The sequence below is a fragment of the Orbicella franksi genome, chromosome 13 (assembly GCF_964199315.1).
Source record: "Orbicella franksi chromosome 13, jaOrbFran1.1, whole genome shotgun sequence".
Lineage (NCBI taxonomy): Eukaryota > Metazoa > Cnidaria > Anthozoa > Scleractinia > Merulinidae > Orbicella > Orbicella franksi.
This window is the reverse complement of record NC_138157.1, coordinates 17652569-17703520: the sequence shown is the minus strand read 5'-3', so window position 1 is coordinate 17703520 and position 50952 is coordinate 17652569. Positions and strand designations below refer to the sequence as shown.

The 50952-nt window shown below is 38.8% G+C and overlaps 4 protein-coding genes and 1 pseudogene across 5 annotated transcripts; 2 read left to right on the top strand and 3 right to left on the bottom strand.

Moving 5' to 3' along the window:
- Positions 1-13686: 13686 nt before the first annotated feature.
- LOC145466058 (uncharacterized) lies at positions 13687-15538 on the bottom strand. The gene is made up of 2 exons (XM_081449836.1): positions 14593-15538; positions 13687-14046 (listed from the first exon to the last, which is right to left on the bottom strand). The coding sequence occupies exons 1-2, from the start codon at positions 15530-15532 to the stop codon at positions 13829-13831; spliced, it is 1158 nt and encodes a 385-aa protein (XP_081305962.1). The 5' UTR covers positions 15533-15538; the 3' UTR covers positions 13687-13828.
- A 4-nt stretch (positions 15539-15542) lies between these two features.
- On the bottom strand, positions 15543-18190 carry LOC145466057 (uncharacterized). The gene is made up of 2 exons (XM_081449835.1): positions 16714-18190; positions 15543-15927 (listed from the first exon to the last, which is right to left on the bottom strand). Exons 1-2 carry the CDS (start codon positions 18003-18005, stop codon positions 15912-15914), a joined length of 1308 nt encoding a protein of 435 aa, XP_081305961.1. The 5' UTR covers positions 18006-18190; the 3' UTR covers positions 15543-15911.
- A 5338-nt stretch (positions 18191-23528) lies between these two features.
- LOC145466551 (collagen triple helix repeat-containing protein 1-like) lies at positions 23529-25841 on the top strand. Its single transcript, XM_081450267.1, has 3 exons — positions 23529-23910; positions 24130-24465; positions 25361-25841. Exons 1-3 carry the CDS (start codon positions 23827-23829, stop codon positions 25715-25717), a joined length of 777 nt encoding a protein of 258 aa, XP_081306393.1. The 5' UTR covers positions 23529-23826; the 3' UTR covers positions 25718-25841.
- Positions 25842-27915: 2074 nt separating this feature from the next.
- LOC145466704 (uncharacterized) lies at positions 27916-29462 on the bottom strand. The gene has a single exon (XM_081450414.1). It carries the CDS (start codon positions 28726-28728, stop codon positions 28129-28131), a length of 600 nt encoding a protein of 199 aa, XP_081306540.1. The 5' UTR covers positions 28729-29462; the 3' UTR covers positions 27916-28128.
- A 10654-nt stretch (positions 29463-40116) lies between these two features.
- On the top strand, positions 40117-48059 carry LOC145466548 (uncharacterized; annotated as a pseudogene). Its single transcript, XR_014041930.1, has 3 exons — positions 40117-40218; positions 40443-40821; positions 47603-48059. The product of XR_014041930.1 is annotated as an uncharacterized LOC145466548 (transcript).
- The last annotated feature ends 2893 nt before the right edge of the window (positions 48060-50952 follow it).

Genomic DNA, 50952 nt, shown 5'->3' with positions numbered 1-50952 from the left:
TTATTATTATTATTATTATTATTATTATTATTATTATTGTTCTTATAAATATTAACCCTCCAAGTTACGACCAGTTTAGGCGCCATGGCGACTAAAATTTTGCCTCTGGTGACCAGGCTTGAAAATGAGTCGCCAACGTGGCGACCATGAGATGTCGTGGGATGCCGTTCGAGTAGAACCGAAAACGAATCTGTACATTATTATTTAGGCAAACGGATGAACACACTTTTTAGTACATGCAGTTGTCATTTAAAAAAAGAATAAAGTAACTTCATGAAATCGCGACAAGGTGAAATAAAAAGAGCAAAAAGAATTTTGGTATTTGTCTTGTAATGGTGTTCAAGGTATCCCGACTTTTAGCCATGATTGTAGCAACTATTTTAAATCCTGTGACTATTCCCCCAAAAATTGCCTCATATAGAACATGTGGCAAGTCGCTTGAAGTCTCCATCTCCCTTACTAACCCTTGGACTTAACCCTCTCGCGTATCTTTTTATTTTTACCAGGAGTTATTTGCCCTCTGTTCACTTATTGCATTCCATCGTTGCTAAGCAAGCTGTGTTATCTCCAAAATAACAATTGCGAGAAGCGTGGGGGAGAACGAGTTTCATTTTCGTCCGGTCAGTTTAGTATGCAGAGCAAAATATCAAGGAAGAACGTATTTGTGCCTTGGGGGATTAGTTAAGTCATATAATTTCTACCAAATATCCTATTCAAAGGAAATTTGAAAGTTTATTACAAAGTGTGACAACTTGTTATTACAAAGTGCGACAGCTTAATTTATTACAAAGTGCGACAACTTGTTATTACAAAGCGTGACAGCTATTTTATTACAAAGTGTGACAAGTGTTATTACAAAGTGCGACAGGTATTACAAAGTGCGACAGTTTTATTACAAAGTGCGACAGGTATTACAAAGTGCGATGATTATTACAAAGTGCGACAGAACAGGCTTCTTTTTTTTTGTTACTCATTTTGCACCAAACCCAGTACAAATTATCTCGTGTTACGGGACTGACGAACAGCTGTCAATGAAAGTGATGCAATGAACCAAATAAATTGCGACATTTTTAGTAAAAATGTCACAATTTATTTGGTTCATTGCATCACTTTCAGGAAACCCTCTTAAATATGTTTCAAAGTATATCTTGCCGAGAGGTCAGTCAGTTAAAAATATAGACATTTGAGAGAAATACACTTTAAGTTTATGGGTGAATTAAACATTTACAACCCAGTACTGGGGGGAGCGGTTGTTGAGGCTCGCAGCTCGGGGGTTGTGGCGAAGGGGGAAAAGGGCTGTCTCATGTGAAAGTTACTTCGGTTGTAGGAAATATTCTATTTCGTACGAAGGGACAATTATAACTGCCAAGCTGTACATGATTTACAGCTTTTCTAAAAGTATCATACATGTATGTTATAATTGAATTTTTCATCAAAATCGTCATATTTTAGGGTATTGAGCCACTTTAAACCAAACTCAAGTTTATAGTCCATTATGTATTGGCCAGTAAGAGTTTATATCCAGTGTGACCGTTGTTGGCTGGACAAAAGGTTTGTTTCTTTTTAGACTTTAAATTAAAAATGATATGATATAGAACCAAATAAGTCTTGAACCGACGTCTGTCATACATACATGTTGTGGCTTAGTTTTATCCTTGGTATAATTGTATGGTAATATGTAAGAATGAATATAAAACAAAGGAAAATACCAGATTGTACCAAGGGGAAAAAGTACAAATTGATGTAAAATGTGTATATTTCGTGGTTTTCGAGGTCTACTTTTCCTTATGCGATAGACATAACGAAACTTGAATCTGAGTGACCCCGTTTTTGATGGGCTTATCAACGGGGAGTTTATATCCTGGGGGGGGGGGGGGGGGGCATATAAGCGGAATAAAAAAAAATGTTCCAGAACGGCGAGATAAAACGAATTAACATACCATTACATTTATAGCTATTACCTTATTACCCAATTATTACCCTGCTAGCCAACAACTTTCGATTAAAAATTCTGATTTTTGCAAAGAAACGCAAAAGGAACCCACTTATACATTAGATGGGCTTATATCCGGGGGGAGGCTTATATCCGAAATGATATCTTTTTGTTCGGAAATGGAGGGGCTTATAACAGGGGGGGGGGCTTTAATTTAACGTGGGATTCGTGCGTCACTATTGATTATATCAAAAACAATCTCTTAGGGCAAGTAATTTTCTCGCTTCTCTCTTTCAGTTTGTACATATTTCAGTGCGTGTTAATCATTCAATCCCATCTCCCCTTGTTGACCAGCCTCTCCAAAAATTACGCCTTACAATGCATTGCCATAGTACGGAGAATAAGTCAATGATCGTGTCATGCTAGATTGCAGGTTACCATACTGAAAAACATGGCTTGTTCTACTAAAGGGATTTATTTTAGAGGGAATAACCTACAGAATGAATGTTCGTAGAACAATGGAAGTTAGGCAGCTGCATAAATAGTTTTCGCTATGTTGTTTTTAGTTATGTATTACAATTATACACTTCGTGCAGACCTACTATACTCTTATTCAAGCTTTTTTTTGTTTCTCTTAAGCCTCCTCAACCTCGCCAGTTTTCACCGTTGTTTCTTTGTTTTGTTTTGTTTTTTCATTAGCACCTGCAGCTTCTTGCATGACAAATAAATAAGTTGAAATGATACATTACCTTATCTAATGAGGTTTTTATAACTCACTTTCAACGTCACATAGTTTCGAGTTAAAAACGATTGTAATTCAAGGATGAAAAAAAAAACAAACTATATCAATACAACTGTTGTTATTGTTATTTTTTAATACACTACATGGACTTAAAACAAGCACACGGACTGAGACAAAGTAATGTAATTTTATTATATAGCAATAAATCTTCATGTTAATTAATCTTGATTAATTTCTCACTATTTTCTTTACAGTCCCGCTGTTATACGTTCCTTTAAAAACATATTACACTATGCACAACACAACAAGAAATAATAGCGGAGCTCCTACACGCGGAGAACGCGCGAGCGAAACCCCATACCTTAGAAAATTTGGTAACCCATCGATCTGAAAAAGTTTGGTTGTCACGTGATTGTCTGTTCGTACGTGCGTCCGTCCGTCCGTCTGTACGTCTGTCCGTCTGTCTGTACGTCCGTCCGTCCGTACGACGATACCTTGAAAACTAAGAGAGTAGCACAATTACCATAGCTTCATGTTTGATTTTGGGCGTCTACGTTATTGTTAATTGGCAGCTGTCACGACAAGCTATCCGCTGACCAGTATCACGTGACTATATCGCGGGCTCAGGTTTAGAGCTCATCGAAGTTGCGTGTTTTTTAAAAGTTGACCGCTGACCGCTGTTACTGGTTTACCGATGAGATCGCGGGCTTAAGTCGCGTTATTTCTCTGAAGGAAGGAGTACTCGGAAAGGCAAAATTTTGGCGCAAAGTAACCCTTGGCGCGTTGTTGACTTTCTTCTGACGTATTCATTTCACAATCCTCTCTTGGAAAGACCCTGATATATTGCGTACGTAATTTGTACAATCTTGGTTAGGCTTGTTGGGTATAGTTTGTTCAAATTTAACTGGAAAAAATGGCGACTCCAAACGCATAACAATGACATGCTCACAATTGATCATTTTTTGAGTTTCTGATCCAAGAAAAAATAATCCTCTTTTTCTTTTATCGTCAGTTATTGCAATCAGGAGCTTGATTGGCTAAATGGTAACGAAAGCATGATACTTTACATCTCCAAACAGTGGCTACAAAAGTTAAGCGAGTTTCCGGGAAGGCTGTAGCCGTAAATTGAATGAGAGTTTCAATCTATACTTTCTAAAAGTCGTTTGCTTCTCATTGAATAGGGCTGGCCGAGCAGCTTTTATCCTTTGCTGCGCGCCAAATTTATCGGAGAATTCTTATTGAGCAGAGGTGGATTCAGGGGAGGAGTTGAGGAGGTAGCAACTACCTCCTCCCCTTTGAATAGCAAAATAACTAAATTGTTCTATACAGTTGTTTCACTTCCGCCAATTGACTGACTGTCAAGTTAGGAAAAAGTAACAGCATTGACCAGCATTTGAAGGTTCCGGCCAAACGATCGCAACATTTGAACGCAACATATCCGAACATTGTTAAGCGCAACATGTTGCGTACGTTTGGTCACCCTGTTGCGACGTGTTGCGACATGTTGGGTATTGAAAATCGAACTATTGCGCATGCCCGGGCATCATGCAACATCCACAAATGTTGCATGAAAAATTTGAACATTTTCAAATTTGAGCTAACAACACCCAACACGTCGCAACACTTCGCAGCAGGGTGGCCAAATATACACAACATGTTGCTCCCAACAATGTTGCGATATGTTGTGTTTGTTTCGTTTGGCCGGGGCTTTACAAGTACTTTCAAACTGCCGCCAAGTTGAGATACTCCAGTTTTCCATCTTCACGTTTATTTTTATTTAGCATACCCAAAGCCGTTCTTAGATATCTGTGCACTAAATGATACACTTGCTATGCTAAATCACTGTTGTGAATGGGTACAAACACACGCCTCCTTCGAGAATCGAACAGGAAAATCACACCACGGATCGCAAGTTGGGGGTGCTGTGACGTACGTAATAGGCTTATGATAAGAAAATTTCGTATTACTATAGTGAAACCTAAATATAGAGGACCCCATGTTAAGCTGACACACTGCATAAATCATAACTAATAGAGGAAATGGTTATGAAGCGCTGTAAAGTTCAAAAGGGCGAAGTTGAAAGATGCCAAAATTGATGTTAGGGTGATGAAATTGATTGACGGATTAATTGAAATTGATGTTAATTGTTTTGCGCTTGTAAACTCTGCATGAATTACCTAACCCAGACGTTTCTTTTGGTTAGTTCCTCAAACAGAAGTTTTGTGTACGTTATATGCAGTAATACGTAAAAATTACGTCACTTAACTTGGCATTTTACTTTATAAAAATAGTGGTGTCATTCAAATTCATCTAAAAAAAATATGTTATCCACCCCTGCCCCCAGAGTGCTGGCTGGGCTTCAAGCCTTCCACACCTCAGGTCTGGTGACAACAGGCTTCTCTCTCTCTTGTCCCAGCGTCTTAAGATGTGAGAAATGAGCACCAAGCGCCTCAAATATTGTATCTTTGTAATTATATCTCACACCAAACTCCTTGCAAGCTACGATAGGAGTTATCTTTGAATAGTAAATCTGACACACGAAACAAGTGGTGTGCAGTTTGTTGGTTAAGAGCTCCAGCAAAAAAAAAAAAAAAAAAACGAAAATGGTCAAGAGTTCAATGTCTTTTATGAGCCATTGCAAATACAGTTGTTGACCACTTTGTATTGTCTCTACTTACCTGTGAATACGTTACAAAACCGACTAACCTTATCGATGCTTACGGCTTTTACCGGTCCCGCTCTCTCATGTTGAATGTTCTCTCACAGCTGAGCTGTTACAAACTGACAAACAAAAACTTGGAAGTATAGAGGAACCGCATCATTTCAGCCGTTCTTAATTTTTTAAATTTTTCTTGCACTACTTGACATTCTTTGCTTGACTCGCGTGTAAAACTCTTTGTGCGAGCAGTAAACAAACGCGATCACGTAATCTGTTGCGCGAACCAAGATTCCTCTCCCTTCCACTCTGCAGACACATTTGTTTGATTCCCAAGTCCTTATTTTCGCTTCTGAAGTTATTAACAACTAGACGCTTTGCTGCGTGTACCCAGGCAGTCGTTATACTGAGAAGCACTAGCTATATTGCAATTGAAATAAATGTTCTGCATTTGAAGTTGTACGAAATTCAATCGAATCGATGTGCTTAAGCTCTTCTGTTTTTGATTGCATTTCTTGGAATCGATCAATAGCTTATTACACGTTTGCTGGTCTTTAGGGCGTGAAAAGAGTCAAGGTCTTTATATCAGCCTATAAACGTTTCAGTCTATTTTCCTCAGCCTTTGTCGTTGTTATTTGCGTTTCTCAAGCAAAAGAGACATTTTGAATTTCCGAGTTATGGCGGTGCGTGACATAGATCTACGAACGCGTTTGTCGAAAAACATATACTTATGTCGTGATTTTTAACCCAATCAGCAGTTAAAGTACTAGGAAAAGTATGGTTGGCCATTCGTTTCAAAATTACGACAGGGTATACGCGGGTTTTTCTGCCGCGTATACTTGTTTACATACGTTACGTATGGGCTTTAAGCTCATATATACGACCATTTAGATCGCGTATATTCGCGTTTTTAAAGGGCCACACATTTGCGTAAATTCAAGCGCGGGGATATGCGAAATAAATGCCCAAATATACGCGTCCTACAAGGACCCATATATACGCGTGCTAAAATGCGCGTATATGCGGGTCTCGTAAATTACGTTTTATATGCCAGCACGAAATGTGCCTTTTAAGAGAATGGTTATTCATGTATGATAGCAATGAAAATTACTTTAACTAGGAATCGTCAATATGGCGGCAGTGACGAAATGGCTTGTCTTGCTCTATTTGCTATTTAATGTTTGTTACTGCAGCTCTCCAGTGACTGAACTTCTAGAAACAGTTATGCGTGTTTTGAATGACTGTTCAAGATTTTATCCTAACGCTAATCGTCGAGAAGTTACTGTGGATTACTCTGTACATCGTTTAGTGGCCTGCGTAGCTTGGCTGTTTTTAGGCAATTTGAAGGCTAAGAAAGCGGGGAAGCCGCGATAACGAGCGCCAAATGCGGCGTAGCCACGAGGAGCCTGGGGGTTCCTGCTCGTTTTCGCAGCTTTATCGCTTTGTGCACTCGCGCTCAAATTGCTTAAAAATTTGCTAAACCGCCAAGCCACGCAGGCTAATCCGTTAGTTGACTCATTGGACAGAGGTACCAAGGCGAATGCTGAGAGGATACGGCCTCTAGAATCGCTGGTGAGACAAATGCAATATTTGCTACTTAGATGGGAAATGTTTGCATTAAGAGCAGTTTCATGCACCTCTGTGTACTCTCATAAGGGCTTTGCCAACTGCATCAACTTCTAATGGAAGAATGGATCGTCCAGCCTATGATATATCAATACCTCAAGGGGAGTTTTAGGAAACAGAATGTGACTTAAGTGTAAGTCCTATTGGGTCTTCACCGGATAATTCATCTGGTTGGGTGTTATCATCAAATGTGTTCTTGACAGCTAGTATTTCCAGTATTACATATATCTTGTAAAATCACTGCGTTCACCCATATTGGTTGTTCGTACAGCATGGTTATTCTATGCCTCAACTAGGAGGTTTAACTGGTTGTTAATTCTGGAAAGAAATATGCAATACAAACAGAACAGATCGATTATGCTGGTCGATTCCAGGATGCCATTTTCTTCCATAACAGAGTGTAGTAGAAGTGACCGACTTCAATAAAGACTTCTCTCCAGAGACGTTCAATTCACTGGTTGTGTACAGACAACCCAGCAATTTTGCTTCCCCTATTAAATCCCCTGTGCCATAGCATAGCTCTTCCTACCTCTGAATTTTCATCCCTTTCGTCTGAACACACTCTAGAGGGTAATCTGTAACTTTGCACAGCAGCTAAGAACAGAGCGAGCCCAGTAGCAGCAGAATTTTTTGCTGCGCAACTTAAAGTCTAAAGCCCTGTCAAAACCACCATGTATTACAAACCTCCAACTGATAATGTGCCAGAGAGAATTAGGTCCCCTGACGGCTTGTGATGGTGTTGAACCACCTCAAATCAGACCCAGCTGGGTCAGTTCAAAAAAAAACTTTCCCTTACACGCTGACGCTGAACATAGATGTTTCTACTTGGCAAATGACCCAGCATGATACTGATACCAGAATTGGAAAACCCACGTCAGTCTTATTTCTCGAACCATCAGGGCCGGGTTGTTCGAAAGCCGGTTAACGCTAACCCAGGATTAAAAGTTAACCCAAATATAGATTTTTCTCTATAAAACTGTTTTCCACTGCTTATGCTTTGTGTAGTTTGAGATTACTCAAGTTCAAAACTGAACTGCAAACATTTCCCATCTGTGTAGTAAGTATTGAATTTGTCTCACCAGCAATTCGAGAGGCATTATTCTCTCAGCATTCGCTTGGGCACCTCTGTCCTAAACGGTGAACAGAATCCACAGCAACTTCACGACGAACGATCAAGTTCTCTGCCATGTTACGATTACCGTGGGGATAAAATCTTGAACAGTCATTCAAAACACGCGTAACTGTTTCTAGAAGTTCAGTCACTGGAGAGCTGCAGTGACAAACATGAAATAGCAGATAGAGCAAGACAAGCCATTTCGCCACTGCCGCCATATTGACGATTCCTAGTTAAAGTAATTTTCATTGCTATCATAAACGAATAGCCATTCTCTTAAAAAGGCACATTTCGTGCTGGCATATAAAACGTAATTTACGAGACCCGCATATACGCGCATTTTAGCACGCGTATATATGGGTCCTTGTAGGACGCGTATACTTGGGCATTTATTTCGCATATCCCCGCGCTTGAATTTACGCAAATGTGTGGCCCTTTAAAAACGCGAATATACGCGATCTAAATGGCCGTATATATGAGCTTAAAGCCCATACGTAACGTATGTAAACAAGTATACGCGGCAGAAAAACCCGCGTATACCCCCTCGTAATTTTGAAACGAATGGCCCACCATAGAAAAGTGCTTATGTAAATGCTTGTTTGTTCAGTACAGATAATCAGTCGCCTAGATAGCCAAAGTAAGCTCCAGATGTTTACACTATTTTCCGGCCGCAATGTTGGCGTACCGCGGAGGTACTGGTCTCCGTAAATTTGTGCAAAATATTTCCACGAATATCTGAGCTTGGGAAAACACACAGACTTAAAAATTAGCGAAGTGTCTTCTTTATTAATCTCCTATAACATCACAATTTCTTGATTTAATCCACTAAATGGTTGTCGAATAAATTTTTTATTGCGTCAGGATTGCGTGACAGTGCAAGCCAAGAATTGTTTTGCTGGGGTCAACATACATGACATTAGTTTCTTTCAGCAATGTACAATAATTCGCTACATGGGTTTCACTCTTGTAAAGACACATAACTCTGTTACAAGAAAATAACGAGAAAATATCATTTAGTTCGAGATATTGTCTTTATTATACTTAACGAAGTTTCTCGGAGCGTTTTACTTCGGTGTACTCGAACAGACACATTCGTAAACAAATTTTCTAACCTTTCTGCTCTTGTTGCGCAGACGTTTTTGAGTTCGTGCTGGGATTCTACTTGATTCACGATCATACGATGACGCTTCTGAAGATGCTTTTTATCAAGTTGAAGAGTTGATAGCCCCGGTTGATGGCTCCTTTGGTATAACTTGATTCTTGATAAATTCACTCAAAATGTTTGCTCGTAAATTGATGTCTCGTAAGGCTTGCAGACCGACCCCTTCCGAAAACGCTTAATGTCCTTTAGTGTTGGTCTACCTTGAACGGTGTGTTCGATTGTATATGATTTCATCGCCCCAGAAATCATGGAATCCGTGCTAACTTTTCACGACGACAACCTCTGTAAATTCCATGTGCTGTACGTATGCACAGGTGACGCATGCGCTTTAGAGACCAGACGACGATTTGTGACTGAACGAGGAAAAAACAAAAAAAACAAAACAGAGTCGAAATTTAAACCCAGGCCTCACTGCGTGGGTAATTACGTAAGGTGCCATTAATCAATACAGCTTTATTCAGCTGAGTTTTTAGTATAACAGTTAAAGTGGTCTTATCTCTAAAATTTTTTTTTTTTTGCAAAACAACTCTGTGGAACAGTTTTGGTATCACGTTAAAGGACTTTGCACTCTGACTTCAAAAGTGAGCTTTTCCAGCTCACGTGCCATGATAGTTAATGAATAACTAGCTCCTTAGTGTTAAAAAGTGGTGTTCATTATAAACACGATAACGTAATAATGAATGGTTCGAGAAGTATGGAATTAAGTTCATCCTGTCCATAAGCAAGTTGTCCAGGAGACAAACCTCAGAAAACAGTGTTTTGAGGGGGTTTTTCTCGTGAAATGTTGAAAAAGTGTATTAATATTAACTAATATTAACTATATTAACTAAATAACAGGAAAAAATTTCATAAATTGCAAATTTTGGAGGTTTAAGACCTAGATAATTGTGTCCTTCATCAATGTTGAAAATTTGACAACATTCGGTTAAAACCCAGTGGAGATATCGTGTGCGAGATATTGATGATCCGTCTATTTGGTCATTTTGAGAAATAAGGCTTTAAAGTTTTACTTCGGTCTCCGAGAGCCCAAATTAGACCTGTGAACTAGGGGGGGGGGGGGGGGAGGTTAGGGGCATGGGGAGGGGTATATTTAAAGGTTTTACATAAATGTTTCATTGAACACCCGAATACACACCAGTCATAGAAATGTTATCCAAGTATAAGGAGCGTATAAGATGGTAGAAGAAATAATGTTCAGGAGCATGATGCAAAATTCTCATAACTACACATCTTTAAAGCATTTGTGTAAAGTATCATTAAAATGTATTGAATTGAATCCATTTTGTGAGTACTTTTAGACTGTAAACAATGGTTGCTATGGGTATTGCTATGTTGAAATATAGCTAGAAGTGTTCAAATTTCTTAATTTACACGTAAATTCAGGAGTAATTAGAGGAAAATCGTTTCAAAATACGATTTACAAATGGACAGGGATGTTGAATCTCCATGTTCCAAAAAAATGGTTTTCTGGAGAAAAATTTATATCTGAGAGTATAAGACCCCCTTAAGGAATAATCGTAATGATTTCATACATACCATCATCAGTTAAACAGGCCGAATCGCTTTCTAATTTCAAGAAGCTTATTAAGAAAGAGAGATAAGTATATACATTTTCCCCGAATTCTTATTGGTTTAAATTGATTAAGTAAAGCGATAGTGTTCAGTGGCGGAGAGACACTACTTAAAGGAATGTTTCTGTCGAGGAAATTTGGTGTTTTTAAAATTAGCATCGCTTCTCGGGAAAATATTCCGAGGGGCAACTATCAGCCGATAGTTCTTTGACAGAAATACCATATTTTTTCCGAAAATTTAAGGAGTGTGCAGTGGCTGGAAGCCATCGACATCTGGTTTCTCTGAAGTTTTGAAAACGATTTAAAAAATATTACGGCATTATTCAATTCCCAAGAACATCAAAGAAAGGAAATTGACCATTACGCGAATTAAAACCTCAAAATTTTCCAATGAACTGACGAGTGCCCCTGCACAACTGCAATTAAGTTTCAATAGTAATTTAGTCCGCGCGATTTTGCTAAAGCTTGAGATTGATACTACGTTGCGAAATGCCGTTGGTAATCGTCAACTGAAGGAAATTTAGTTAGAATTCTACTCAAACAATTTAGATTGTTCGCTCTCTAGTTCTATGAGGTGTAGTCGATTCGTTTCGGCCTCGTCAACTTTATCTATTAATTAGCAATCATAACACCAAAATGAAGTTTTTCAATCGCGAACAGAGTTCTAAAAGTATCCATATCAAAGAAAACACAAAAGAAATACTTTTCAGAACGTTGTTTCGCTTCTGAACCTGATGACTTTCATTTCTAAATACCACTAGAGCGAGAGTAAGTACGCAGTCTACGGGATTAATATTTTCAGTTCTTCTCACCGAAATTTAGTCCTCGTGCAAATCGTTAAATACATCTGGGTAATAGTCAAGGTGGTGTACAACACAGTTTTTGTGGTCGAAGAATCATACATCCAAGGGACCTTTTTGATAGGACATTTTTCCTGTTGTCTGCTTGCTTTGATAAAGTATCAAACCCTTTGCGCCTCAATTGTGACGTCGTTCTGGCGGAAGCCGTTATTTTGTTTAATTTCAGTATTTACGATTACGAATGCACAAAACAAATAGTTGAAACTGCATAATTATAAAGTGTAAGATCGGAAATGATTAAAGTAAACAAATTTCATTGTTGATTATCGTTAACCAGTCTCGCCGATATTCGACTAACTTGACGTTTTGAAGTTAACAAACGACACAAAGCCAAAAATCACATCTTTCATTGGATTAAGGGAAGAATTAACGCAATCAATTTTGCCAGAAGTGTCAGTAATGAACTGAAGTTATTCAAAACAATGGATTCGTGTTCAATGGCGAACTGGTAGAGACAAGATTCTAGTTCGAGGTTTCAAAATGAAGAAAACATTTTCAGGCGCGCGGTTCGATATATCCATATCAAAGCACAAAGACTTCAGGAAGTGTTTACAGGTATGATGGGTGTCGCTCGTTTATTTTTCCTTTAAGTACTTCTCGATGTCTTCTCGGAATCAGTTAATGCTAACTAGGCGAGCGTGTGTTCAAGCAATTCATAATTCAGTTGGTGATCAACACCAAAAAAACGATTTCAGACACTAACAAAAGACGCTGAATCTTTATATTCATTTCCTCGTGTGTTAAATTTCATTTTCTACATGTCAGCCGCGTTTCGCTTCGTTTTTGGTCTTGTCTCCCGTTTGTAAATTGACTGCTTTTAGCGAGAGTTTTCCTCCCATTCAAAACAAGTGAGCCTTTACTTTTTTTCGATATCAAGACAAAGTAAGGCAATTGAATATGGAAAATAACAAACCAGTTTCGATTGATTCATCACTGCTATGTTTTCAGTCTTTCTTGGAGTTCAGGTCTTCTCGTTTGAAGCCAACTTAACGGAAGTCTGGCACTTACATTCTTCAGCTGACCCTATTCAAGCTATTCCACAGCATTTTCTAATGTAAAATGTTTACAGGAATGCAAACACTATTATGCTATCAGGTAATCGAGGATAAATCAACGTTTTCTGGCTCTTACTTCTTGCATTTATTACACCTTACAACGCAGAAATAATCATTCTTCAATGATAACATAACAAATTCTCCACAAAAGCCGGGAATCTGCACAATTACACAATTTCGGTTTTCATCTGGAAGTCTGATCGAGTCTCTTCCTCGATTTAAGCAAACGAAGACCTGTACCCTAACGTGCGCTGTGATACCGTTTATAATTTATCTCAGTTTGAAAGCCACTAAGACTGAGGAATCTATTCTTTAATAGAATTTTGCGCTCTCTGCACCAGATTTGTGTTATCATATTCAGTAGGGAAGCTTGTAAATGCTTTCTGTTTTCATTCGTTTCAAATATGACGCGAAAAACACTAATGGAGATTTTTGCGACAAAACAGACGTTTTCGAAAGATATTGATAGCCACGAGTGACTTCACTAGCGAGTTTCCCCGGTTCGCTAGATTGCGCTCAGTTTTGTGCGAATATTCCGGCTGCCTGATACTTAGGAAAAAATTGTAGATTGTGCTAGGCTACAATGTAGCTGAAGTACAATCAGAATTCTATTATTGTTGCACGAAGAATTCACTAATTGGTCTTGGCCTCAAATATATAGAAATACCAAAGTCATTAAAAGCGAAAAATATGCAGCGCGAAAAAGGTTTCCTTAAAAGGTCATGCATACCATATATGGTCCAGGCAACCCCATAAGCCTAGGCGCCAGTACCGAGCCAGCGGCCATTGAACTTTGCCACAACAAAATAATAGACTAAGGAATCTAGTAACTAAGCATCTTTATTAACACAAAACTTTCATAATGACATAATGCAACAATGATCTTGGAACCAGTAGACAAAATGAGTCCAATCTGCAAAGAGATAAAAGGACAATGTTGGCACGGTAGTCATGTAAATAGGGAGGGTGGGAGGGAATTAGTGAATTCTTCGTGCAACAATAATAGAATTCTGATTGTACTTCAGCTACATTGTAGCCTAGCACAATCTACAATTCTATAGCATGTTGCACTCAGAATTCACTAATTGGTCTCGTTTAAAGCAACTGACCTAAGAAATGACTGCTGTGCCAAAAGAAACAGAGTGGCGTGGGCGGTAATAAAAGCGATTGAACGTCGTCTCTCTCGACCAATCGGCTGCAGTCAGGATATCTTTCACTGATACACCACTCTGTCTTGCTGCAGAGGAAGAGGCGCCTCTTGTTGAGTGAGCTTTAAAAACACTAATGTCTATCCCAGCATCCTGTAAAGTCAGCTTTAGCCATCTACCTATGGATGTTGAAGAAACGGGAGAATAAGGTCTCTGAGTGGCTAGAAACAAGGGCTGACTATCACCACTTTGGTTTCGGTGATTTTCTGTCTTTTTAATGTATTCCCTGAGACAGGCAACTGGGCACAACTGAACATTGCCTTTAAGAGCTGGGAAAAAGAAGATGACATCTTTTCCCGGAACTCTGGTCTTAGTTAACCCTGGAATCTTGAACTCTACGCCCTCTGGTAAATACTGCATGAATGTCAAATCTAAGGCATGCAAATCAGATTGCCGCTTGGCACTTGATAGAGCAAGTAACATTGCACACTTCCTTGAGAGGCGTTTGATATCTAAGTTACTGTTATCTGGCCACTTCTCAAAAAGATTAGTAACCAGAGAAACCTCCCAAGTGCCAGAGTAACGGGGTTTAGGTGGTCTGTTATTGAATACCCCCCTCATAAAGCTACACACAATTTTGTGTTGACCCAAGGGAGATCCATCCAAGGGTGGAACTGTAGAGCTTATAGCTGATCTATACGTGTTAATTGTAGAGTATTGTTTACCTTGCTCAAACAACTCTGTGAGAAAGTGAACTAAATCACTTACAGCTGGACAAAAGGGATCAATCTGTCGTTGGCGACTCCAGCCACACCACTTAGCCCAACAGGACTTGTACTGAGCATTTGTTGATCTACGTTGGGCAGAGAGGAGAATATCTGTAGCTTTTGATATGCCCTCTGAAGAGAGGTGTTCCCTGAGAGTCTCCATCCTGCTAGAGGCAGGGAGTTGTTGACGATCATTGGATGTCTGTTCCCCAGTGGGTCTAACAGCAGGTCGTTGTGGGCTGGAAGCAAAACTGGATTGTCTGTTAGCAACTGTAGTAGGTGGGGGTACCATGCCTGCGCTGGCCACACTGGGCATATGATCAACAAAGTTGCTCCTTCGAGGCTTATCTTCCTCAGACATTTGCTGATCAAGTTGAAAGGGGGGAAGGCATAAGCATTCTCTTCCCTCCAAGGCTGAACCAGGGCATCGTACTGCTCTGCTAGGGGATCTGGCAGATAACTGTAGAATCTCTCCAACTGTGTGTTGTTCCTGTTGGCAAAAAGGTCTACAGTAAAGGGACCGAAACTGTGATTCAGAACCTTGAACACTTCTGAATCGAGTTTCCAGTCTGCTGCATCTGGTTTTGCTCGAGACTCTGCATCTGCTATGACATTCAGTCGACCTGGAATGTGCTCCGCTCGAAGAGTGATCTTCCTCGCGAGGCACCACTCCCATAGGGAACGAGCATGTTTGTCTAACACACCCTGCTTGGCTCCCCCCATTTTGTTTACATAAGCTATAGCCGATGTGTTGTCCATTTGTATCAGGACATGGGCATTGCTCAAGGATTTGGTGAAGGCCTTGATTGCGTAGGTGGCTGCAAGCAGCTCCAAGCAATTTATGTGAAGTGAGGATTCGAGAAGAGACCAGGTTCCCCTTGTCTCGATGCTGTTGCATACAGCCCCCCAGCCCGACCCTGAAGCATCCGACTGGATTAGCAGGTCTGGAAGGAGACGCTTCACTGGTCTGGAGTTGGTTGTGGCCAGGTTGGCTACCCACCATTCCAGGTCTAACATAGCTTCTATGTCTAGAATTACCTTCTGATGGAGGGGGACTCCCTGGTGGTCTAAGGAGCTCTTCTGGTGTTGAAGTGCCCTGTAATGGAGTGGAGCCTGGAAAAGTGCTACTTTTGCTGCTATCATTTTGCCAATTAAGCGTGCTAGATCTGACTGTGAGGCAGTCCTGGAATTTAGAAGTCTTCTGCAGTCGTTCCGGAGGTTCAGGACTTTGCTTTCCGGGAGGGAAAAGCTCATGTGAATGGAGCTGACCAGAACACCTAAGAATTCCATTTCCTGTGAAGGGAATAGAATAGATTTCTCCATATTCACAATGAACCCCAGATTTTCCAACAGGTGGAGCATTAGTGATACATCTCTCATAGCTCCATCCCTCTGAGAATTTAGGATTAGCATGTCGTCTAGGTAAATACATATCCTTAGACCCAGTCTCCTGACATAAACTATCAGGGGCTTCAGCACTTTTGTGAAGACCCGAGGTGCTGAAGTGAGACCGAAGGGTAGGCATTTGAACTGGTAAGTTACATTTTTGAACTGAAAGCAAAGTAGCTTTTGGTGTGCCGGGTGGATGGGGACCGCAAAATATGCGTCCTTGAGGTCTATTTTGCACATGAAGTCGAGAGGACGAAGACTGTCCGCAACCACCTTCAAGTCCTCCATCTTGAAATGATGGTGGCGCACAAATGAGTTTAGTGTGGACAAGTTTATCACTGGGCGTTGCCCTCCCCCTTTCTTCTCCACTAGGAAAAGGTTGCTGTAAAAGAGGTTGCAGTGGTGGGGAACTTGCTGTATGGCTCTCTTGTCTAAGAGACTGGCAATCTCGTCCTCTACCAGGGCGAGCTGACTGGCATTCAAACAATGTGGGAAAGGCAGCCTTGACTGCCTGGGAACCCCTGTAAGTTCTAGTTTGTAACCCCTCACAGTGTTGAGGGTCCACTGGTCTGATGTTAAGAGTTCCCAGTTCTGGAGAAAATACTTTAGCCTCCCTGCCCTCGGGATGTTCTCTAAGTTGAGGTAGACAAAGGGAAGGGGGGAAAGTGAATGAGTATGAGGAAGGCTTACCTTTGTTTCCCCTGCATGTAGTTTCTGTTGGGAGTTTGTGAGGGCTGCTTGTTGGACTTCTGTTCGGACGCAAGCCTTTGGTCCACCCCTCCCAGGTAAGGCTTCCCTTGGGAGGGGGCCCTCCGAAAAGGCCGGTTGTTATTGTAAGGCCTCTTCCTATTAAAGCTTTCACTGCTTTGATTTCCAGAAGGCGAATGGGCTTGGTGAGAGGAGTGGTCATTCTGCCCATGGGTGTTTGATGAACTATTGCCTCTAGAAGATTTCTTTTTGAACTGGTTTTTCTTGCTTTGAGGCTGGATGGCTTTAGAGACTTTTTCAGCCAGTTCACCAACAAAGTTAAGTTCCTTGGCTTTAGATTCACCAAACAGGAACTTCTGCATAGAATCAGAGCGCTTACCGAGCTCAGTAATGTCGGTGATATGTGTGGACTTAACAATATCCTGACGTCTATGTTTGTTAACAGTAGCCACAGCATGTCCCAGCAAGCGAAGGCTTTTGAGAACCAGGTTGATTGCCTCACCGACCTGTACAGCCTGTGGGTCCCTTTTCAAATGCTGGAGAAGGATGCAAAGTGGACCAGCTGCATCCATATAATTTCTCTCCGTCACTTGGAGATCCTGTTCCCAGCGAAGATTAGCTAGAGACTGCTTACCTTGAATAAGGACAAGCCATTTATCAAGCTCTGGAACATGGAGAGCGGGAACGTCGGGCTTAGGAAATTGTTTGACGAGTTCGCTATGAGCCTTGTCCTCCATGCACGATCGGAAATAAATATCAATGATTTCCTTGAGTTCCTTATCGATATTCCACATACAATATCGAGTATTTGTTGAGCCTGAAGGCGGAGGAATTTCATCAACTACTGTCACTTTAGAAGCGTGTTTCTTCGCTTCGTCTTTTGCTGCCAATAGGGCTGAGGCAAAGGGATCGGCTGAACCGCCTTCGGAGACCTTAGCGATTTTGCTCAAAGGTTCCGTATCCCTGACAGAAAGGCAGCTAGGAGCTGCAACGCTGAGCAGGCTTGCTGCGTAGGATCTCTTTCGGCCGGTTTGCTGTTGGTTCGAACTGGGCGGGAAACCGTTCAACGACAGACGGGTTTCTTGCAAGGCCGACTGATCCTGAGAGGCGCCGGTTAGTTCGCCCTCTTCCAGCGTAGAATCGCCATTAAACGATCCCCTTGGAGATGTAGGCGACTTGTCATCATTTTCCGAGCCCGTAGACCCGTGATGAGACACATTTTCATCATCCATAATGGCTAAAAACTTCCACAGAAAAATGAGAAGGTCAAACATCCACTTGCAAAGTGAAAATGGCCGCTGGCTCGGTACTGGCGCCTAGGCTTATGGGGTTGCCTGGACCATATATGGTATGCATGACCTTTTAAGGAAACCTTTTTCGCGCTGCATATTTTTCGCTTTTAATGACTTTGGTATTTCTATATATTTGAGGCCAAGACCAATTAGTGAATTCTGAGTGCAACATGCTATAGAAATATACATTTGCAAGGAAAATAGAACAGAACTGGGTTTCACTTCCAAAGGTGGTTGATTTCCTCATGTACAGTGTAATGAGGTGATTCGATGTTTCACTGATAGGTGGTTTTTAGTCAGCAGATCTGTTTTCAAATCTAAATCTAGTGTAATTATTCCACGAGTAATTTTTATGCCTTTTTTTATGGCCACAGCAGACTTGCACTGTAGCCTAAGAGAGCGAATAATTAGACAATCTTTATAACCTCAAGTTTTGTTGCAATTGGGGCTAACACTTTTCAAAGTACAAGTACTCGTATAAGGATGGAATGTGTTGCATTTCTGAGTTGTTGGCTTTCATTTTTGAGCAGGGATTCATATTAAACAAAGATTCAATTATTTTTTGCTTATCCAGTTAAAAACAAAAGTCAGGAAGCGATTCACGGCTTTGCTTTGTTTGATATTGCATTACAGCAGGAGCAAAGGTGACAGAATAAAATCCTTCATCCTATTGGACAAATCCACGACTAAACAAACCGTTCTACATACATAGCGAATAACATTGCGTGTAGATAGAAAAATAAAAGTGTACCTAACAAATCTATTGTTTCACAAACTTGTTCTGACGAAAATTTTCCTAGACACACAAAGAAGTAACAAACAGTGTGGTCAGTAAGTCAAGGAAAGAAAACTCGCTGAAAATTTTTTTCCAAGCTTGGAGAACTTAACAATGTAAGTTTAAATTTCTTTTAGAACTCTTTATTTTTATCGATTTTAATATTAAATCTAACGTTCATTTCTCTGTTCTACTGTTAAGAGGCCCTGCACCTAAGAAACGACCGATGATTTCCGGCTAAAAAATAAAATCGGCCGATTTTTATCTCTCAAGTAGAGGTTACCGAATACTATTTAAAAATGAATTTCTTTTGTTTCAGTTTCGCTTTAAACCAAAAATATCGAGCCGCAAAGTTTTTCCGTCTGAAAGCAGCAAAATCAGGCCGAAAATAAGCCCCCGCAAAAAACTGTTTAGAAATTACTATCGCAACGCAAAATAATGAGAAAACTACACAGTGTTGAAGAAAAAGGCCTTTTAATGCAATATCATTCGATAAACATCAAAAAACTGCCGAAGCGATTAACAAATAAAGTTTCAAATATTGCATACTAAATTAGATGGAGCGTTGGAGCTGATTTTAAAATAATTATTTCTCAAAAGTTCAACGCTTTTGAAAGCAATCACAGTGATGAATGAGACATTGGAGGGATACAAATCACGTTTCTGGAAAAACATTTTTCGGCCAAAGTATATTGACCTTGTACAAAGCGTTCAAAGTTACCGTGTTCACCGTTATCCTGCTACTTCGGCGAAACGCTTCTCTTTTGCCAATACGGCCGTGGATAGCGTGGTAAACGCCACTTTAAACCTTGCTAGGCATTCAGAGACTATCCTGAGTAGAAGGATGTAGAATTGAAAGAGAAAGGAAGATGAAAAATACGCAGAAGAAGAAAATAACTCGAAATTACCATCTGCTAACGAAAGTTGAATCTGGAAAATGTCGTCGCGTGACAGCGGCCAGTGACGTCATTGGTCACGTAAAGGTCGCAAGAGCGTGGGAAAACGAGTCTGCAATGTCCTTCGGGCGGTCACCGGCTAGAGATCCAGTCGTGACCCCATAACTCAGATCACGCTGCGACCAAAACGGTGTGGCGGTTGGGGAAGTTTTTCTTTTTGAGTGACCATCATTTGTGAAAAATAACATAACATTGTTCCACTAAACGTTTTCTGGCCGGGAAAAATTGTTTTCCTATTTGTGCATTCGTTTGGATTCCACCGCTATTGATACAAATAACGTCAATGGCCGCTGTCACGCGACGACATTTTCCAGATTCAACTTTCGTTAGCAGATGGTAATTTCGAGTTATTTTCTTTTTCTGTGTATTTTTCATCTTCCTTACTCTCTTAATTCTACTTCCTTCTACTTAGGACGGTCTTTGAATGCCTAGCAAGGTTTAAAGTGGCGTTTAACACGCTATCCACGGCGGTATTGGCAAAAGAGAAGTGTTTCGCCGAAGTAGCAGGATAACGGTGAACACGGTAACTTTGAACGCTTTGTACAAGGTCAATATACTTTGGCCGAAAAATGTTTTTCCAGAAACGTGATTTGTATCCCTCCAATGTCTCATTCATCACTGTGATTGCTTTCAAAAGCGTTGAACTTTTGAGAAATAATTATTTTAAAATCAGCTCCAACGCTCCATCTAATTTAGTATGCAATATTTGAAACTTTATTTGTTAATCGCTTCGGCAGTTTTTTGATGTTTATCGAATGATATTGCATTAAAAGGCCTTTTTCTTCAACACTGTGTAGTTTTCTCATTATTTTGCGTTGCGATAGTAATTTCTAAACAGTTTTTTGCGGGGGCTTATTTTCGGCCTGATTTTGCTGCTTTCAGACGGAAAAACTTTGCGGCTCGATATTTTTGGTTTAAAGCGAAACTGAAACAAAAGAAATTCATTTTTAAATAGTATTCGGTAACCTCTACTTGAGAGATAAAAATCGGCCGATTTTATTTTTTAGCCGGAAATCATCGGTCGTTTCTTAGGCGCAGGGCCTCTTAAGCTTTGTGTGCATACACAGACGACCCAGAGGCTGAGTTAATTCAAAGGTAAATGATCTAGTGTTAACTGAGAAGCATGCACTAATTTCGCTGAAATAGTACGACGTCACCAGATTTAGAGCTCGAGAAAAGGAAAAAAAAAACACCTTTATATGCGCACACCTTAAATTGTAGTCAAGGTAAACATACTGAAAAATTAGATCACTTAATTCACGGACACCACTTTGGGTGAATTAGTTGACACAGAATTTAGCAGTGAGATTTTCAACATTAATATTTTTAATAAGCGTATAAAGTCATGTTCACTAATGAGACTTATTTCAAGTGTTTTATAAGACTCTCTTTCAATCTCTTTAGAGTGGTTATGTTATTTATTGCTATAAAGGGAAAAATTGTTTTCCGTTGTTCGCTACCTTACCGTTAACAGGTTTCGTGGTAATGCACAATACAGGTTGAATTGATCATTTGAACAGGAGCAAAAGTAGAGGGCCGGGTCGCTAGGTTTTATTTATTTCATTTTAGAGATTAAGACAGACGTAAGACAGACAGAAGGAATTTGAATATTATCCAGAGTCTGCATTTGGACTTTGTTCCATCACAGGGGCACGTGTTTAAACCATTTATTATCAAGGACTCGACATCCAAGTGTAAAAACAAATATTCTTCTTTCTTTATCATCCGACTTTTTTTGTTGTTGTTGTATTCAAGTTGCCTCTTGGCTGAAAAATTAGTGTGGAATTGCATCCTAAAAAGAGAAATCAGAAACAACGGCTGACTCGCACTCATTCGTGAAAAAAGAAAAAAAAAAAACTATGAAGAAATAAACAGACTGAGAAAATGTAAAAATATAACACGTCTTTTCATTGGACAAACAGCAGAAAGCAAACAGTTTTAGCGAATAGCTTTGCTTGTGAAAATGAAAATTAGAATTTTACTATGTATGTTGTTTCACAAACTTGTTTTTTTACGCGAACTACACATCGACAAACAAAGCAGCAAAGTTCAATTTGCCTGACTAACAAACGAGGAGTTCATTCTTGTTCTGAACGGCGAGGAGAAAGGACTGTATAAGTTTAAGATGTAAGTTGATTATTTTTTTTATTCTTTCCTTGTTTTAACATTGTTCAATCTAACACTCGTTCTTCTCTTCCCTGTTTAGCTTTTTGTTCCATTCACCGACACCGCTACCGAGTTGCTTCAAAGGTAAGTGATTTCATTCATTGCGCGTCTCGAAAGAGCAATTTTTTAAAAACATTTTTTCCTCTAAAACCAACATAATATAAATTATCAGTATCCTCTAGCTTTCGCCTTGGCGGAACAAACATTCTAAAAATTAAGATTGAACAAATTTAAAAGGTTTTAAATGAGACTACATTTTGCAATTACGCTCATCAGCTTAGTATCAGCTCTTCTTGATGATGCAAAATGGGATTAAAATCTCATCAGTGACGCTACTTAGATTTCAAGGTGAAACGACATCAGTTCTGTCGTTGACTGATCAATATGTTGATATGCCTTTTGCGCAAAAGAATATCTGTGTATTAAGTCTGTTCCACTGAAGTCGCGTTTTCTTTCAAAAATGCTAGTATAGATAACCGAGTTTTTTGTTGTTGACCTAATTTTTAGAGAGGAAGTTATATTAAATAAATCGTTGAATGGATAATTCAAAACAAGCTCTTTCCATCAATGCTGCTGATTTTAAATTCAAAAAGGGTCCTTAAGAAAAGATAGTGTGAATTGATAAAAATGAAAGCCTTTCGTCACTTGTCAGTTTGTAAATGTTGGATAAGAACTTCTTTGCAGTATCGGCATGCTTTTTCGGATTTATACCAGTAACCCGACATGAAAAGACTGCCATTTGAGCGGACGGTGTAACAGTTACATTTTAATACTAGCTAAATAAATGACTTAAAGAAGATTCTAAGACTTTGTTACATGTGTTTAAGTGCCATAAATTCGAGAAAAAGGAAACAAGTCCAGGCGTCTTTAAACAAGAATTGGAACAAAAACTTCTAAACTTCACTCAGGCCCAGATTATCGCCATCTGCTCAACAAACGTATTAGTACCGTTATCCTTATTTGAAAACGTTATAAAGTTTAAATCATTTTTAGATGCATTTTCAAGGAGCCTGTTACTAAAAAATGGAGAATTTGACTGGTTGTCGTGGCGTGTTTTGCATTTTCGTAACGATTTTTGGTCCACAACACGCACACAGTTCTAAAACATGATTTAACGTGAAACTTGTCAACACACAACAAGTTGAAATTAATGTCAGAGTCAGCGTCATTGATCAATTTAGAAATGATCTGACCAATGAGAGTGCTCAACGTTTGCACGTAATTAGCTAGTAAACGTGTTTCAACATGAATCTCCATTTGCCGGCTAACAAGATAAAATGATACACTGATTGCAGTATCATTTTCATTCAGATGATTGCTGCCACAGGGGAAGGTAGGCTTTTTATTGACTGAGTTGTACAGCCATTGTTTTGCCTTGCCTGGGTTTAAACTTAAACTGATACGAAGAAACATTTCTCTCTAGCGTAATTTTCACTTTCTGTTTTAAAACTTCGTTTAATTTAACTTTGCGAAGTCTCTGATAGATAGTCGAAAGAAAAGCAACGTGGGATCAAAACGAGCGCTCATAAATAAACAGCCAAAGAAGTTCTCGACAGCCACTAGCTATAGTACTCAGCACCTCTAGTGGTATAAAAACCAATAATATAAAATGTAAATGTCGCAGTTTTAATTTATTTTGCTATTGGCGATCACATCAAGAACTCCATTCATTTCCATAGCCTCAGGGAGAGTAAAACCATTTCTACATGTAAACTATTTTTCAAGCAATGATCTTGCTATAAAACGAGCAGAAAAGAAAAAGTAGAAAAACAGTGATTCAGTTTCTCAAAGATTTCTACAAGGTACCGTGAGTGTCACCATGACCACTCTTGTTTTACTTTTCTGACATTTATCTCTACAGGCTAAACGATATCAAAAAGAACCTCGTATAAAGAGCCCGCCGATCATGTTGTTTCTACTGATTTTTGTGCTGATAACCCTTGCTTCTGGGACCGCCAATAATGTCAGCAGCAAACCAAGTAATAACAAAGTGAGTAGCTCCTGTGTGAGTTAAAGTAAAGAGAAAAAGATAAAGAAAGAAAATTAAAGAACGAGAATAGTATGGATTGTGTTATCGCTGCTAAACATAATTGCTTTTGAAGTAGTTTCCAGCTAGGTTGACGAAGAGTTAGATCAAGACGCTTCTTGTCACTTTATTATCACTTGCACCTTCACAAAACTCAAGGTGTTGATCTTTCTTCTAACACAGGTCTCAATGTGTTACGGTGGACAACCAGGGACAAACGGCATCCCCGGCATGCATGGCATACCGGGTTCCCCTGGGGCACCTGGCCGTGATGGACGTGACGGAGCCAAAGGCGACCAGGGCAGCCCGGGAAAGACTGGGCCCCAGGGACCAGCTGGCGCAGATGGAAAGAAAGGAGATAAGGGAGAGTCTGGAACCCATGGCGCCGTCGGCCAAAAAGGACAGCGAGGGGAGAAAGGTGAGAGTGGAACTCCAGGATCGCTTCAGCTTTCCTCGCACATGAACTGGAAAGAATGCACCTGGAAAAGGAACGATGAGAAAGACTCAGGTGTGATCCAGGCAAGTGATTTACAGCATGAGTGTATAATGTATTCAACAAAGTTCTGTCATTTACTTCCGTCTTCTCAAGAGAAGGCATTATTATTACTTTGAGATAACATTTTAATGACGAGAAGGTCATAAGCCGGGTACTTTGATTTGGCAAAATCTTTTTAGTTCTTCAGACTTCTTCTGTCTCGGAAGAGTGACGATCGTAACTGGAGGGGAAGTAATTTATTGACAATTTCGAGTCGTGTTATTATTTTTTAAAAATAATTTAAAAAGTCTGTACATAGGGTTCAGAGCCACCTTAATTTTTCAAAACTCTAAGGGGCTCTGAACCCTATGTACAGAGTTTTTTCAAAACTTTGCCTTAATAAAATTTAGTAATATGAAAAAATTTCACTGTGCCGCTTTTGAACTATGGTAACCTATGATGTCACGAAGATGATAGCAAAGTTTTCACCAATGATTGCACAGTTTTTTGATACCATGATTGAAGCATGAAGTGATAAAGAGTGGTTATAATAACCCATCAAAATCTGACTGCTGGAAACTGTTTTGAGCCACCTCAAAACACAATTTAGAGTAAAAGAAAATTTTAAACTTTCACTTGCTAGAAAAGTTAAGAACACGTACTTTGCACTTGGCGATAAAACACGAAACAGATTGGCAATAAAAACAACTTTGAATTTTAGTAGGCTGTGCAGGAGAAAACGTGCCGCTAAACTGACCAATCAGAGCGCGCGTACTAAAAGAGAGCTATAAAGAGCTCTCTTATTTTAATAATCTCTTGGTTTAACGCATTTTTAATAATTGCATTGATGTTAATGATTAATTTACACTTGTTTCTCGTCCCTTCATTGCTGGAAGTTATTTTCTAGTTTCAGATTAATTTGATTGATCATCTCTGTAGAACTGTGACTTTACCAAGAACTTCACAGACACTGCCCTTCATGTCTACTTTGCTGGTAACCTCAGGATTGCATACTGTGACAACTGCTGTAGTCGTTGGTATTTCACCTTCAATGGCGCCGAGTGCAGCTCTCCTGGCCCCATTGAGGGTGTGTTATACATGAAAACCGGCAAGAACCACAATGTTCATCGTCACCGCCATATTGAAGGTCACTGTAATAACATCCACAAGGGAAAGGTGCATGTGGGATTCTGGGTTGCAGGTTGCTACACTGGGTACAAGAATGCTGACGCTTCCACAGGCTGGCCGAATATGTCTCGGATTTTCATTGAAGAGGTTCCAAAAGCTCAGCAGTGAACACGTTACACGTGATCAAGTCCGTGATCAACTGGACTTTCTAGAACTTTAGCATAGTAAGGATAGAGAAACTGCACGAGTCGTTATCAACGGATTTGAAACCTGAATGAGCTGAGAAATAAAGTGCAGGAACATAATTTGAAAAGCCGTCTCGTTTCATTCACGTTTCCTTATAATTTTCTTGGGAATTTTCAACTTGGATTAAACAAAACGTACATGTATGCCCCAATTGCAAATTCAACGTTACTGAAATACTTGGCGATGCACTCCTGTACCAGTAGTTACAGATATGATGAAATTTCTTACTGGTGAACTAGAATTCAATTACGCTTTCGTTCAATTCCTAAATTAGGCACAAAACGTTTGACGTGCGTTTCTGCCGGACGAATTCTAGCCTGTTCCAGGCTCCCGGTAGTCGGCGACGAGCGAAGAGCAGAGGGCGAGCGACAGAAAAAACAGGGAGGTCTAATTTCGCTCGCCCTCTTTTTTTTTTGCTCGTCCCCAACTACCGATAGCCTAAGTCACCCTCCTTTAATCTCTCTCTCGCTCTCTTTTTTTTTGCTCGTCCCCAACTACCGAGAACCGATGTCCCCCTCGTTTAATCTCTCTCTCGCTCTCTTTTTTTTGCTTGTCCGCAACTACCGAGAGCCTAAGTCACCCTCGTTTTATCTCTCTCTCGCTTTCTTTTTTTCGCTGGTCCCCAACTACCGGGAACCTCGAATTGAACAGGCTAAACGAATTTCACAATGACTTCAAGTCATTCACATATTAAGGTGACTGATACCCTTAAAAATACCAAATCGTTCGCATTAACTTTTGGACGAAAGATAAATTGCATTCGATTGCATTCAATAAGAGAACGTTAATTTTGAAGGTTTTTATTTTAATTGGTCGCTATGGCAACCAGCCACACCCTTTTGAAGTACCATTGCATAACATTAACTCCCTCGGCTTTTACAAAACAAGATGTGACTTTCAATAAAACATATTAAATGAATCTCTGTTTCGCCCTAAGCACTAAAACAAAGTTATGACTGTAAACTCTTGCAGTGCTTTTTACAGGCTTTACTTTGTTTTTACTTATTTTGCACCAAACCCAGTGTACAAATTATCTCGTGTTATGGAACTGACGTACAGCTATCAATGAAAGTGATGCAACGAACCAAACAAATTGCGACATTTTTAGTAAAAATGTCACGATTTATTTGGCTCATCGTATCATAATCACTTTCAGGAAACCATGTTTCAAAGTATATATCGCCGAGAGGTCAGTCAGCTAAAAATGTAGACATTTGAGAAAAATTCACTTAAAGTTTCTTATGGGTGAATTAAACATGTTACAACCCCGTATAGGGGGGAGGGGTTGTTAAGGCTTGCACCTCGGAGGCTTTTGGCGAAGGAGGAAAAGGGCTATATTCCATTTCGTAGGGACAATTATAACTGCCAAGCTGTACATGATTTACAACTTTTCTAAAAGTATCATACATATGTTATAATTAATTTTTTCATCAAAATCGTCCTATTTTAGGGTATTAAGCCACTTTAAACCAAACTCAAATTTATAGTCCATTATGTATTGGCCAGTAAGAGCTTATATCCAGTGCGACCGTTGTTAGCTGGACAAAAGGTTTTTTTTTTTTTTTAGACTTTAAATTTAAAATGTTATGATATAGAACGAAATAAGTCTTGGGCCGACGTCTGTCATACATACATGTTGTGGCTCAGTTTTATCCTTGGTATAATTGTATGGTAATATGTAATAATGAATATAAAACAAAGGAAAATACCAGATTGTACCAAGGGTAAAAATACAAATTGATGTAAAATGCGTATTGCATGGTTTTCGAGGTTTACTTTTCCTTATGCGATATGGACATAACGAAACTTGAAACTGAGTGACCCCGTTTTTTCATGGGCTTACATAACTTCATAAGGAGTTTGGATGGGCTTATAAACGGGGAGCTTATATATGGGGAGGGGGCATATTAGCGGAATAAAAAAACATGTTTCGGAACGACGAGATAAAACGAATTAGTATAGGAAATAGCACAGCTTCTAGGGGTATTTGGGATAAATACCGCGAGTGATATTTCAAAATTCATCAAAATATCACGAGCCGCCGCGGCGAGTGATATTTGGGAAGTTTTGAAATATCACGAGCCGGTATCTATTCCAAATACCCCGAAGAAATCGTGGTATTTTTTGTTTATACTACAAGGCAAAGAAATTTCGCATTTCATATAACACACATATTTTTATTTAGTCACGCGCAGTTGATTTGGCTTTACAATAACATGTGATTAAACATGTGATCGCTTAAACATCACACAACTGTGACGAAACTGTACTCGAATGTCTGTAAATCTCAGTTCTAAAGAGTGAAAGTTTTTAATAGGCTTATCAATCAAAGTTTAACAATCATCTGCAATCGATTCTGCCTGTGGAACACTGCACCTCGGCTCGGGAAACTTCTGACTAAGCTGGTAGTTGATGGTCACTTGACAGCCGTGGAAATTATTGATTGTCGTCAACCACTCTTCATTCATCATCAGCGTGTTTTCTACACCAGAGGAAAGGCCAATATTCTGAAGAGGACGGCGTTGGTTGGACGTGGTTGCGTGACCGTCAGAGCTTACGATTGAGCAAATCAGCCGTTGTTCATTCTCATCGGCTTCCTCGTAGTCGACTAAAGAGCGCTCGTTTGTATGGCCAGTGACGCCAATAATTGCGGAGCGAGGTTGGTTGGCAGCTTTGAGTTTCTTCATCAGCGTTTTGCGTACACGGTGGTTTGTGAGCCGTTTACCTTCAATCTCGCCCTGAACAGCCATCGATTTCATGAAGGAATTAATGCTGTGGATCCCCATTCTCTGTCGCTTATACCACACTCGAGACTTAGGGCGCTCAATCACCGCGAGGTAAAATGGCCCACTGCTTTTCATTTCCTCGGGTCTGTGTGACAAGAACGTCTTTAGAAGCGTGGCTGGACATCTTGGCCCACCAGTTGCAAACATTTTCGGCTGAACCACTCTTCTTTTTTTGCGAAGGCCGCCCTGACGCGTTTTTGCGGGATTTTCTTCGTACGTGATGTACTCGACGCCATTGTCGTCTTTGCTGAATGAAGAATCTTCGACATAGATGTTGAGTGGTGTTCCTGACAGCCTAGTAATCCGAAATGCTGCGTCAAACGAAACCACATTGCGGCTATTAGGGACTTCGGAGACTGGCTGCCAAGGAGCCCTTTGGACCACAACAGCTCCTCATCTTTAGTGGTTAGTGCCTTTGATGCACGGGGACGTTTGCCGTAGCCCTGTTCACGGAGGAAGCGAGCTTTTCCTTCGAGTACTTTGCGACTGTTGACAAGCTCTCTGTCCTTGGCAATGGAAATGGTGCTGCCTGCTTTCTTTAAATGACGGTCCAGGGACGCTATCATTACCCGCAAACTGTCTGGCTCGTAGTCTGAACCATCCTTCTTTAATTTCTCACCTCGGCGAAAAACTTCTGAAGCTTCTCGTCAAGTTCCTTGGCTTCGTGACAAACAATGTCTGGACTGTATCCTTTTTCTTCAGCCCATGTGGTCCAAACAGTAACCCAGGTCTTAGTGCTTTTCTTTGTGTTCGAATTTTCTGCATTTTCCTTAAACTGTTGTAGTTCTTTCGCGTCAGAATCGGGAAATCTATCCGCCATTGTTTTAAAATTAGAAACAATAATTTTTCAGTTACCATGGAAACTGGCTGTAATTCTCACATGTAAGTATTTCAAATTTGGCTTAAATACTACTGGTTTTAGCCAATCACATTTCAGAAATTTCTCAGCCTGTAGTATAAAAGCTAGCATACCATTACATTTATAACTAGTACCTTATTACCCTATTATTACTACAACTTTCGATTAAAATTTTGATCTTTGCAAAGAAGCGCAAAAGGGACCCACTTATACATTAGATGGGCTTATATCTGGGGGAGGGTTATATCCGAAATAATATCTTTGTTAGCAAATAGAACGGCTTATATTCGGGGAGGGGGAAGCTTATAACTAAGGGGGGGAGGGAGGCTTTAACGTGGGATTTTACGGTATGTAGACAAGATTGAAAGTGCGTCACTATTGATTAAATCAAGAACAATTCCTTAGGGCAAGTGATTTTCTGGCGTCTCTCGTTCAGTTTGTACATTTTTCAGGGCGTGTTGATCATTCAATCCCACTCCCCTCTTGGTGACCAGCCTCTTTATTCTCCAAAAACCACGCCTTACCGTACATTGACATAGTAAGGAGAAATAAGAAAATGATCGTGCCATGCTAGTTTGCAGGTTTACTTACCATACTGAGAAACATGGCTTACTCTACTAAAGGATTTATTTTAAAGAGGGAATAACCTACAGAACGAATGTTCATAGAACAGTGGAAGTTAGGCGGCTGCATAGTTTTCACTATGTTGTTTTTAGTTATGCATTACAATTATACACTTTGTGCAGGCCTACTATAATCTCATTCAAGCTTTTTTTGTTTCTCTTAAGCCTCCTCAGCACCACCCGTTTTCATCGTTGTTTTGTTTTTTCATTAGCACCTTCAGCTTCTTGTATGACAAATAAATGAGTTGTAATAATACATTACCCTATCGAAGTTTAAATTTTTATAACGCACTTTCAACGTCACATATTTTCGAGTTAAAAATGATTGGAACTTAAGAATGAAAAAAAAAAAAAAAAAATACACCAATACAATTGTTATTATTATTTTTATAATACAATACATGGACTTAAAAAAAGCACACGGACTGAGACAAAGTAATTAATGAGATTAAGAAGATAAAGTTCAAGGGAAGCTGAGGGTGGAGAGTGATCCATTGGTAATCGTTTATTCACGTATAACAAACAGAGATGGTTTACAGATAACTTACAAGTAAGAACGTTGGTAATTTTATTATATAGCAATAAATCTTCATTTTACTTAATCTTTATTGATTTCTCACTATTTTCTTTACAGTCCCGCCGTTATGCGTTCCTTTAAAAGAATATGTACACTGTGGACAAAAAAAGTTTACATATTAGTTAGTTATGTTTTCTGTGAAATTGCTATGTCAACAACCTGATGTCGGTCAAGATTCTTGATAACATAATTCGAATTTACTGGCGTGGATAGCAAAATTCTAAAATGTAGAGGTTGTTTACAGTCGAGACTGCGTATACCATCTTCAGCACCCGCACGCAACGACCAAAATGAGACGATTGGTTTTCGCTTTGCTTTTCATTGGCTGAGAACATATAAACTGGAAATTTGATTGACTAAATGAAAACGAAAGCATGATACTTTACATCTCCAAACAGAGGCTACAAAAGTTAAGCGAGTTTCCGGGAAGGCTGCAGCCGTAAATTTAATGATAGTTTCACTCTATACTTTCTAAAGTCGTTCGCTTCTCATTAAATAGGGCTCGTCGAGCAACTTTTATCCTTTGCTGCGCGCCAAATTTACCGGAGGAATTTTCTTCAAGTAAAGGCGGATCCAGGGGACGGGTTGAGGGGGTAGAAACACCCTCCGCCCTTTGAAATAGCAAAATAATAAAATTGTTCTAAACATAGTTGTTTCACTTCCACCAATTGACTGACTGTCAAGTTAGGAAAAGGTAACAGCATTGGCCAGCATTTGAAAGCTCCGGCCAAACGATCGCAACATTTGAACGCAACATATCCCAATATTGTTGGGCGTAACATCTTGCGTACGTTTGGCCACCCTGTTGCGACTTGTTGCGACATGCTGAGTATTGAAAATCGAACTAGTGCGCATGCCCGGGCATCATGCAACACCCACAAATGTTGCATACAAAATTTGAACATTTTCAAATTTGAGACAACAACACCCAACATGTCGCGACATGTCGCAACATGTCGCAACAGGATGGCCAAACGTGCGCAACATGTTGCTCCCAACAATGTTGCGATATGTTGTGTTTGTTTCGTTTGGCCGGGGCTTTACAAGTACTTCCAAACTGCCGGCAAGTTAAGATACTACAGTTTTCCTTCTTCATGTTTATTTTTATTTAGCAAACCCAAAGCTGTTCTTAGATATCTGTGCACTAAATGATACGCTCGCTATACTAAATCACTGTTGTGAATAGGTACAAACACACGCCTCCTTCGAGAATCGAACAGGAAAATCACGCCACAGATCGCAAGTTGGAGGCGTTGTGGCGTAATAGGCTTATAATAAGAAAATTTATTACTATAATGAAACCTTAATATAGAGGACCCCATGTTAAGTTGACACACTGCATAAATCATAGCTGATAGAGGGAATGGTTATGAAGCTCTGGAAACTTCAAAAGAGCGCATGTGAAAGATACTAAAATTGATGTTAGGAGGTCCGAAATCGCGCACAAGTTTTTAATTGTTTTGCGCTTGTAAACTCTGCATGAATTACCTAACCCAAACGTTTCTATTGGTTAGTTCCTCAAACAGAAGTTTAATTTTGTGCACGGCATCTTTCTTGACATACTCGTTTTCTATTAAAGAATTGGTTCTTGCTTAGCGTGCGTATATCGAGTTATGGATGCACGCGGGAAGTTTGGAGAGCATGAAAGAAGCGTAAGAGTTGCTTGAGACGATAGCGGAAAGCAACTCTGGCTTCTTGAGTACTCTCCCGGAGAGCACTCAAGAAGCAAACTTCCCAAGTACATCCATAACTCGATATACGCACAGCTAAAAGCATAAACCATTTCTTTTTTAACATGGCGACAACAACAACTTGGGCGCTAACTTGACATGTTTTATTTGTGAAGATTACGAAGTTCTCACAATGCACGCTGAAGGAAAACAAAGGTCATTACGATCCTAGCACGCCCCACCAGTTGAGCAACAGTTGAACGAAAACGCTTAATCTGGTTTCAAAATTGTCAATGAAAAATTCACTTCTTCGAGTTAATTATAATGAAAGAGCAGGCAAACAAAGTCAAAAATACTCAATGAAAATGTGGACAAACAAAGTCAAAATACTGAAGTTTAAGTAAACGTCTTAGCTTGGCAAAAGTCAAAGGTTCCAAGAAGGGTTTGGATTGTTCAAAATAATCTTCACATTGCCGAAACTTAAACAAAACGAACTTGCACTAAACTTGACGCAAATTTTGCAGCTAAATTGAAACTGCACACGCCATTTTCTTACTTTTGAAGAAATCAATCGAAGGTACAATATGTGAACAAATTTTTAAACTTTTTACAAATCCTTGCATCTATTCCACCGAACCTCAAATCCAAGAAAAATCGGTTTTTCTTTCTAAAATGAAATGCAAAGACTACTACCTTCTGTTCCTAGAAAAATCAGAGGTTAGACCTACAGCCGTCACGTCTTGGGCCCAACATTACTCTGGCATAGAAGATAAACGGGAAAAATTATTAAAAAATATACCTCACCTCTCGGCCGACAACAAATTGAGACAATTCTCCTTTCAAATATCGCACCGTATTTTAGTGACCAAAAAGGAGCTTAAGAGGTTCAAAATATCAGAAAGGCAGTGAAGATTTTTTTTCCTGTAAATCCTCTGATTCCTTGGAACATGCATTTCTGGAGTGTCCTGCTGGCCTAAACTTCTTTCAAGAAGTTCTCACATGGTTCAGTAATGAGCGCAGAGTTAACTTTACACCATCTAAAACATAGCTACTATTTAAGGACTGTGATCTTCCCCCAAATACAAGCCCAAACCTCACCCGGAAGTTTGGGATTTTAGTAGTGCAAACACAAAAATATTATTATTATTGCAAAATGTCGGAAAAAACTTTTAATTTTCTCGAATTGAAGTCAACGCTATCTTTGCAATGGAAAGCTGAAAAATGCGAAATTTAAATTAATTAATTCAATTTACATTATATAGTCAGTTTCAGTGGGAAAATCAGTTATTAGTGTTTTACTACTATTGTCATAATATGAATGTAAGAAGCATCAGTAATAGTATTAGTATCGTAACTTAAAAAGGGTAAATTTATTGTTTTGTAGAGTAAATTATGCTAATTTTAGTATTGAAAGTAGCATGTGTAATTGCATCGTATTGTTAATTAGAGTAAGTAGTGTTAGTAGTTGTGTTATGGTTGTAAATAGTTATCATTTCTGTTATTAGTAGTTGTAGTACTGTTGTAAAAAAATAATAATTAAAAAAAGAAAAAAAAAACTGCAAAAATGGAATTTGGTTTGCGTCGCGTGAGTCCACAACATTTTGACCACTGCGATGACGCGTATCGTTGTCGATAAGAGTACAGACCACGCTAAACCACATTTCGATTTGTTTTTTACCACAATATCAACGTCAAAGAAAGTGTTTTTTTCAGAGCGCGAGCTGAAAGAGGCATTGCGTGACACATAGACCCGAGCAGCGTTGTCTGGACGCTAATCGACCACGGCAAATTAGCCAATCAGATTGCGAGATTAGTAGCAATTGTAATAAAAAGAGGTTTCGTTCACCATGGCACGATGGGAATTAGGTAAGACTAGCGCGCGTGCTATGTTATAATAATAGATTTCAACAAAATATCATTGATTGAAGCTCATGTACGGGAGAATCCTTCTCTCAGAGCATCCTCTCCTAACAGAAATGTAATAATTGAATGGATTGTGTTGAACAGGGGGACAAACTCCTTTTCGGTAAATCTATATGAACATTCGAAGAGTTTCCGTTCTTTTTTATTAGTCCAAAAATATAATAAGAACACATGTGAATAGGGGAATCTTTCATTACAATACATGTATTTGCCTCTTTAGCATGAGCGATTTTTGCCACGCGGGTTAAAAAACTCAAAATGTAAAAAAATTATGTATGGGCTCATTAGCGCTTTTGTCAGCAAGAAATTTTGACATTTTGAAAGCCAGTATCTCTAGTTTAATATCACACCCTACGAGCTAAAACCTTACCATGTACCAAGTGTCACAAGCTCTTTAACAGTGGAGTCAATTCAGATCTAATACGCAAAGATTAGGCGAAGTCGTATGCTAATGCGCACAATGTAAACAGTGACGTCAGCAGAGATCGCGTGATATTGGTAAAACGATGTTACATCAACATTTATACCTCAAATTACGTCACGTAGTTTGGCAACTAGCTCACTTAATAAAAATCGCGGTGTCATTAAAATTCACCTAAAAAAAACATGTTACTCACCCCTTCTCCCAGAGCGATGGCAGGATTTCAACCCTTCCACACCTCAGGTCTGGTGACAAGAGGCTTCTCTCTCTCTTGTCCCAGCTTCTTAAGATGTGAGAAATGAGCACTATGCGCCTCAAACATTGTATCCTTGTAATTATACCTCACACCAAACTCCTTGCAAGCTACGATAGGAATTATCTTTGGATAGTAAACCTGACACGCGACAGGGAACAAGTGTTGCGCAGTTTGTTGCATGGTTAAGAGCTCCTGAAAAAAAAAACGAAAATGGTTAAGAGTTCAATGTCTTTTATGAGCCATTGCAAATACAGTTGTTGCCCGCTTTGCATTGTCTCCACTTACCTGTGAAAACGTTACAAAAGCGACTAACCTTCTCGGTGCTTACGGCTTTTACCGGTCCCGCTCTCTCATGTTGAATGTTATCTCAAACCAAGATTCCTGTCCCTTCCATTCTGCAGACACATTTGTTTGATTCCCAAGTCCTTGTTTTCGCCTCTGAAGTTATTAAAAATTACGTAAGGTGCCAGTAATCAATACAGCTTTATTCAGCTGAGTTTTTAGTATAACGGTTAAGGAATAATCATAATGATTTCATACATTTCAAATGGATTACCATAAACAACTAAATAAGCCGAATCGCTTTCTAATTTCAAGAACCTTATTAAGAAAGAGAGATTCAAGCAAACGAAGACCTGTGCCCTAATGTGCGCTGTGATAACGGTTATAATTTTTCTCAGTTTGAAAGCCACTAAGACTGAGAAATCTATACTTTAGTAAAATTTTGTACTCTCTGCACCAGATTTGTCTTATCAAATTCAGTAGGGAAGCTTGTAAATGTTTTCTGTTTCATTCGTTTCAGACATGACACGAAACGCATTAATTGAGATATTTGCGACAAAACAGACATTTTCGAAAGGTATTAATAGTCATGAGTAACTTCTCGAGCGAGTTTCCGCGGTTTGCTAGACTGTGCTCAGCTTTGTGCGAATATTCCGGCTGCCTAATACTTAGGAAAAAATATAAATTTACCAGAAAAACTGAATAGAACAGAACTGTGTTCTACTTCCATGGAAAGGTGGTTGATTTCCTGATGTACAGTGTAATGAGGTGATTTGATGTTTCACTGATAAGTGTTTTTTAGTCACCAGATCTGTTTTCAAATCAAAATCTAGTGTAATTTTTCCATGAGTAATTTTTATGCCCTTAAGGGCCACAGCAGACTTGCAAGGTAGGCTAAGAGAGCGGATAATTAGACAATCTTTATAACCTCAAGTATTGTTGCAATTGGGGCTAACACTTTTCAAAGTACAAGTATTTGTTAGAATGGAATGTGTTGCATTTCTTAGTGAAACTTGATTCTTGTTGGCCTTTTGTTTTTGGTTAGGGATTTATTTTAAACAAAGATTCAATTATTTTTTGCTTATCGTTAAAAAAAGACAAGAAGTGATTCACGGCTTTCGTTTGTTTGATATTGCATTGCAGCAGGAGCAAATGTAACAGAATAAAAATCTTCATCCTATGGGACAAATCGACGACTAAACAAATCGTTCAGTACATAGATAGCGAATGACATTGCGCGTTAGGAAGATAAATAAAAGTGTCCATAACAAATCCATTGTTTCACAAACTTGTTCTGACGAAACTTTTCCTAAACAAACAAAGGAAGTAACAAACAGTGTGGTCAGAAAGTCAAGGAAAGAAAACTCGCTGAGAATGTTTTTCCAAGCCGGCTTGGAGAACGTAACAATGTAAGTTTACTTTTTTGTAGAACTGACTCCTTGTTTTTTATCGATTTTAATTTTAAATCTGACCTTCTTAGCTTTGTGTGCACACTCAGACGACACAGAGGCTGAGTTTATTTAAAGTAAATGATCTAGTGTTAACTGAGAAGCATGCACAAATTTCGCTAAAATAGTACGTCACCAGAATTAGAGAAAAGGAAAAAAAAATCTTTATATGCGCACACCTTAACATATTTATATCACTTAATTTACAGACAGCACTTCGGGTAACTTAGTTGACAGAGAATCTAGCAGCAAGATTTTCAACACTTTGATAAGAGTAAAGTCATTTTGAATTTTGAATTGATCATTTGGAGAGGAGCAAATACAGAAGGCCAGATTGCTAGGTTTTATTTATTTCATTTTAGAGATTAAGACAGACGTACGACAGACAGAAGGAATTAGGATATTATCCAGAGTCTGTATTTGGACTTTGTTCCATCACAGGGGCACGTGTTTAAACCATTTATTATCAAGGACTCGACATTAGAGTTTAAAAACAAGTATTCTTCTTTCTTTATCATCCGAGTTTTTTTCACTGTAGTTAAGTTGTCTTTTGGCTGGAAAATTAGTGTGGAATTTCATCCTAAAAAAAAAGAATCAGAAACAACGGCTGACTCGCACTCATTCGTGAAAAAAGAAAAAAAACCATGAAGAAATAAACAGACTGAGCAAATGTAAAAATATAACACGTCTTCTCATCGGGCAAATAGAAGAAAGCAAACATTTTTAGCGAATAGCTTTGCTTGTGAAAACGAAAATTAGAATTTTACTGTGTAGCTGTTTCACAAACTTGTTTTTACGGGAACCTCACACCGACAAACAAAGCAACAAAGTTCAATTTGCCTGACTAACAAACAATGAGTTCATTCTTGTTCTGAACGGCGAGGAGAAAGGACTGCATAAGTTTAAGATGTAAGTTGATTATTTTTTGGATTGTTTCCGTATTTTAACATTGTTCAATCTAACACTCCTTCTTCTCTTCCCTGTTTAGTTTTTTGTTCCATTCAGACGACACCGGTACTGAGTTGCTTCAAAGGTAAGTGAATTCATTCACTGCGCGTCTCGCCAGAGCAATTTTTTTAAAACTTTTTTCCTCAAAACCCAGCATAATATAAATTATCGGTATCCTGCAGCTTTCGTCTTGGCGGAACAAACATTCTACAAACTAAGCTTGAACAACTGATTTAAAAAGGTTTTAAACGAGACTACATTTTGCAATTACGCTTATCAGTTTGGTATCAGCTGTTCTTGATCGATAATGATACAAAATGGGATTAAAATCTCGTCAATGACGCTACTTATATTTTAAGGTGAAACGACATCAGTTCTATCGTTGACTGATCAATATGTTGATATGCGCAGTTTTGCGCAAAAGAATATCTGTGTATTAAGTCTGTTCCACTAAAGTCGCATTTTCTTTCAAAAATGTTAGCATAGTAACCAAGTTTTTTGTTATTGCTGTTCTAATTTTTAGAAAGTAAGTTATCAGTATCGAATAAATCGTTGTCTGGATAATTCAGTACACGCTCTTGCCATCAATGCTGCTGATTTTTTAATTCAAAAAGGATCCTTAAGAAAAAAAAGTGTAAATAGATAAAAATGAAAGCTTTTTCGTAACTTGTCAGTTTGTAAATGTTGGATAAGAACTTCTTTGCAGTATCGGCATGCTTTTTTAGGTATATACCAGTAACCCGACATGAAAAGACTGCCATATGAGCTGACGGTGTAACAGTTACATTTTAATACTAAATAAATGAGTTAAAGAAGGTTCTAAGACTTTGTTACATGCGTTCAAGTGTCATAAATTTGAGAAAAAGGAAAGAAGTCCTGGCGTCCTAAAACAGGAATTGGAACAGAAACTTCTAAACTTCACTCAGGCCCAGCTTATCGCCATATGCTCTTCTTGTGTATATGTTCTTCTTTACATGTTCTTGTTCATATGTTCTTGTCACGAACGCTATATAAACCGTCATAAACAGTCCTTTATTTGGATCATCAGGAGATAAGTCTTTGCCAGTTTTGTTTAGGCCATCGCGGTCGGCTTTTAATTACCTTAGTTTTCTTTCAATTATCAGTCAATTCTCTTTCCTTGGATAGCACACCTTTTAGCGATATGCTTCCTGTTTGGCGACGTTCCACCATTGAACATCCTTTATCCCCATATGATAAGGAATGCCATATTTGATTTTAGCCAGTCTGAGTTACGTTATCACCGGAGAAAGAAGTCAATCGGAGTTTACTAGTGGTCAGTCCTTACACTATCGGAGTACCGTTGGAGCACTGGAGTTACTTTTTCCTTTTTAGCCTTTAACGCAGTACCGGACGTAAGTTCTGCTGGTTTATATTAACCTTTTCGTTCTTCCTTTTACCACGCCTTTGTAGATCTTATAAATTTTAGCTCTCATTTAATTATGCATTGTAATCCACTTTGTAGTTTTCACCGCATGTGTACAATATTTGGGCAAGTTAACCTTAATAAACGCTGATCCAGTAAAGGCTGTCTAATTGTTTTACATCGTGCGGTTGACGCTCGACGATCTCAATGCGCACCACGTGCCAGGTATACTTGGATTCGTTACACTAAGACTTTGTTACATGTGTTCAAGTGCCATAAATTCGAGAAAAACCAAAAGAGTCCTGGCGTCCTAAAACAAGAATTGGAACAAAAACTTCTAAACCTCACTCAGGCCTAGATTATCGCCATCTGCTCGTCAAACGTATTAGTACCGTTATCTTTGTTTGAAAACGTTATAGACAAAAGTTTAAATCATTTTTAGATGCATTTTCGAGGAGCCTTATACTGAAAAATGGAGAAGTTGACTCGTTGCTGTTGCGTATTTTGCATTTTCGTAATGATTTTTGGTCCACAACACTTACACAGCACAGTTCTAAAACATGATTTAACGTGAACCTTGTCAACACAAACAAATTTGTCATTAATGTCATACTCAGCGTCATAGATCAATTTAGAAATGATCTGACCAATGAGAGTGCTCAACATTTAAACGTAATTAGCTAGTAAACGTGTTTCAACATGAATCTCCATCGCCGAATAACGAGATAAAGTGATACACTGATAGCTGTATAATTTTCATTCAGATGATTGCTGCCTCAGTGGAAGGTACGGTTTTTATCGACTGAGCTGAGCATTCATTGTTTTGCCTTGCCTGGTTTTAAACTTAAACTGATGCGAGGAAACATTTTTTTCTAGCGTAATTTTCCCTTTCTGTTTTATAACTTCGTTTAACTTAGTTTAATGTTCTCTGATAGACTCGCCGAATACTTCACTCCTGCATAGTCGAAAGAAAAGCAACGTGGAATCAAAATGATTGCTCACAACAGCTAAAGCTGCTCGACAGCCACTAGCTATAGCACCTCTAGTGGTATAAGGACCAATAACATAAATGCAGATGTCACATTCTTTTTTGACTTTTCTGACATTTGTCTCTACAGGATAACGATATCAAAGAGAAGCTTGTATGGAGAGCCCGCCGATCATGTTTTTTCTACTGATTTTTGTGCTGATAACCCTGGCTTCTACGACCGCCAATAATGTCAGCATCAAACCAAGTGATAACAAAGTGAGTAGCTCCCTCTATGGTGTGTGAGTTAAAGGAAACAAAAAAGAGAAAGAACTAAAAAAGGAACGAGAATAGTACAGATTATATTATCGATGCTAAACATCATTTCTTTTGAAGTAGTTTCCAGCTAAATTGACGAAAAGTTACATCAAGACGCTTCTTGTCACTTTATTATCGCTTGCAGCTTCACAGAACTCAAGGTGTTTATCTTTCTTCTGACACAGGTCTCAATGTGTTACGGTGGACAACCAGGGACAAATGGCATCCCCGGTATGCATGGCATGCCGGGTTCCCCTGGGGCACCTGGCCGTGATGGACGTGACGGAGCTAAAGGCGACCACGGTACCCCGGGAAATACTGGGCCCCAGGGACCAGCTGGTGCAGAAGGAAAGAAAGGAGATAGGGGAGGGCCTGGAGCCCAGGGCCCCGCCGGCCAAAAGGGACAGCGAGGGGAGAAAGGTGAGAGTGGAACTCCAGGATCACCTCCGCTTTCCTCGTACATGAACTGGAAAGAATGCACCTGGAAAGATGATGACAACAAAGATTCAGGTGTGATCCAGGCAAGTGATTTACGGCACGACGGCTTGCAATCTGTTTTACAAAGTTCTGTTATTTACTTCCGTCTTCTCAACAGAAGACATTATTATTACTTTGAGATAACATTTTGTCGACGAGAAGGTCATAAGCCGAGTACTTTGATTTGGCAAAATCTTTTTAGTTCTCCAGCCTTCCTCTCTCTTGGAAGGATAACGATCTTAACTGGAGGGGAAGTAATTTATTGAAAAATCTCGAGTCGTATTATTATTATTATTTTTTTAAAAAATTTAAAAAATTCTGTACATAGGGTTCAGAGCCACATTAAATTTTCAAAACTCTAAGGGGCTCTGAACCTTATGTACAGATTTTTTTAAAACTTTGCCTTCTTAAAACTTAGTAATATATAAAAAAAAACCATTCACTGTGCCGTTTTTGAGTTATAAGCCCCTAAAGCTGTATTGAAGGATGGTTTTAGCAGGTTATACTGTTGCTATGGTAACCTTTAGTGTCACGAAAATGATAACAAAGTGTTCACCAATGATAGAGTGGGTGCATTGCAAAGTCAAGAAATTGTGATATTATAGACGATAAATAAAGAAGAACGCCTTCCAAACTAAAATGTGGCATTCCAATTTGGAAAAATTCCGAAGGGTACTGGTATTTGATGCCGAAAAAGTTTGTGTTTCCGAAAGGTTTTGGCTTACTGGAAGGAGAAAACGAAGTGTTCAGTTGAGTCCGCCAGGGACAAAACATCCAATTTCACCAAAATGTACAATTTAATGTAAAAACGATCGTGAATGTAAAAAAGATCGTGCACCCATCGCGCTTTCATTTTTTGAGAGATTCAGATTTTCTGATCTCCCGGCCCACAACTTATCAGAATAAAACGGTCATCCATCTATGATTCTAAAAGGATTCAGAATTTCTGATCCCCCAAGACTTTAATAGTTTCAAAAAACTGATCCCCAGTCCACAACCCGTCAGAGCAAAACAGTCATCTATTTATAATTCTAAATGCATTCAGAATTTCTGATCCCCATCACCTCACGGGACAAAAACGGCTATCTGTTCATGGTTCTAAAAGTGTTGCGAATTTCTGATCCCCCTCCCCCACCAAATCTGCTAACATGATAGAAAGAGCTGTCGATTTATAATTCTACAACATTTCAGCATTTCTGATCCCACATGACTTAAAGGGATTCAAAAATTCTGATCTTCCAGTGCATAACTTATCAGAACAAAACGGTCATCTACCCATAATTCTTAAAAGGATTCAGAATTTCTGATCCCCCTTGTCAGGTGACAGGACAGAAATGCCCGTCTATTTATAATTCACAAGAAATTAACTAGATGTCTGATAGCTAAAAAGTAACGATTGGATAGTAACTTTAAACACATTACAGACAAAAGGATCACAGAGTAAAGGGCATCAGAAAAGTACCCAAATGAAATATTCACAGCTAGGTCATTATTAATAACGATTTGAAACCACGCCAAAGGATCGAGACAAAAATTGCAGTTTCATTTCGGACAGTGAAAGGTTTTATTTTCAATTCAAAAAGATATGAATTTAGGCTCCAGAATTACGAGCTGTTGTTTAAAGTCCACATCAAAGATAACAAGAATTTTAATCAGGACTCAGCTGCCGTCTGCGCCACCTCCGTTTTCTGCTTTAATGTGTTCGTTTCGGATTGAGGGCCGCTATTCTTGCCTTTTTTTTCCCCTCTGCTCTGCAATGAAGCAATTGAAGCTAAATATTCTTATAAATAGCGATAGAATTAACATTGTTTTTCATTAATCAATTGATCGGGAGTGTATTCTTTTGTAAAGAATAGTGAGCAGTATGTAGGCAATGCGGTAGTGAAGTGTATCGAGCGTGATCTGTAGCTTCAAATCAATTCAGTGTAAACTTTAAGTTACCTCCTCAAAAAGCACACTAACAAGCTATTATGCAAGCATTTCATACGTAGGAAATGCGTGTGAATAATTTCTTCGTTACGGGTGCTAATAAAATCAGGAGAACAAACGTTTTTCTTGTGTTTCAGTGATCGCGAAATAAATATAACAACGAAATTTCTTCAGCCACAACATTGATTTCGATTCAAAGATTGAGCAGCTAACTGTAATGTTGAGCAACAATTATGATATACTTACTTTTCTGCGACTTGCCTTTCTTTCACCGAAGCAACCAAGATACTCATTTGAACTTGAACAAATCATTCCATGCTTCTTGCTGCTATTGACAATGTTGGATTCGAAATTGCGCGCAAATAACCGACTCCTTTGGAGAGGGAATCTGCTGGTCAAAAGTATTCATTTATCAGATTGACCGAAGGATTATGGGATCGAACGGAAACACCAAAATGGCGGGCAAAGATCGTGGTCAATGTTGTTAGGATTCGATAACAAAGCTCTCTGTTATTATATAGCCTTGCTCTACGTTGGAAAGCAGTCACAAATTGTTTACAGATGTCCGTTGTTATTCCAGTTGAGTCAAATACCAGTAAAGGTGGAAAAGTATGAAGTTTCGTCGGCAAAACAGTGTGGCAATCAAACTATTTGCCAGCAGCTGGCGGTTTCTCTTACACTCGTCAGGTTTACAGAAAGGTTATGCTTCCTGCAGCTTTCCAAGGTAAACTGATTTTCTTGCATAACTTGTGACGGTTCTTAAAATACTGGAAACGTTCTGGCCGGTTAAATTGATTGTGGAAGATTACAGAAGATGCAGATACTTTAACACACTGTTAAGTCTTGTTGATTTCGTGAATACAAATGTTCATTTCCTAAAGGAGTTATGAAAGCAACTGTATTCAACGCAACAATATACGAACAATTTCGTGTTGGGAAAATCATTCATTGTAAAAGTACAATAAGTGCAATAAATGTGAGCTCTCTGAGTATATGTAGTTTACATATACTTCTTATATATCTAGTGTATATCTTGTCTAGGATCAACTGGGCATACATATGTAGTATACAACACCTAAAACACAAGATATCAAAAAGCAACATCCTTCACCTTTTTGATTTTCAGGTTGATGGTGGTGCTCTTGAGGTTATGTTAGATGTGCATATTACATTATCAAGACCATTTGTTTGCCACTTATTACTTGAGTTGCAAAAGACTGATGTTATTTTCATTAGGGTGGTTGAAGTTCTCTTTAATTGGGCAGTGTTCCAAAGGTCCTTTATAATTTGGCATTTCTTTATGCAAATAGAGGTTATTTAGAACAGCAGATATAATTCACAGCTAGGTTATGGAAAATTACTTTTAACCACTTCCAGACCTTTGTACATAAGTCTTGCCATAATTTGAAAAACCCATGATTCATGGATAAAATTAATTGAAAAAAATACTTTCATGAAGAAATTACTGTAATTGAAATTTGAAATTCATGTCAAGAGTATTTTGTGCTTTTCCGGTCATGAAATCTGTTTACATTTCATTAAAATTTACTGAAGAATGTAAACAGTTACTAGACTCCAATTTAAGTAGCTGAGAAGTGTTTCAAACAGGATTTTAGAAAGATATATGTTAAATTTAAGTAAGTTTTGTGATAAGTCGCAACATAATGGAAACTCATTTCCAGCCAGATTTTGTCCTCCTTTTGCATCTGGATGTGCCTGGTTTTTGGTATTAAATTTTATTGTACAACTGTAGTAGGTTTAAATAAAACTATTAGTTATTTATACATTTTCCTATGTAAATACAGAGATTTCACTTAGGTTTAGGATTTGAAGAACAGTTATCAAAGATCCATATAAAATGAATAATGAAGAGTTTTGAATAGTTAGCTATAGTTTCACCACCTGTGACTAAGAAAGCTTTTGGTTAGGTAAATATTAAAGTGCTGCATGTACATGAGTGATGGATAATTTTTTAGATTGGCTGCTATCTTTTTACTATCTCTGGGTTTTGGGTAGGTTATCACAGTGCGATATGAGCGATGGGTGGTTTTCAGATAGGCTATCTTTTTACTAGATAAGACAGTGTTTTATTGTTCAATGTAAGGACTAGTCTTCAGAAAGCCTAGGTTTTGGCTTACTACATTAGTGGTGGTTTTTGGATAGACAAGTTAGTAGATAGATAGGCCATCTAAGTATCTGTTGACTATCTACACAGGAAGCTAGTTTTTAGCTAGGCAATCTATTTCCTAACTATCTGATAGATAGATATTAGTTAGCTTTAAGCCATGTCAAAGATAGCTATCCTCTATCTACAAAACCTCTTGGATAGAAAAAAGAATAGAGATTTGCATCCCTCAACCAGGAATGAGATAGTTGCAAGTAGCATGAAGTTAGTAATGAACTAGTAATAAGATATGATTGTTTTTGGGAGGGCTTCTTTAACTGAGGACAGCAAACTATTGCCAGCTACCAGGAGACATCTCCAAGATGAGTATGCCAAATTAAAAAAGGAAAGAATAGAATTGCTTGTAGCATTAGCTACAATACTTGCATCCATATCTGTCAGGTCTTTATGAAAACAATTTTACCCACACTCTTCTCCTTTGAGCATGGTTAAACTGGTTGCGTAACTGAAGTGTGAATGAACTGGTAGCCCACTCAAAAAGTTAGATTGAAGATGTAAAAACGTGTTGGGCAAAGCTAAAGTCCATGGCCTCTGCTATATGACAACAGGTTTTTGGAGGACACTATATACATGTATGTAGAGTACATTGACCCACTTAAATGTATCAACTGCAAATTTAAATGTTCATGTATATTGCAGTCTTTAATTGTCATCCCTGTAATGTACTGTAGTGTTCCTGAACGCTCTTTTTGTTTTATAACAGTGAGGTGCCTTGTTTCCATGTTAAACAGAAATTGTTAGAAATTTTTCTTTCACATAAGGTGGGCAAATTCTGACAGAGAAAGTGGAGTCTGCATTTATGCCTACAGTTGTGCAGTTTGAGTAATCTTACTGTTTTGATCAATTCTGAACTTTCCTATCCTCTTAGGTACTGTTTGATATTGTTTTTTTAAACGTACAGCTACTGTAATTTTGAAGTGCATAGATCATTGTAATACAATGTGTGATGTTTACAGTTACTTATATTAATAGACTGCTGTGAAGAAAATTGTTCTTCATCACTCTCTCAGTATAATCTGAGTGTATGGAATCTGTTAAGAATTATGCTATATTTGTATAAAATTTCTAATTGAATATTGTTATGAAGAAAAAATATTTTGATTAGACATTGTTCAGGCAGGCAGCAAGATCTAAACCCTGTCTTCAGTGTTATGATTTAATGTGGCTACATTGGATGTAACACTGGCTTTGCAGGGGATCAGAAATTCTGAATCTTCTCTTGTGTTCTTTGGGGGATCAGAAATTCTGAACCCTTTCTAGAGTTCTTTGGGGGATCAGAAATTCTGAACCCTTTCTAGTGTTCTTTGGGGGATCAGAAATTCTGAACCCTTTCTAGTGTTCTTTGGGGGATCGGAAATTTTGAATCCTCTCTTGTGTTGTTTGGGGGATCAGAAATTTTGAATCGTTTTCTATGGAGGTACCTCTCGAGACAAGAAATTCAAAAAAATCATTTGGTTTCTTATGCGTGACTTAAACATTACATTTCAGTTCAAATAAAGAATAGGAAATTGCTCGGAAGAATTTTTTCATTCCTTGCAAACAGGGAAACTTTTCCTCTGAGTTTTAACACCAGTTTAAGATTCTTAGTTTATTGCAGATATCGTCTTTGGAATTAAATGGCAATCATAGATTTCCGTCTAAGCTCTACGTTTCACTTTAGGCCAATTTTGCACTCATTTCCAACGAAACTTCCAAGCCTGCAACGTAAAAATAACTTTTCTCCGAGACAGGTTTCTATTTTACACCGAAAAAGTAGCCATTTTTGAAGTGGTTCTCAGTATTTACTCTGAATTTTATCAAATTGGAACACCACATTTTAGTTTGGAAGGCGTTGAAGGCAGTTCTCCAAGTTTAAGGTGTGTGCGTCGTCCCAAAGTTGAGATAGTCGTCGAAATGTTCCGCGCAAAATTATAGAGCCTAGACTGGAGCCACCCTGTTGGAGGACCTCCTTAGTCCTCTGATATAGTTGCCGGAAAATAGTGTAAACATCTGGATCTTACTTTGGCTATCTAAACAACTGATTATCTGAACCGAACCAAAAAACATTTACACAAGCACTTTTCCTAATACTTTAGCTTCTAAAATGGCTAAAAATCACGAGATAAGCGCATATTTTTCGAAAAACGCGATCTTAGCTTCATGTCACGTACCCCCATAACTCCCAAATTCAAAATACCCTGGTTTCCAAACGGACGCTATTGAGCTGGAAAGTTGTAAACAGATATGACTTTAGTATCTCTTATGCCTAATGAGAATAAAACTTTTAGGGGCTCCAAAGTTTTGGATTTGAGAATTTGATGACGTCACGTGAACACACTCTACTGGGCAGTTTTTTGATATCATGATTGTAGCATCAAGTGATAAAGAGTGGTTATAATAACCCGTCAAAATCTGACTGCTGGAAACTGTTTTGAGCCACCTCAGTACACAATTTAGGGTAAAAGAAAATTTTAAACTTTTACTTGCTATAAAATTTAAGAACACTTGACGATAAAACACGAAGTAGATTGGCAATAAAAACAACTTTGAATTTTAGTAGGTCGTACAGGAGAAAACGGCCCGCTAAACTGACCAATCACAGCGCGCGTACTAATAGAGAGATTTAATGAGCTCTCTTACCTTGATAATCTCTTGGTTCAACGCAATTTTAATTATTGCATTGATGTTAATGATTAAGTCCCAGTTGTTTCTCGCCCCTTCACTGCAGGAAGTAATCTTTTAGTTTAAGATTAACTTGATTGATCATCTCTGTAGAACTGTGAATTTACCATGTCTACTTTGCTGGTAACCTCAGGATTGCATACTATGACGACTGCTGTAGTCGTTGGTATTTCACCTTCAATGGCGCCGAGTGCAGCTCTCCTGGCCCCATTGAAGGTGCTTTCTACATGCAAACCGGCAAGAACCACAATCATCACCGTCATCGCCATATTGAGGGTCACTGTAATAACATCCACAAGGGAAAGGTGCAAGTGGGATTCTGGGTTGGAAGTTGCAACACTGGCCACAAGAATGCTGACGCTGAGACAGGCTGGGCAACAATGTCCCGGATCTTCATTGAAGAGGTTCCAAAAGCTCAGCAGTAAACACGTTACACGTGATCAAGTCCGTGATCAACTGGACTTTCTAGAACTTTAGTATAGTAAGGATAGAGAAACTGCACGAGTCGTTATCAACGGATTTGAAACCTGTATGAGCTGAGAAATAAAGTCCATGAACAATATCAAAAAAGCCGTCTCGTTTCACTCACATGTTTCCTTATAATTTTCTTGGGAATTTCCAACTTGGATTAAACAAAACGTACATGTATGCCCCAATTGCAACTTTAACGTTAGTGAAGTACTTGGCGATGCACTCCAGTGACCGTAGTTACAGATATGATGAAACTACAATTCAATTACGCTTTCGTTCAATTCCTGAATCAGGCGCAAGAGGTTTGACGTGCGTTTCTGCCAAACGAATTCTAGCCTGTTTCAGGCTCCCGATAGTCGGGAAAGAGCGAAAAGCAGAGGGCGAGCGAGAGAAAAAACGAGGAAGGACTAATATATCTCGCTCGCCCTCTATTTTTAGCTCGTCCCCAACTATCGAGAGCCTAGGTTCCTCTCGTTTTATCTCTCACTCGCTCTTCTTTTTTACTCGTCCCCAACTACCGGGAGCCTCAAATAGGCTAAACGAATTCCACGATGAGTTCAAGTCATTCACGTATTAAGGCGACTTGATACCCTAAAAGACACCAAAACGTTCGTTTAAACTTGAGGACAAAAGATAAATTGCGTTCGATTGCATTCATTAAGAGAACATTAATTTTGAAGGTTTATATTTTAATTGGTTGCTATGGCAAACAGCCACACTCTTTTGAAGTACTATTTTATAGCATTAACGCCCTTTTCCAAAACAAGATTTTACTTTCAAGAAAACATATTGACTGAATCTCTGTTTCGCCCTAAGCACGAAAACAAAGTTTTGACAGTTAACTCTTGCAGTACGTTTTACGGGCTTTATTTTTATTACTTATTTTGCAGCAAACCAAGTGCACAAATTATCTCGTGTTAAGGGACTGACGTACAGCTATCAATGAAAGTAATGCAATGAACCAAATAAATTGCGACATTTTTAGTAAAAATGTCACGATTTATTTGGTTCATTGTATTATGTCCACTTTCAGGAAACCTTAAATGTTTCAAAGTATATATTGCCGAGAGGTCAGTCAGTTAAAGGTGTAGACATTTGAAAAAAATACACTTAAAGATTCTTATGGGTGAATTAAATATTTTAAAACCCAGTATAGGGGAGAGAGGTTGTTAAGGCTTGTACCTCGGAGGCTTTTGGAGAAGGAGGAAAAGGGCTATATTCCATTTCATAGGGACAATTATGACTGCCAAGCTGTACTTAATTTACAGCTTTTCTAGAAGTATCATACATGTATGTTATAATTGACTTTTCATCAAAATCATCATATTTTAGGGTAATGAGCCACTTTAAACCAAACTCAAATTTATAGCCCATTATGTATTGGCCAGTAAGAGTTTACATTCAGTGTGACCGTTGTTAGCTGACAAAAGGTTTGTTTTTTAGACTTTAAATTAAAAATGCTATGACATAGAACCAAACAAGTCTTGGGCCGACGTCTGTCATACACACATGTTGTGGCTCAGTTTTATCCTTGGAATAATTGTATGGTAATATGTAATAATGAATATAAAGCAAAGGAAAATACCAGACTGTACCAAGGGTAAAAATACAAATTGATTTAAGATATGCATTTCATGGTTTTCATACTTTTCGTTATGCGATAGAAACATGACGAAACTTGAAACTGAGTGAGCCCGTTTATTTCATGGGCTTATATAACTTCATAAGGAGTTTTGGATGGGCTTATAAATGGGGGGCTTATATCCTGGGGGAGAACGGGGGGGGGGGGGCATATGGGCGGAATGAAAAAAGTGTTTCAGAACGAAGGGATAAAACGAATTAAAGCTAACATGCCATTACATTTATAGCTATTACCTTCGCACCCTATTATAACTCTGTTAGCCTACAATTTTCGATTAAAAATTTTGATCTTTGCAAAGAAACGCAAAATGAACCCACTTATACATTAGATGGGCTTAGGGATGGACCATTAGAAAAGTGATGGTGGGGGGTGTGAGGAAAAAGCACACAAAAAAAAACATTCATGCAAGGGAGGGTGACTGAAAAAAAAAAAAAAATCGTGCAAAGGAGAAGTGAAGAAAAAAAAATCCTGCAGAGTGAATTGCACTCTCGGGCTTACAAATTGTACTCGCCTGAAGGGCACCTAAGCAGCCACTTTATACTGCAGTTTTAATTTCTTGGTCCTAGTGTAATCCCCATTCACCTGGTGTCGTCTACAATTAGGACATTTTTCCCTTTCAAGGCTGATGCATTTTGTGCACAGCAACCTCATCATGGACACTGCTAGCCAAACATCCTTGCTGAAAAACCCTTACGGATGGCTTAAGTCATGTGCTATAAATAGCCATCCTGCTTAATTCGTTCGCAATTAAGGAAGCACATACCGTGTTTTAAAAGCCTCGACATATATCATAGGAGTGATTTTACAACTGGCATGTATAAATGACGATTGTGGACACAGATGTGCACACCCATGGCGAACCGTAACACTTCCCCAAAGATAACCGCTAAGATCAACGTTGGACAAACGTCGTAAAAGACAATCATGGAGCTGTTAACACAACTGATGCATTTGGTATGGGCTGTTTCAATCTATTTTAGGTTTTTGACAAAGTAAACGACGCACTAACATTCAAGTCCAATCGATACATTAAATTGATCGGCTAAAAGTCGTGGAAAACGCACCAAAAACGCTTCTGGGGGGGGGGGGGAGGGGGCATACCCCTCAGACCCCATGGCAGAATAGGCCTTTCGGCCCCATATCATGGTTACTGGACGGCCACTCACTGAATCCTAGTTAAAACCTTAATTCACTGCATTCCAAGAATGAACTTTATTACCAGGAGAAGGAATTAATAAAATGGTTATTTCCCTAGCCATCAAACAAAAAATGCAACGCAACCCCATCAGTTGGGCAACAGCCGCTTATAAATGTGTCTGATACTTGGTTA

Bases quoted from the DNA above. Each gene is read 5' to 3' on its own strand.
- LOC145466551 (XM_081450267.1), top strand. From the start codon at position 23,827: ATGTTGTTTCTACTGATTTTTGTGCTGATAACCCTTGCTTCTGGGACC. The intron at 23,911-24,129 runs GTGAGTAGCTCC...CTTCTAACACAG, and splicing joins GCAAACCAAGTAATAACAAA to GTCTCAATGTGTTACGGTGG. The intron at 24,466-25,360 runs GCAAGTGATTTA...TCATCTCTGTAG, and splicing joins AAGACTCAGGTGTGATCCAG to AACTGTGACTTTACCAAGAA.
- LOC145466057 (XM_081449835.1), bottom strand. From the start codon at position 18,005: ATGTTTGACCTTCTCATTTTTCTGTGGAAGTTTTTAGCCATTATGGAT.
- LOC145466704 (XM_081450414.1), bottom strand. From the start codon at position 28,728: ATGTTTGCAACTGGTGGGCCAAGATGTCCAGCCACGCTTCTAAAGACG.
- LOC145466058 (XM_081449836.1), bottom strand. From the start codon at position 15,532: ATGCAACAGCATCGAGACAAGGGGAACCTGGTCTCTTCTCGAATCCTC. The intron at 14,047-14,592 runs GTAAACAATACT...CAACATCCATAG, and splicing joins CACAGAGTTGTTTGAGCAAG to GTAGATGGCTAAAGCTGACT.